At 53.0% G+C, this 70122-nt stretch overlaps 2 protein-coding genes, 1 long non-coding RNA gene and 1 other non-coding gene across 6 annotated transcripts; 2 read left to right on the top strand and 2 right to left on the bottom strand.

Moving 5' to 3' along the window:
- Positions 1-16017: 16017 nt before the first annotated feature.
- On the bottom strand, positions 16018-16091 carry TRNAR-UCU (transfer RNA arginine (anticodon UCU)). Its single transcript has one exon. It is a non-coding gene; the product is annotated as a tRNA-Arg (tRNA).
- A 1063-nt stretch (positions 16092-17154) lies between these two features.
- On the top strand, positions 17155-22986 carry LOC144614831 (uncharacterized). Its single transcript, XR_013553057.2, has 3 exons — positions 17155-17598; positions 19538-19898; positions 20480-22986. It is a non-coding gene; the product is annotated as an uncharacterized LOC144614831 (long non-coding RNA).
- Positions 22987-39130: 16144 nt separating this feature from the next.
- CADM3 (cell adhesion molecule 3) lies at positions 39131-69469 on the top strand. Of its 2 annotated transcripts, XM_078441109.2 has the most exons (10): positions 39131-39388; positions 56974-57075; positions 59129-59269; positions 59757-59909; positions 60569-60706; positions 61016-61186; positions 63322-63412; positions 63809-63978; positions 66410-66535; positions 68333-69469. In XM_078441109.2, the coding sequence occupies exons 1-10, from the start codon at positions 39307-39309 to the stop codon at positions 68449-68451; spliced, it is 1293 nt and encodes a 430-aa protein (XP_078297235.1). In that variant the 5' UTR covers positions 39131-39306; the 3' UTR covers positions 68452-69469. The 2 variants fall into 2 exon arrangements, with proteins under 2 accessions (XP_078297235.1, XP_078297237.1); XM_078441111.2 differs by lacking the exon at positions 56974-57075 and having other exon boundaries at positions 39135-39388.
- On the bottom strand, positions 40750-56952 carry LOC144614905 (uncharacterized). 2 transcript variants are annotated; one of them, XM_078441112.2, is made up of 3 exons: positions 55446-56952; positions 46340-46395; positions 40750-45929 (listed from the first exon to the last, which is right to left on the bottom strand). In XM_078441112.2, the coding sequence occupies exon 1, from the start codon at positions 56433-56435 to the stop codon at positions 55506-55508; it is 930 nt and encodes a 309-aa protein (XP_078297238.2). In that variant the 5' UTR covers positions 56436-56952; the 3' UTR covers positions 40750-45929; positions 46340-46395; positions 55446-55505. The 2 variants fall into 2 exon arrangements, with proteins under 2 accessions (XP_078297238.2, XP_078297239.2); XM_078441113.2 differs by lacking the exon at positions 46340-46395.
- Positions 69470-70122: the final 653 nt, after the last annotated feature.

Genomic DNA, 70122 nt, shown 5'->3' with positions numbered 1-70122 from the left:
AGAAACCAGAACGGCTGGGTCTGCAGCCCTGTGTCTTCCCTGTAAACCCACCCGTTGAGCCTGTCTTTCTCCAAACCTCCCCAAATCAGTGCACGGCCATCCGATGACTCCAGTCGGACACGTGCCCGGTTCCCATTTTATCACCGTTCACACCCGCACACCGGATCACATCCGCCGGTCTGGTCGATCTGTATCTTTAGAACATCTCCAGCCCACATCCCATTATCCCCAGACAGCAGCGTCCCCCTCCCCGCCATGATGCCTCTGCTCTGGGCCAGCCCGCATCTCTCTCCACAACCTCACTGGCCTCCCCAGCCGTGGTCCTTCATGTGGCCCTTTGACCCCACCCCGTGGCTGGGGGACCCTGGTGCTCCTGCTGGAGAATTCCCAGTCCCCTCCCGCCTCACCAACTGGCAAAGACTTCCTGTTCATCCCAAACAGAGTGGGGACAGCTGTCAGTCTCTTTTTATTCCCTTCATAACACACTAATTACCAAGGCAGCCACCCCATTTCCTGTTTCTGCCGCTTTCCCGTCTGTCCTGTCAGTCTCTGCTACCTGCACACACGCCTCACGAGGGTCAGGACCTCGTGGGTCGTGGGGATCATTATTCTCCCGGTTGCTGGCACCGTGACTGGCATAAAGAGCTGCTAGAGGTGGTGACAAGCGAGAAAGTGACAGACCCGTCATAAGCCACAATAAAATCACTTCAGCCTCAATTAGTCCTTCGCATCTTCTGTGTCAGTCGTTGTGTGGGGGACGGAGAAATAGGGACACACAATACCGCGCGGGGGACGCCATGTCAGGATCGCACAGGATGTGACGGAGGGAGGGCACCGGGTCCCCACGGGCCGGGTGGGGAGGGAAGGCGGGAAAGGCGACACAGAGGAGTCTGGAGTTCGGAGGATGTTTTAAGTCACCAGGTGCAGAAATGGAGGAAGGACATTCCAAGTGCCGAGAAGATAAAGTGTCCCGACATGAGGAGACGTTGCCCCTCATGGCTCTTCTCATGGAACCCCACCCCAGCCGGACCTGTGTGCGCCAAGGACACGGATGCTGCCCTGGGGACGCTCTCCTGTCCTTAAGCCCAAAGCAGACACACGTGCCACATCTCAGCCCTTTGCCACCAGGGGGTCCCGTCTTTATCTCAGACAAACCCAAATGTAAGAAACAGGCCACCCCCTATAAGACACAGGACACCCCCTCCCCTATAAGACACAGGCCACCCCCTCCCCTATAAGACACAGGCCACCCCCTGTAAGACACAGGCCACCCCCTATAAGACACAGGCCACCCCTGTAAGACACAGGCCACCCCTGTAAGACACAGGCCACCCCCTGTAAGACACAGGCCACCCCTGTAAGACACAGCCGCCCCTGTAAGACACAGGCCACCCCTGTAAGACACAGCCGCCCCTGTAAGACACAGGCCACCCACCTATAAGACACAGGCCACCCCCTGTAAGATACAGGTCACCCCCTGTAAGACACAGGCCACCCACCTGTAAGACACAGGCCACCCCCTGTAAGACACAGGTCACCCCTGTAAGACACAGGCCACCCCCTGTAAGACACAGGCCACCCCTGTAAGACACAGGCCACCCCCTGTAAGACACAGGTCACCCCCTGTAAGACACAGGCCACCCCCTGTAAGACACAGGCCCCCCTTGTAAGACACAGGCCACCCCCGTAAGACACAGGCCACTCCCTGTAAGACACAGGCCACCCCTGTAAGACACAGGCCACCCCCTGTAAGACACAGGCCACCCCCATAAGACACAGGTCACCCCCGTAAGACACAGGCCACTCCCTGTAAGACACAGGCCACCCCTGTAAGACACAGGCCACCCCCTGTAAGACACAGGCCACCCCCGTAAGACACAGGCCACCCCCGTAAGACACAGGCCACCCCCGGTAAGACACAGGTCACCCCCGGTAAGACACAGGCCACCCCGGTAAGACACAGGCCACCCCTGTAAGACACAGGCCACCCCCGGTAAGACACAGGCCACCCCCGTAAGACACAGGCCACTCCCTGTAAGACACAGGCCACCCCCGTAAGACACAGGCCACCCCCGTAAGACACAGGCCCCTGTAAGACACAGGTCACCCCCTGTAAGACACAGGCCACCCCTGTAAGACACAGGCCACTCCCTGTAAGACACAGGCCACCCCTGTAAGACACAGGTCACCCCCTGTAAGACACAGGCCACCCCTGTAAGACACAGGCCACCCCTGTAAGACACTGGTCACCCCCTGTAAGACACAGGCCACCCCTGTAAGACACAGGCCACCCCTGTAAGACACTGGTCACCCCCTGTAAGACACAGGCCACCCCTGTAAGACACAGGCCACCCCCGGTAAGACACAGGCCACCCCTGTAAGACACAGGCCACTCCCTGTAAGACACAGGCCACTCCCTGTAAGACACAGGCCACCCCTGTAAGACACAGGTCACCCCCTGTAAGACACAGGCCACCCCTGTAAGACACAGGCCCCCTGTAAGACACAGGTCACCCCCTGTAAGACACAGGCCACCCCCGGTAAGACACAGGCCACCCCCTGTAAGACACAGGCCCCCTGTAAGACACAGGCCACCCCCTGTAAGACACAGGTCACCCCCGGTAAGACACAGGCCACCCCTGTAAGACACAGACCACCCCCTGTAAGACACAGGCCACCCCCTGTAAGACACAGGTCACCCACCTGTGAGACATTTCTGAATTATACCATTTCTGAATTATACTCAGTTAAGATGTTTTCCACACCAAAGGCTTAGAATTCAGCTTTGAAAACAAGCAAAAACAAATTATAATTAGAAGGACCTTTAGAAATATTACTGTTCACCTTTCATTGAGACTCAGACCCATACATTAAGACTAAACACGTAATCAAGACGCTTGTGATGGTTAATTTTATGGGTCAACTTGACCGAGTCGTCGGTGCCCAGATATTTAGTCAAACATTATTCTGCTGTGTCTGGATGAGATTAACGTTTGAAAGGATGAGTTCAGGACAGCGGACCGCCCTCCCCAAGGTGGGCGGGCCTCACCGAATCCATCAAAGACCTAAGCAGGACAAAAGGCAGACTAAGGCAGAATTATTCTTCTCTGCCTGACAGTCTTGGGGTCGGGACATCAGTCCCCTGCCTTTTGAATTTCTACTTGGGCTGGAACTTCCATCACTGACTCTTGATTCTCACACTTTCGGACTCAGACTAGCATCATACTCTTGGCTCTCCTTGGTCTGAACTCGGTCTCTATCACGGTGTGAGTCAATTCCTTCTAGTAAATCTCTTCCCCTCCCCTCCCCCCCCTCTTTCCCTCCCTCTCCCTCTCCCCTCCCTTCTGTCTCTCCCCCCCTTCCCCTCCTGTCCTCTCTCCCTCTCTCCCTCTCTCAGGCACACACACACAACACACACACCCCACTGGTTCTGTCTCCCGTGAGAGCCTACCCTGTTGAACGGCCTCCCCAGGGAACCACCACACCAGCCTCCACAGCCTGCACCATCACCCAGCAGTTCTAGGGCTGGTCGGACAGCACGCCCTTGGCCGCCTTCTCCAGCCCGGCCCTGCCATTGTCCCGTGGGGCTCTGGGTCCACCCGGGAGGCCTGTCCAGACTCCTGCCTTCTCCCTTCTTTGCCTTTGCCATCTCTCTCAACCTTCTCTTTCCTTCGGCTGCAACCAGGGTCTTTCTTCATGTGAAACGACGCAGCCCAATACCGTGCTCGGAGAATAACCGCGTATTATTACAGCTAGTTCTCCGACGTAGCCCAGGGTTTTGTCGACTTCTGACCCAACCGTTCGCCCCTTCTGAGCTCACTTCCATGCACATCTGGCTTCACATCTACGGCCATCTATAGAAAACCACCACTCGCCAATGTCCTAACCCCCCTGAGCCTCTGCCCTTCCTTTGCATTCACGCCCCTCTCCCCAGATTGTAACTCGGTCATGTCAACGGTCAGCGCTCCCCACTCTTGCCCAGGCTGCTGGAGAAGATCACACAGCTATCAGCTAATGACAGCAGACTCGCGCTGCACAAACACGCGTTTCCTCCTCGGCTGACTCCAGATGTCAGTAATAATTACGTCAAGATTTCTCCACTCTCCTCAGATATTTGATCCCTCTACATCTGAGTTCGGTCTCAGAAAATTATTTATATTCCTACTTCACGGAAGATACAGAATCTAATTTTCTAACTGCAGTGGGTCAAATAGTGGCCCCACAGTAGACACCCAGATCTTCAAACCTGGGAACCGTGACTTTTATTTGGAAAAAAAAAAAATCATCTTTGCAGGTGCAATTAAGATAAGGATCTCAAGGTGAGATCGTCCCGGATGTAGGGTGAGCCTTAAACCCAGTGGCGGGTGTCTCTGTAAGAGAAAGGCAGAGAGAGGTCTGGGACCCAGAGAAACCAGCCATGTGGAGACAGAGGCAGGGATTGGGGGTGTGCAGTCCCAAGCCAGGGAACTCCTTCGGGGAAAGTGACACCTTGATGATACGTTATCGACAGACTTCCAGCCTCCAAAACTGTGGGAGAATAAATCTCTGCGGTTCGTAAGCTATCCCATTTGGGGTAATTTGTTACGGCATTTCTAGGAAACTAGCAACACTGACCGACTTAACACCTGCCTCCAGGCCACCCTGTCCTCTCTCTCTTCAGTTACAAGGACAGAGGTGGAAACGTCCTGTTTAAGTCTCCAGCTGGGCTGCGGATCCCACAGCAAGACCTTGGGGTTAATGGCACAAGTCTCAAGACAGATGCCAGGCCCTGACTCCCAGCCCGCCACTTACCGCAGGACCTTGGTTCCTCCCACAGCCCACCCGTGCCTCAGTTTCCTCATCTCAGAAAATGGGACGCTAGCAGCAGTCCCTCTCAGCGAGGCTTTGTAAACGAGACGATGCTCTTAGAATGGTTCCTGCATACAGAAGGGCACAATAGCTTTCCTATTAATTCTGGCCGCCTCCTTAGGGACTCAACCACCTACTGACTACTCCCTCTTGATCCTTCTTTGCGCGAGAACTTCCACGAGCAGCGAAACGTTCTCAACCACCCCCGTTCCAAAACTGACACCTCACTCCCTCATCACACCCGCCCCTTCAGCTCCCACCGCCCACACCCCCAGACTCCAATTCACGAGGGAGAACGTGGCTTTATAAACTCCCTGCGTCCACGTCCTCACCTTTCCCCACTGTGAACTCCCAGAACCCCTCTGCCTCGCCACTGGGACCGCACCCGACGAGGCCGCCTATCACTAAATCCCACAGAAAACACCAGTCCTCTTTTGAGCAACATTTGCACGGTGCCACAGGCACCCTTTCGAGAAGCTTCTCTCAGCCGGCTCCACAGCAGCCCTCCTGGTTTTCTTCCTCTCTGACGGGCCTCATTTGCTGGCTTCTGCCTCCTGTAACGATTCCTTAAGTGTTGGGGTCTTCGGGCCTCCTTCTTGGCCGTTCTTCCTTGTTCACTCTACATTCCGCGAGCCCTTGACCACACCCCGCACATCCATTTACTCTCGACAGGTGGGTGACTCCTAACTTGTGCCTCTGGCCCGATTTCTCTGCAGAGTGCCAGGTCCTCGCTGGCAGACCTGCCCCCCCACGTGACAGGTCTCAAATTCAGCACATCCAAAGGGGGAACACTCGTCCCCCAGGCCCTTCTGAGAATCTGCGTCTTGTCCTGTACTCCCTGTTTCATGAAGTGAAGCGTCCATTCCCTCCTCTGCCCAACACAGAAAGCTGGGTGCCATCCTGGACCGTTCTCCTTCCCATCCCCCTCTCACAACCAATTTCCAGCAAGCTTTCTCCACCCATGCAACCTCTCTCAGATCCGTCAACTTCTCTCGGGCTCCACTGCCCTAATGTAAGCCTGGCCCACATCACACATACTTTCGAACTCATGTCTGATCAGGCCTCCCCTCCACCCTGCTCCAAATGTCAGCTAGAATAACCTTCCCAAAATAGAAATCTGAGTGTGGTCACCATCCCCTTACACATACACACTTAAAATCTTTCATTGGTTGGTATTTGCTCTATTTTTAAAAAATTTTTTTTAACATTTATTTGTTTTTTGAGAGACAGGAGAGACAGAGCATGGGCAGGGGAGGGGCAGAGAGAGAGAGGGAGACACAGAATCCGAAGCAGGCTCCAGGCTCTGAGCGGTCAGCACAGAGCCCGACCCGGAGCTGGAACCTGGGAACCACAAGATTATGATCTGAGCCGAAGTTGGACACCTGACAGAGAGAGCCACCCAGGCACTCCTGGTATTTGCTCTTAATATAAAATCTTGGAATAAAATCCAGAGGTGGGGGCCAGGGCGAGCGAAACGGGTGAAGGCAGTGCTGGGCATGTAATTTACAGCATGGTGAGTATAGTTAATAATTATTATATTGTGTATTTGAAAGTTGCTACGAGAGTAGCTCTTAAAAGTTCTCATCACAAGAAAATAAAAATCCTAAGTATGTGTGGAAATGGAGGTCAACTAGACTCATTGTTAAGGGAAAAAAATCCAAACACTTTAAAAAGGTTTATCAGCCTCTCCACAATCTGACTCTCAGGCTTCTGCCCCATAGCCCACCCGGCATCTCTGTGTTCTCGCCTTCGGTCACGGGTTAATACCTCTTCTTCCAGGAAGCCCTCCATAACTCTCTGGCTTCCAAGTAGTCCGTGACACCGTCTGGACTTCCCCTAGCAGAGAACTCAGCAGAAGTCTCGTCGGGATGATAATCAGTGTTTTCCACACTATACAGCAAGCTCCGTCTGCCAAGACCAGTCATGACCGCCTCGTTGCCCCCGATGGCCCCCACCGGCTTCCAAAACTTCTGTCACAGAGCAGGCACTTAATGGAGACCAGCTGAGCAAATGAACGAACACCGCTTTTCCTGTGAATGAGTCAGTACGTCGCTCTGACTGAATTCCCTATGAGTCATGACTGAATTTGTATATGTAAAATGACCATAATTAAGAGTTATTGACTGAATTAACGGAGAGGAAGCAATTAGAGCGATCTGTCCCAGAATTCTCCCATAGTGTCAGTTAATTTGAAGGAAAGGAATTACGGAATGAAAAGCTAGACACCAGGAGCAGTTTCGTCGTGGGACCTAAGCGCCCTGGAGAAAAAACGTTAACAGACACGGCATTCTGGGCCAGTTAGACTATAAAAAAGATCACTTACAGCCGACTAGAAGGGCCCTGAAGGGCCAGCTTGGACACCATGAAGAAATGCGCATCTAGTTAAGGAAACAAGAGGAGGTTAAGTTGGGCACAGGAAGGGCTGGAGAACTAATCCCAGATCTTAGAAACTCCGAGAAGCACATCTCATAATCTGGACAAAGTTGGCCTCTGTAGCCTAGACTTCCCACACCTCTAACCAACACTCTTTTTCTTCCCCACGCTCTTTCCAGGTAAATCTGACATCTTACTTGTCGTCTTTCAAAGATGGATCACGGATGAGCTTTACAGACGACAAATGCCCTGAAACAGGGGACGTGTGGTCTTTGGCCAAAACCAAGGTAGAAAAGAACGCATTTTGGTGTTCCTGCTTTAACACAAAGGAGGAAGGTAAAGGAGCATCTACGAAACGCCACTCCCGAATCAGAGGGTGCCTGCCCCGGGCGAGAACTGGACTTCCCAGAGAAGGAAGGCTGGAAAAACCCGGCTGGCGACGTTGCGAGCGCTTTCCAGCAGGTGGCACCCTGAAACAACTCATGCAAAACACAGGCGCCCACGCCCGTGAGTCACATCTACATTTGAAGCATTAAAATCACCTCCCTTTTGAGATCTATACATTCTGATCACACGCTCGGGAGATTGTGGAGTCTGTGGCCTCCGTAAAGCACACACACACACACACACACATGCGCGTAGACACATTCCCCCGCCAGGCAATAGAGTGGCAACGATACTATATTATGCAAGCAAACACTAACAAGCCCGACGTACAAATGTGCACATGGAGGTACGCGAACGAAGTCTGCTTCTCCGGGCCAATCCGTCTCCTCCAAATGAGCTCTTAAAACCGTCCAGTAAACACTCCACCTCCCTGCTGCGTTCTCACTCTCTGTTCACAATGACTAACCCGACACCGTTCCACGCTCTCTTCAAACATCCACCGTCCTCCTGGTCCCACCTTCTCTGACAACTCACTTTAAAAGAAGGAGGAGGACTTGGGGGAGGATGGCGTGGACTGGCTCCGCCATCAGGTGAAATCTCTTACCTTCCCGACGTCTGATCTGCACACACGTCCCTTTTCCACCCTCTGTCTGTGCTGGAGCCGTAATAAAGGGGCACCTGCCAGCTTCCCAGAGGGGACCCCTTCCCGCGTGCACGACATCCATTCGCCTCCACCTTCTCACAGACCCTGGCGATCATCCGTGCCTGGCTTCTCTCTCTCTCTCCCGAATATTCAAACTCTCCCTCTCAACAGTTTCCTTCCCTGTGGATTTCAAGGGGCTCAAGTCTCTGCCACAAACTAAACGCGTGGAGGTCCAGATACAGGCTGGCCGTGAGCTGATCGCTGTCGAGATCAGGGACGGCCCCCTGATGCTCCATCCAGTTTATTTATGAAAGCGTCCGTAATCGGACACCTTAAAGTAGGAAAACAAGAAAGGTTTCCTTCTTTGGCTCCCCCCTGCCCTCCAGGTCACCAGCTTCTCGGCCAAACTTCTGAGAGTGGCCTGGACCTTCTGAGCTCGTCCCTGTTGCGGTCGGCTGCGGTCTGGTTTCTTGTCTTGATGTTTCACAGACGCCGAGACGGCTCCCACAACCAACTGCCACGCCACTTGACCCAACGGTGATGTTAGTTATGACCGCTCTGGACACATCAGTAACACGTGGCACTCCCCCAGACGCCTCCGTGGGCGCTGCCTCCCCGGGCTTTGGGAGCCGTGCTGTTCCCGGTTCCTCTCCTCTCCTCTGTTCCTCTTCTCGATGCTGGAGTCGTCTTAGCTCGACCCCGGCCCCTCTCACGCGGCACCTTCCCCAGCTGACCTCACTCGCGCTTTTGGCCCCAAGTCCATCAACATGCCGCTGACTCCCCAAATCAGATCAGCAGGTCAGACCCGACCTCATGCAGACCTGACATCTCTTGGTCATCTCAGAAGCACCTCAAAATGAGAAGCCCAAAACCGAGCTCACCGTTTTCTACCCCAACCTGGCCTTCTTGCCGTGTTTCTTATCCCGGTCGATGGGACGAAAGCCAGAAATCGTAGAGCCTCCCCGGACAAGTCCTTCCTCTTTCTATCATTTCCAATCTGTCACCAAATCCTGCACATTTCAGCTCACACGTACCTCTACAACCCCATCTTCTTGCCTCTCTCTCCACTGTCGTCCCCACCAGAGCTGCCCCAGCACTCGGCACTGCTCCACGGTGCCACCCCGGTGGTGACTCTCATCAGCTCCCCCTCTCTCCTGGCACCTTCCACTCTGTTCTCTGACCTGCAGCCGGAGCCAGCTTCCTAAAATGCAAATCTAATCACGCAGTTCTTTAACTTAAAACTTCCGGTGGTTTCCCCCTGTTTTTCAGAAAAGGACAAAACCCGCTGTAGTTCCTACCGGGTCCTGTGGGATCAGCCCCCTGCCTCTCTCTCCGGCTCTCCGACTCCGCTTCACGTCACCTTCCTTCCACCTGCCCCTCCACGGCGTGACCGCCCTCGCCTCTCTTCATCCTCTCTCCGTCACCGCAAGACCCTGCCACCCCCTGTTCCTCTGCCTGGGAAGCTCCTTCCTGCATTCTCTGCCTCATTGTTTCCTACTGATCTTTGGGACTCAACTCCAGAGTCACTGCCTGGAAGTGTTCCTGGCCTCCGGGAAGAGGTCAGCTCCTCACTGCAGACTTGCTCTGCCCCAGGGATCACCCTTTCACTCACAGCCACAATTTTTAAAAAATATTTTTCATTGTATTTATTTTAGAGAGAGAGAGAGTAGGGGAGAGGGGCAGGGGGAGAGAGAGACAGAGAGAGAGAGAGAGAAGGAATCCCAAGCAAGCTCAGTGCTCAGTGCAGAGCCCAACGTGGGGCTCGATCCCACAACCACGGGATTTTGACCTGAGCCAAAATCAAGACTCGGATGCTCAACTGACTGCGCCACCCAGATGCCCCCGTAGCCTCAACTTCATGTGTGACGATGTGTCTCTTCTGCCCGGCAGAGTATCCCAGCACCTGGCCCAATGCTTGGCACAAAGTAGTTACTAACTACACATTTTTTGAATGAGAAAATGGATTAGTGTTTATTCCCCGTCAGGTTTCCAGCTCCTTAACCTTTCTCTAGATTCTCTTGTCTCTAGATTCTCTTCCCCTTCATCTCTGAGTGGACGCTCAGTTCATAAGCTCATTTTTAATATGAACGTATTTCTTTGCTTTTATAACTCGGGCACGCCAGACATCACTTTTACTGTCAGAGTTAAGACCGGCTAGTTATCTTTCGTTCTTAACAAGTGCAGATCTAAGAAAGTAGAACCCAAAGTTTGCACTAGAACGTAACACAAAGCAGAAGACTTGAAGGAAATGCCAAACTTGGCCAAAGCCACTGTAGGCTCCGCTCCTGACACCTGGGGGTAAGCCACCGCCCTCCTCCGCTGTCAGGAGCACACTTAGGGACAAGTGTTTTGAAAACACTGTTAGAAGTTTGCGCATCAATAGGAAAGAAAAAAAGTCTTGTATCCCTACAAGATACATGTACTTGGTTCCACTCCGTCTGCTATCCTGGACGGTACTATTTCTCTCCTCAAAAGCGGCCAGCAGATGTAGCAAAAGAAAGAAAAGATAACGAGGGGCTGTGAGCGATTCCCAGGTGATGCTCCTCGGAGACCAGAGGTGGGTCTTCCGCAGGGAACGATCCCAGGAAGGGCCCCGGCCAGGACCCCAGTGGCCACGTTCCAGTCTCTTCTCCCCGCACCGCGGGGACGGACACACCTGCCTCATCCCAGGCTTCAAGGCCATGCATCGCTCACAAGAGAGGCTTCACAGGTCTGTTCCCCGTGCCGCACAATGACTGCTACAAGGCAGGGTCCCCACAGTGACCACAGGGGAAGACGTGCTCTTGGAGGGCAACTCTATGCATTTCTCCCCTCCCCCCCACCCAGCGATCCACTATGCCCGGGCATCTCCAAGGGACAGCAACAGGTGGCCCGTGGCCAACTCCCTCACATCCTCACCACGGTCTCCAGGAAACGAGGCTGATGGCTATCCACAAATAAAGGAAGCTGGCATGTGTTTTGGCTCCTACCGTGTGCCTAATTATCCAGACACTTTTACATTTTCCCTCGTTTAATTCTAGGTGTTACTTGGCTGCTCTCCAAATGAGGAAGTCAGGGCTCGAGACGCCTAGTGCACGCCCAGGGTCACACAGACGGTAAGCAGCCAGACGTCAGACAGAGACCCAGGTCCGTCGACCTCAGGCGGTCGCCTCTTCCCCTAAGCTCCTCTTCCAGCGCCTCCTATCGTATCCCCGTCCTCCCTCCGTTCTCTCCAGGGAGCCCTCCTCAGAGCTCTCAGTGGAACAGCATTATCATCACAGAGGCATAGAGATCCACCTGCTAAGGAGGACACTGAGAAGTTGAAAGACATCCTGTTCCATTGTAATTTACAGAAATCGCTAAGGACGTAAACACCGAAATAATGTTTGGGGGAGGAAGTTCCATTTGCTATGCCTTTTAAACACAAACAAAACGAACATTTTTGCTAGTAGGTGACAACCGTTGTAATGGCAATAAATAAAAGTAATTAGTTCTCAGGCAAAATGTAAGTGATCCAGGCCCGCTCGGCTCTCCAAAGCTGATAAATCACTTTTGTAGGTAGATATTGTTCCAAAACCCTCCTCCGCTGGTGCAACGGGCACCAGCACTTGGGAACCACAGCGCCACGCCTCCCCGCTTCCAGAAGGCTTTGCCTCCAGCAGACCTGCAAACACGCCCCTGTCCCCAACCACACTAGTCTCCATCAACAGCCAAAATTAGCCTTGTAACATGGAAACCAGATCCCTGCACTCAACTGCTCAACCCCACTGATGATTCTCATTAACACAAAGGAGAGCCTGACCTACAAGCCTGACGTGTGGAATTGCCCCGAGGAAGTGTCTTGAGAATCTGCTGTAACTTCTGGTAACAACCGGGCACCACAACTAGCTGTAGGGGAAAGGGCCCCTGGGGCCCCGCGTCCTGTGATGGGCAGGTGCACCTCACACAATGGAGATTCGCCTCCTGTGGCGAGGTTCTTCTGGAAGACCTGCTGGAAAGCTGGCTGATGGTATCTGGGCCTAGAATTTCACTTGCTTTTACATACAAATGCAGAGAGCTTTCTGCATGGTTTAAAGCGTCCTCAATTACGCCTGAATGCAAAATGCTGCAATCTTTGCCAGGAGATTGAATTTATCTTGATCACAAATTTATCAGCAGTGCTCACCAGTTTGAAAAGCCACAACACTGCTGGTACGTGACATCCCTTGTGATGCCTAAGTCAGCCACGAGGCGTGCCTGCATTGGTCTGCGAATACGTGATAGCTGTCGTACCACAGGCGATTCTTCGTGTAAGTGTAAGACTGCCAGTGTGCTGTACGTATCACTTATTGTACATTTCTCTCCTTTCATTTTTGTCTTATATTATAAAGACATTAAACTGACTTAATATTGTGCGCAGGAAGGTTACGCTACCTATGAATTTCGTCCCAGGAAAGTAAAGAAGTGAGCAAATACCAGGAGTGCTATGCAAGGCAGAGTTGGGCGTGACAGGGCTGAGAACGTCACCCTCTATGACATGCCCCATAGGCAACCCTGAGCCAACCTCCCCACCTCTCCCTCCGCTCCAGCCACTGACCTCGGTGCTTTCCTCCAAAGCCATCCAGCTGGCGCCCCCCTAAGGGTCTCTGCTGTGGCTCTTTCTCTGTTTGGACCGCCCATTCTCTGGTCTAGTTGATCGCTCTGGTTTCACTCATTCTTCATTCAATGTCACCTCCTGCGAAAGTCTTCCGTGGCCACCACGCCTCACATCACTCTACCTTCTATCATCAGTTAGGTTCTTCCAGCAGGTACATTGACCTACAATTCTATCATAGTAATATTCGCTCACCCAACCCTCATCTCTGCCATGGGAACACGCACTCCATGCGGGAAGCAGGCAGTGCTAATGTGGATCCTGGTGGGTCATGGGAAGTGGCACGACACGGGAGCTTGATGAATATTTGTAAAGTTAATGAATTCATGCATGAAGATACTGCTTGTGCCCCTGATCCCTGAAGCTACATTTCTTTCTCTCCCATCTACATAATTTATAGCCAATCTAAGTCAGCATTAATTCTTTAAATATATCCATCAAATGCCTACCATATTTCAGGCACTGAGAATACAATAATAAATAAGACACATCTTGCCCACATACTCTGTAATTAATGACCACCCCCAGCACCTCTGAAGCATTTGAGTCCTCCAGGAAAGTGACTTTCAAAGAAACCACCGATTTCTACTGTAGAGTCTGAGGCTCTTTACAATACAGCCATTATGATATTCATAAATCAGAAGTCATCCCCCACCTATTCAGAAAAAGCTATTATCACACATAAAGAAACTTCTACCAAAGTGAAAAGTCTTGCCCCCCAGTCCTTATGATACCCTTCTTCAAGTTCCCAGGATACCCCTTCCTCAGAGACTGAGGTAGCTGAAGGCTGGGTGATGCGTGAGTAAGTGGAAGCTTCTAGTTCCCTTGAGCAGTGGAGCTAGCAGGTACCTCTACCTACCCGGCTGAGATGAAGCTCCCAGCTAAGGCACAGAGAGAACGGTTGCTCTCTGAAGGACCCCACCTGCACAAAGGTCCAATCTATCCTCTTTCTTGGGGAGCGCAAGTCAATGTCGGCCCCAGATGTGGCTCACCGCCACCCTGGATGTTCTGGACAGGGGCTGACCATTGAGACCCTGACCTTTCCCTACTCTGAAGCCAGGCACGCTTTCCGCATGCCAAGGGGAGACAGAAAGCAAGCCCAGAAGTGACATAGGCTATATATTTGTGCAGAGTCGTACCGTGGACTTTCTCATTCAGTTTGCCATCTGGAGGACACATAAAGCAACCTTGTCATTATAAATCAGCAGTTCAAGTTCAGAGAGGTGTTCTTCAACCAAGATCTTCTAAATCCAAGGTAGGAAATGGAAATGGCTGGCTAACATCATGTTTGGGGGCTGTCCACGGGCTTCAGTCCTCACTGGTATCGAGCCTCACCTGAGGGGCTGGGGCTACATTGCACCCTGATCAAACATTTGAACAAATCTCAATCCAGTGCCCACTTGGGCACACGTCCCCTCCCCGTTTCCACCCCTAAGCCCTCACCCCCACAATTTCATGAAGCCTTTATTCCTAGCAAACCTCTAGAACGGAGCAAGCCTTGGAACCGGCCATAATGCATGTGCACCGTTGCCCCGACTTTGAACAGTGATAGAGCGACAACCTTCCTACTTCTTATGGTGGACCAGCCACGTTCCAACAGAACGATGAAGGGGACCCCGGGTGACATAATATTCTGGACGTGGGTGAAAAAGGTGACATGGGCCCCTTTGCCAAACTCCCTCCCCACCTCATCCGCCACGCAATAATTTTTCCCCTCAGAGCTTAAAGCAAAAATATCTAGGATGAGCAGGGCTAACAATAAAGAAAGCCTCCAGAAGGGTCTGCCCAGGAATTTCTGGTCCACACTGGTATCCTCCAAAGGGCACATCCGTGGGGCTGTTGGAGGTAGTGAATACCTGAGCTGGTGTTCTTCCAAGAGGACTCAGAAGGGTAAAGCCTTGTGGGCTCTTCCTGCGAGAATTCTAAGTTCCTGTAAAGCACTATCCCACTTCAAATGAAGTTCAGGACTTTCAATTTGCTGCAGACGTGCAGGTGTCCTAAAGGCTCCCGCCAGAGTCCTCCTATCTGCCCTATCAGCTCCCACCTCTTGGCATGGTTTGGCGACACCCTGTGTGGACTGGCCCCCTCACCCCGCGCCAGCTTCCTGGAGCCTGAGTGCAGGGCTGCGTCCGCTGGATGCCCGTGCAGAGCCCCACGTAGGAGAGATACTGACTCCCCACCCCAGCAGAGGGAGGAGAGCTGTGTGGTGTGTCTCAGGTTTCCTGGGTTCAGCTGGGGTGGAGGTCACGTCCAAGCACGGGTGGCTCGCTCTAACTAACAGGCTGGAGCTGCAGTACGCCAGGGGGAGAGAGCCCGCCCAGCCCAGAGTAGAAACCCAAGCTCCCAGCCTTGCTGAATGTGGCCATGAGATGAGGCAGGGCGGGAGAGCAGAAGGGAAAGGAGGACGAGGAGGGCTGAGATGTCCTGATGGCGACGGGGAGTTCCGGAAATAACACCCACACGCCACCCTCAGAGTCTGCCCTGCAGACAGGAAAGGCTACCAACTTTTTCCCCAGGCGCGGGACACCTCGGAGTTTCCCGGACAAGTCCATCTGCCACGGATAATCCGTGTGCTGCTGTGCAGTTTACTCCACGAAGACAGAGCGATGACCACATCTCACCTTGTAGACGAGAAAGTGGGTGAAGAGCTTTAGCACGGAAAGCTCCAGGAATGACAATGATGGTGAATAAATTGTCCTGTGCATGACCCCACCTGCCCCCTGAGCCACCCCGGTCAAGGGGACCCTTACCGTCGAGGACAGCTGGACGCTTCCTCAGGGGCATATGGGTCAGTCTGCCTGTTCGAGTTCTCAGACGAGAAGGAGGGAACTGCAGTGGTCCCCTAACCCGTGCCCTGGCACCCTGGTCCCTGCGTGCCAGCGGATGGTCCTAGGAGGCAAAGGATTCAACGGCTGTGTCAGTCGGGCCGAGCAGAGAGAAGCAGCAGACATCTGAGCCTCCGCTAGACAATGAAAATCCGTAAGGGAGGAACAGAGAAAGCATGAAGAGGGAGGGAAGGGAAAAGGAGAGGAGGTCCACGATTCCCAAGGAAAGAGGTTTCCTTTCTCTTCCCCAGAGCCTCCAGGGAGAGATAAATGTAATTATCAACCTAGCGTGACAGCACGCAAAATAAAAGAGGCACCTGCCAGGTGACCATCTCTGCCGGGACTCGAACCCGGAACCTCTGGATTAGAAGTCCAGCGCGCTCGTCCATTGCGCCACAGAGACCTCACCACACACACAGCATCAGCACCAGAACTGAAAAAGCACATACCTTCTGCATCACCAGCCATCTCGGGCATCCTGCTCTCTCGAGCGGTGGGGGGGCAGGGACAGCTGGAAAATCTGGAGTGGAGATCCACCCGCAGGCTCCGTCAAAGCTTTTCCCAGTACCGTGGGTCCTGGGTCCTCGGAGGACTGGAGGACCGGGGCGGCAGTCGTTTTCAGTCCCAGAAGCTCTGATGGGGCAGGATGGAGCTGGAGCCTGGGCCCCTTCCTCTCCATCCCCAGGGAGGAGGCAGGAAAGGCTCTCTATTCTCATGCTAATTAGGCAAAGCTCACCCAGCCCAGCCAGGGAACCAGGGACCAGGTCTACCGCCACCCCTCTCCCTGGCTGTGGTTTCATCCCACCCGGATGCTCTCAGACAGGGGCTGGGCAGAACTGGGGGATCCAGGGAAGCCCTCCTTTCCCGAGACAAAGGACCTGCTCCCGTAAAGAGACAGCGTGAAGGCGGAGGCAGCACCAGGCGGGGAAGCTGGGCTCCGGGACACGGGTCCAGCTCTCAGCCCTCAGAGCCGCACCCGTCAACCCGTCAAGCCGGGGAAGAGATAGCCAGGGTCTGAGGTGCTATGCCTTCAGCATCTCCCCTGGAATTATGGATGAGGAAGAGACGAAAGTGTGGTGAGTGTGTGTGTGTGTGTGTGTGTGTGTGTGTGTGTGTGTGACAGAGAGAGAGAGGAGGGTGAGAGTGGCAGCTCCCTAATGAAATACAGATGGTCCTCACACAGCCCTCGGCGATCACCTACCTGCTCCCCTCCCCCACCTTCCCTAGCTCCCAGTCTGCCCTCCTCTCTTCCCAGGACCCCCGGATTTAAAGATTGGGGCTTTCTCAGCTGCTGGGCTTGCCAGAGGCATCCGAGGACAATCAAACGGGCCAGCCCTCCGTAACCACACACAAAGACCTCCACACCCAGCCCAGATCCAGGAAAACAGTTCCTAGTTTTAAAAGCCTCCTTGGGAGGCTACAGTTGCTAATCACTATTGGTCACAGTGTCCCCCCAACCCCGGGGCTGGTTCTTCTGAATGTCTAATCCAAGTCGTTCCCACCTCAGCTTCTGCCCTTTTTCTCTCGTTTGACTGCCAGCCACATTCAGGGGACAGTTGCCCTCCGTGCTCCCAATGGCAATGCAATGATTTAAAGACCGACTCGGTGTTCCCCACCCCACTCCCACTTAAAAGGTTACAATACAAGCAGAGAGCTGACTCCCCCACCTTCCCTCTGTGTGTGCATCTATTTCCAGCACTCGACACCATCGACTTGACTCCCATCACAGTCTAAGGCCATTCTTTCTAACCCGCGAGGCCGGCTGATGGTCAAGTGAAGGACGATGTGACAACACAACGCTCTTGGACGGGAAGATCTCGGAGGGCCCTGAGAACTCTAAGACTCACCCTCCCCTGGCCGTTCAGTTCACACAGCCCCAAGGAGGAGATCTGGGCAAGCATGGGACCAAGGTGAGTCAGTCAGGTCAGGGGGCCAGGAGAAGACCAACACCTGGGAAGAGCCAGCCACCCAACCAAGCTTGCCTTCCCCGCCCCCAGGACCTAGAGGCAGAGAGCAGGCCTTTCTTAATACACCTACCCTAGACTACTCCAAGAACATGACACGCAGAACTCAAAGCTGGCCAGCTATCACAATACTTGCGTTGACCAGTGACAAGATGCCAGTCAAAGGGCTAGTCAGGAAGCCTCGGGTGCCTGTAGAGGGAAGCTCAACCTCCCAAGCCAGCCAGGAACCACGCGAATGCAAAACAGGTCCTCAGGACATTTCCCATCAGGCTCCACCAAAGTTCTCTTAGGCACAGACCCACACCCCCCACTCTTCATAAAGATGGCGTCCTATACCCAAATCTGCCCGTCCCGAGCTTTGCCCAAAGGTTCGTTGCCTCTGAAGAGGCCACGTGTTCTCCACACCCTGAATGAACAGTCCCAGCTCCCCAGCACTTTCCAAGGGCCTCATTCATTGCGTGCAATGTTCTTGCTTGGTGCTGGGGATACCACGATGAGGGAAAATAATGGCACGGTCCCGCCCTCAAGGACCCTGTGGGCAAATTGCAGCATAGGAACTATTCTGAAAGATGTACAGGAGAAAAGCCAAAATCCGTCTTATGGCCCACTGAATAAGGTGTCAAGTTTTCCAAGATTCAGCTGCAGTAGCAAACTGCAGCTGACTTGCCCCGAATCCTTGTGGAAATGAACTTCACAGCCTTCCACTTCCCCAGGGTAAGTTGGGGGCAATGATAAGTGCCATGGATAAAGATTAGCGGTGACCTCATAGAGCAAGGTGTCGTCCCCTTCCTGCCTCAGTCCCATGAGTCACAAGTCTTGCCTCTGGTGCCTGAGTTGCCTCCTGCCTCTTGAATAACCTTCCTTTATCTTTCTTTCCCTCGCCCCCACAGCAATCTCCCCATTCTAGCAAAACCTCCTTCCCAGGACCCCTTCTCCTCACAATCTCTATCAACAAAAATCCTCTGGACTGTCCAAGGTTTTTCTCAAATAAGGGACGTCTCTGACTTATCTAGCTTCACTTTATCATCCATAAATCAGATAAAGCTTCTTGATAAGTGTGAATAATGTCTCCAAACTGGATTTTTAATTTAAAAATGAGGAGGGAAACCATCCAAGAAAGCCGTGGTTGTAACGAGGCAGGAAAGGTGAAGTTAAGTCATTCCCAATGATTGAGGACAGTACGTCTTCTTTCAACCTAGGTACACCATTTGTGTTTATGCAGACCCTTGAGAACATGAGTCCATTCCTTTTCCAAAAAATGTTTCGCACTGATTTAATTCTCCAAAGATCCATGACTCAAACATTACTCACGCCTCTAACTGAATACCACTCTTTGACCCCACAGACACACCGGTGATGCTCATACATTATTTCATTCATAAAGTGTTGCTGGGATACAATATGATAAATGCCAAAAGAAAAAAGAAAAAAATCTCCCGTTGGCCCAGGAACAAATAAAATTAAATCCTACACCCTACTGTGGTCTTGCTCACAGCTTCCCTAGGGTGCCTGTACCCATCAGCCTGTGTTTTAAATGCTAAGGGATTCAGATGGAATGAGACAGTGAAATAGACGTTTGGACCATACAGCCCTTACCCATGATAGCCTCATCTTGCTGTGCCTGCTCTGTCCCAAACCTATTCCTTCACATCCACGGCGGGCACATCCTCTAAAAGTGGTATGTCCCTACTTCAGCAACCTCCCTATTTTAGCCCCCTTCACCCCTCTGCTAAGCACCTTCCAGGGAGGCCGCAAAGGAGCTCTGAGAAGTCAGAGCTTCCTCTAAGAGGGAAGAAGTGCAATGATCCAGGTAATTAGTGGGCCTGAGAATCAAGCCAAAAGAGGACAAATAAGGGCAAATTCTACCTGAATCATCACATCCTAGATTCCAAGTCTAGCCCAGCACAATGGGTTATTCTCAAGATTCCCCAGGGGGAGACCTGGACCCAGGCTGTCCGGACAATGGACTGTACCTCCAGGGACGAGTCAAGGTCAGAGGAGTCCACACAGAGGTCCACCCTCAAGGGAGTCTGAGGAATGGTGAAGAATCCGGAGATGGAATCCAGGAAACCGTAGAGAATTCTAGACAGTGTGTTCCAAGGATATAAATTCTCTCTTCGGTCAAGAAGCACGAGGAAGCCAGCAGCATTTAATGAACAGACAGGCAGCGGGCCATCAGTTCCCACCAGCTCTTTCTGGGAATTTGGAGGGAGACGTTCTCTCTGCTTCGCCCCAATTTCCCAAAGGTGAGTTACTTCCCGGGGCTACCTACCCCTCGTTCCTCCTCTGTTCTCTCTACGCCTGCGGTTCTGACCCTAAGCTACGATTCTCATGTGTTCAGTACCAACTCCCCGGTCCTGTCTTCTTACGGTGTCTTCTTGCTGTCGCCTCCATTTCTCGTCTTCTTCAGGGCACATCGCCCTTAGTCACGTCCTGACTTACATGCCCCTCCCACTCTGTCCGTACCTCTGCACACTCCTGTCCATGCCCTTTCTCCCCACTTGCCGTGTGCACTTGGCACTCTCCAATCTTTCCCCCACTGGGTCTACTCTGTGGCGTGCCCCGTTTCTTGGCCACACCCCCACCTGTTCTCATCTGGGGTCCATCTGTTCCAAACACTACTGTCCACACTCCCCACTCCTGGCCTCCAGCACGCTCAGCCCGCTGCTGCTGTCCCTGTCACCGCGCCACCAGCCACGAGGCTGTCTGCTCCCCAGGCCTCCGAGCTCCTCCAACGTCGCACTTGCTCACTGTGCTCTCGTCGCTTGCTCTGAAGTCTTGACATGTTCCCTCCTTCACCATCAGGCCCTCTCTTCCTTTCCTCTAGATTTCGGGCTCCAGGCTTCTTCCCTTTCCCCCACTGCCCAGATCTCTGCCGCTTCCTAAATCTTCGGTCTACGGTACCTGTTCTTCTGAGTCTCCTTACAGCCCATCCATACGGTGCCAGATTCCTGTCCAGAATGACCTGCTGGTCCTTCTCTCCAACATGACCACCTCCAGAAGTCCAAGGAGCTCCATGCCGTCCCACACACCTGTGTCTGCTTTACCTGCCTGGGACTCCGTGCTCCATGCGCTACTGGCTTTAAAACTGGGGGCCCCGATTGGGCCTGTTGATCACCCGGCACTGAGTGGCCACGGGGACGGGCTGGCAACCAGGTTCCTTAATCTTCAGTTACCACAGTGACGTGGTCCCTAAGAGGGCAGATATTCTAGGCCAGAGGCCAAAGAGTCGGAAGATGGCCCCTTAAAGCATCAATGACTCTGGTCACAGGTCCAGGGGCGGGAGAACATCAGTTATGCCCACTGTTAGGAGTAAAGGGGCTTTCTTGGTCTCTGGCCTCTACCACAGCTCCTCTCCCCGTCCAGCCAGGAAGCAGCCTTGAGGGGAACATCAAGTTCACCTTGTAGAGTAGAGCAACTCCACAGCAGCAAGAGAAGAAAGGTGTTCTGCTACCACACATCAGTTTATACCAAACGTGTGACCGTGAGCGTTTCAATCCCAGGGACCAAACCCGCCCTCGCACAGGGGCCTCTGAGAAATCAGGAGGGTCTGCAGCTCGTCCTTACCCAGCAGCCAGTCACTGCCCACCTGCCGCGCAGGACTGGCCCTTCTCAGAGCTGTCCCCACACCGAAGACGGGGTTCAGGGGAAGCATTTTGACTTTGAGTAACCCAGTCGGTTGCCCTCAGGCTCCTCCCAAAGGAAATAGTTGGATTCTCACGGTCCTCCCTCCTGCTGTCTGTCAAGAGTATAAGAAACAGTATTAGCAAGAGGCATAATGATGATAAAAGAATTTTTTTTAATTATTTATCTCATTTTATCATCAGCACTCTCCTACATTGTGGAAAGAGTGACGACCGTGATCTTCCTTTTACAAAAGAAAAACCTTGATCAAGGACAGGCCGTGGCTGGCCCAAAGTCATCAGCCGGGAAGTAGCGGGGGCTGGGCTCTGCCACAGGCAGGCAGGTGTCCCCGGATGGTACCTGCTGAGAGACAGGGCACCCACGACACCGGTCCCGGACCTTCCCCGCAAGTCTCTTCCCTACCCTTACGATGGAGGGGAGGTGCCCCAGGGACAGGACAACAAGGAGGATGGGTGGGGGAAGGGCAGCACCCTAGATGGAGGGCAGCACCTAGTGAGGGTGAGCGAGCCCCCCAGCCCGTGGTCTCCCCCCAGTGGCTCATTCTCTCTTGAGTCACCAAAGGTCAAAGCGGAGGAAACCAACGTCTAGATAAATGAGATGCTTTCCCCAAGGACAGCCAGCTGGTCTTCCACAGCGCTGCACCCAGCCCCAGGCTTGCTGACCTCTACTTCAAGGCTCTCCTTTTGCTACCATGGGGTCACCCCAACGGGGGTTTCTATACAGAGTGTGGGGAAGGGGACGGTATGTTTAGCCTTCAGTCGTCCCCGGAAACGGGACAACCAAAAGGATCAAGGAGCCTCGTCCTGGAATCACTGAGTGCTAAAAATGGAAAAAGACTTTTAAATAATTAAGTTTCATTTTTGACCTTATGCCTTAGCTGAATTTTTACCACGCGATCTTATTACTTTTATAAATTAAAAAAAAAAAAACTGGTTTGGAGATTAAATTGATAATGCTAAGTGGGTGAATGTTTGCTCTTTATTTTGTGTATTTCTGTAGTCTATAATTTTTGTCAACCCTCTCCATCTGTAATTACATAGATTAGTAAACTCGTGCCCATAGAAATTAAATTACTTATCCAATATTACAAAAATAGACTAACTGCTGTGGTCCACTTGGAAAAACACAGACTTCAAAGGCAGGATTGAGCAAGGTTTGAGTCCCAGTGCGTCAGCTTACTGCGTGGTGAGGAGCACCTAAATGAACCTCTCTGAGACTCGGATTGCCTGTTTATTTCAAAATGTGCACAAGTAATGCCTGCCTTCGGAGGCCACTGCAAGGAATAGATGAGGGGAGGTGGCGAGAACCCCAGGGAGCCTCACGCCTGCAGTCTCCATTTTCACAGAGACCGGGCCGTAGGCTCAAGGTCTCCCTTCCTCGGCGACTTCAGCCTCGCTTGTGCCGAAATGTTCTTGCTCAGGTCCCTAACCGCTTCCTGGTCATCAGGTTCAAGAGTGTCGCTTCACCTTTCTGCAGCATTTCGGGCCACACCCATCTGTGTTCTCGAGAATATTCACTTCCCTGCTTCCCAAGGGCTCTCCTCCTCTACCTTGGCTCCTCCTTCTCTGTCCCCTCACCGGGCCCTCCCCCTCCTTCTTAAATACCCGTGGCCCTAAGAGCAGAGGTTATCAGACCGCTGGCCCGACTGTCAGCAGCATTTTTATATTATTAAGTAGAAAAGAAGAGAAATGGCAGGACAGGATAGGGCAGAACAGAACAAGAAAGAGAACAGCAGAACGCATCAGCCTCTAAGAAGAGCGTGCGTCATTTCCGGAATGTTCGTTCCAGTTACTCCTACAGGTGTTTGTGTAGACTCTTGTGTTCTAAGTCACAAGAAAATAAGTGAATTGATTTCTTCTGTGGGTTGTGGTTGAAGGCACTGCCCTAAAGTATGCGTGGCCTCTCTTCTCTTCTCCTTTCTCCCCGAATGATCTGAAACAGCACTGGCTGTGATGAGCCGAACATGCCCATTTCCACACCTGCGGCCAGACTGGAATATTCTGCTGCCTAGACATAACACTCCTTACATGACTCACGGGCATTTCGACGGTAAAATGTACAAATCTGAACTTACATTTCCTCGTAAATCCTCTGCTCTTTATGACCTCCTAATTTACTTCATGGTAGCACCATCCACCTACTCGCTTATTAATTAATTTATTCTGCAAATCCACGAATGTGTGCTATAGGCCACGACACGTGCTAGGCACTGGGAACACAAAGACGCGGAAGACGTCACATCTGTCCTCAATAAGGGCACGGTCAGAGACAGAAAACAAACAGAATCCCAAAACAAAGCTGCCCAACTGTGGAGACACGTCCAGCACGCTACGATACTGGACAACGTGGGCCCGAAGGTCTGAGGAGGTTTGCCCGAGCCACGGACGTAAGCTGCACAAAGTCAGAACAGTTGTTCACCGGAGCCAGAGGAGAGGCGGGGCCAGGGCGTGTGTTGGGGACCCCGAGGAAGAAAGGCGCACCAAGAAGAGAGGACAGCGTGATAAAGCTACACCTCACCCCTCGTTCCTGTGTGAGAAACTACAAGAAATGCGGAGTCACTGAAGCCCGGAGTCCCAGGCAGGGGGTGACAGCCCGTGGCCGGAAGACCAGATCGGAGAGACCTTCGTACGTCATGTTAAAGGACTTCAATTATAATCCCGCAGAAGCCAGAGGCCGTGAAGGGTTTTAAGGAAGCGAGAACTGTGTTTTGGTGTGCATTTCACATAGATCACTCTGGATGCATGGGGTAGGTAATTTCGAGAGGGCCCAGCCAGGAGGCTTCAAGGTAAGTTATCACAGAGGTCTGCACCCCAGCAAGAGAACTGGCTACACACAGTGAACTGAAGGGAGAAGACGAATTTGAGAGGAAACTATGAGGGAGACAGGCTGGTCATCCAGGGCGGGGTCCGCCATGACGCCTTCGCACAAGTGCACGCTCAGGATTTCAGCAGCGGCTGTGATCAGCCTGTTCCCTCTCTGCAGCCCTGAGATGCACACACCCCCACCCCCACACCCCCACTCCCACCCGCACCCCCGTCTCCATTGCTGCTTCTGGCCCACTGCAGAGAGCGCATCCTTCGAAGGCAGGGCTATTCGAGTATTTGATTTTTTTTTTATTTCTTTAACATTTATTTAAAGACAGAGAGAGAGACAGAGTGCAAGTAGGGTAGGGGGAGAGAGGGGGACACACAGAATCCGAAGCAGGCTCCAGGCTCCGAGCTGTCAGCACAGATTCCAACGCAGGGCTCGAACTCATGGACTTTGAGATCAAAGAAGCTGGATGCTTAACTGACTGGGCTGCCCAGGCATCCCTGATTTTTAGTTTAATGTTTATTTATTTTTGAGAGAAAGAGACAGAGACAGAGCATGAGCAGGGGAGGGGCAGAGAGAGAGGGAGACACAGAATCCGAAGCAGGCTCCGGGCTCTAAGCTGTCAGCACAGAGCCCGACGCGGGGCTTGAACTCACGGACCGTGAGATCATGACCTGAGCCAAAGTTGGAAGCTCAACCGACTGAGCCACCCAGGCACCCTAATGTTTTATTTATTTTTGAGAGAGAGAGGGAGACACAGAACCCGAAGCAGGCTCCAGGCTCCGAGCTGTCAGCACAGAGCCCGACTCGGGGCTCGAACCCACGAACTGCGAGATCATGACCTGAGCCAAAGTCAGTTGCTTAACCCACGGAGCCCCCCAGGCGCCCCTATGTGAGTATGTTAATAACCCCTCAGTTTTCTCTCTGCAAGTGGCCCCTTTCCCTTCCACCCATCTGACGCATGGCCGACAGAGCAATGGTGATCTTTCTGGAAGGCAAAACCCCTTGATGATCCTCTGGAGCCCCGAGAAGACCCTGACGGCCATCTACAAGTCTGATTCCTGCCCCTCTTTCCAACCTCATTTATTACCATTCCCCACCCACCTCCAGCCTCATGTTGCACAATGCCAAAATACTTACAGTTCCGTAAAATTAAAAACACAAAAACCCCCAAACTGTTCTGGTTCCACACTGATAAGCCCAGGGATGTGCTGTTTCCTCTTTCTGGAATGCCCTTCCCTTCTCCCCACTCTCGCATCTGCCTGGGGAGCCGCCCCTCCTCCTTGAAGAACCAGCCCAGTCACTTCCCTTTCTGTCTTCCCCATCTTCCCCGAGGTCCACCACTGCCCTAGCAGACTGGAGTGCACCCATCATCGCACCGTTCCCGCCCTTGCACACGGGGCTCTTTTTTTTTAAATTTTTTTTTTCAACGTTTTTTTATTTATTTTTGGGACAGAGAGAGACAGAGCATGAACGGGGGAGGGGCAGAGAGAGAGGGAGACACAGAATCAGAAACAGGCTCCAGGCTCCGAGCCGTCAGCACAGAGCCTGACGCGGGGCTCGAACTCACGGACCGCGAGATCGTGACCTGGCTGAAGTCGGACGCTTAACCGACTGCGCCACCCAGGCGCCCCTGCACACGGGGCTCTTAAAGCACGGAGCGCGAGGGGCTGGTCCTGCCGGGGCAGGCGGGGTGGGGGGCAGGGGGCGGTGAGGAACTCCAGCCCCTTCTATCTTGTCAGTCTGAGCAGCATCTATCTGGCAGGTCCTAGCAGCTCAATATACGTTTGCTGGGGGAAAATAAACAATTGCTAGAACAGGTCTCTGTCCTCCTGGCCCGGAGACTGTTCCAGAATACCACACTTCTTTCTCTTTATAGTGGAAGAATTAGAAGGGAAGTCTTAGAAGGGGACCTGAGGACTTGAGGCTTTTTCTGCTGCTCTGCCTCCGGGTGGTGTTGAAACAGTCCACCTTCTCCAGGGCTCCAGTCTCTACACGCAGGGTCCTGAATATTCCCCACGAGATGGGTCCCAGAAGCTTAACCTCAACACGGCTTCGGCAAAACTAATCTTTCTCCGTCCCCAAACACTGCACCCCATGAAGACTGTCCTTACTCCGCAACTGCTTTCCGCGGTTCAGCCTTTTCCAGGTCAGTCACTCACACCCCCAGACTGAGAGCAGGCCTTGCCCTTTCCCTCTCTCGTTCCCCACAACCAACACCAACCGCGGCACCTCCTTTCTGTCCCAGTGCCGCCAACCCAGCGCAGAGCTGCTGGATTTCTTTCCTGGATTTCTATTGACATCGTTCCACAGATTTCCTTAGAAGAAGCTTCCCAAATAAATTTTTTACAGTGCTGTTTACTTTCGTCATCTTTGCATCCTGCGTGGGGCTCGAACTCGCGACCCTGGGGTCAAGAGTTGCACACTCTTCTGAGTGAGCCAGCCGGGTGAGCCCCTAAAATCTGCTCACCACAGAAGCACACCCTCACTCTTAAAAAGTGAACTACATCACATAAATAATCATAGCCCCCCTCCCGTATGCCTTAAACCTCACGCCCACTGCCGAAATCATAGTTTTCCAAGCTGCATATGTATCTGAATAATAAAATCACTCATCAGATAGCTACCATGTGCCAGGCTCTAGACGAAGCACTTCAAATAGATTCATTTATTTAAGCCTCACATTACACAACCCTAAGGGAAATGTACTATTTTAATCTGCTCTACTCGCCACACACAGAAAATAAAGTACTGAGAGGTTAAGCACCTTGTCCAAAGTCACACAGCCAGTAGGTAGCAATTCATATCCTTAAACACACATTCACGCGTAGATGAAATGGACCAGAGGCACGTAGGTTGCTGTAGGCTTCTTTCCCATTACACAAAAGGGGTAACAGCACGCGTATTTTCTTGGTATTTTCACCTAACAATACATCTTGGTTATCTTTCCATGTTGGTATGTATAAATTTACCTCATTCTTTTTAACTGTTATGTGTTATTACAGAGTACGGGCACAGTATAATTTATTTAACCAATTCACTATTGATGGGTACTTAGGATGTTTGCCATTTTTCACTACTGGAAACGATGGCATGATTCACATCCAGGCACATAAATTACGGCGCTCGTGTGTGACTAGACGTACAGCACAGATTTGTGGAAACGACACCGCCAGTATTTTAATTTTTAATTTTGATACATTCTGCCAAAACATCTCCAAGACAACTGTACCAATTTACATTTTCACTGACAATAAATGAATTTGCCTATTTCCCCAAACACTTGCCAACACTGGATATGATCCATCATTTTAATTTTTAACAATCTGACGGGCCTTTGATACTTTTTTAACAATCTCAGATCTCTTTGTTACTTTAACTTGTATTTCTCCAAATCCAAATGCAGCTGACCATTGTTCAGATGTTTACTGGATGACTGTATTTCTTCGGAAAATTCCTACTCATATCCTTTGCTAATTTTCTATTGGATTGTTTGCTTTTTTATGTGTATTTATTAGATACTTTGCATGTTACCACATAATACTTTGCTGTATATATTGTAAATGAAATGTTTCCAATCTGTCATTTACTTTTAAATTTTGTTCATGGTATCTACAATTAATCTTTTTTTTTTTTAAGAAAAACTAAGCAGTAAAACTTGTCAGTCCTTTCTTTTATGGAGTCTGGGTTCTTCGTCTGGCTTGGGCATGTCTTTGCCACTCCGAGAGTAAACATATTTTTCTTGTGTTTAGCAATGTCCTTCGGTTTGGTTTGTTTATAAAATTCAGTACTTCCATCCAGCTGAAATTTATTTTTGTATACGGTGTGAGGGAGGGCTCGACCTACCCCATCCCAACTTGCAAACAGATAACTGATTATTCTAATACCACTCATTAAAACAGCCCAACCCTCAGTCATTGATTAGAAGCATAGTATATGATGTACTGTATGATTCTTCATACACTAAATTCCCACATTAGTTTGTGACCATGCTCCCTCTCCTATTCCATCAGACTATTTGTACATTCCTGGGAAATACTTCAATGTTTTCATTGCTGTAATTTTAAAGTCACTTAGCATAGCTGGAAAACCCTCTCCCCAACCCCCCCAACCTCCCCAACCTCCCAAACCCTATGTGTTTAAAAAAAAAAATTGTGGTTATTCTTGATTTTTCTTTTCTAAAGGAATGTTAGGATCGATGGGGCAAGTCCCATAAAAATAAAATACTGGGACTTAGCATGGGACTGCGCTGAATTTACAGATGACGAGGGAGAAAAAAATCAACACCTTTGTTGTTTTGAATCTGAGGACTAATCTTTAAATACCGACTCAATCACATAACATCCTGCCACAAAATTTTTCTCACTGAAATTGGGAGAAAGATAAGACTCTTCGGTATCTGGTATGCAAGTCCTACCCTCTCAAATCTAGTTTAGAGCCAGCTCACCAAATGCATTTCTCCCTTTGGTCTCACCCACAAAGTTTTTCAAACAGAACAGCGCACTTACGGTATCCTGGACCCTCCGTCCCTCTCGCCAGACAAGCTACGCGATTCGAAGGCGGTAGCCCACAGACCCTTTGTTTTCTTGTCTTCACGCCATAGTCCTGGCGCTCTGGGTCTATCCAAGGTCCCCCATTACCCTGGGCAACGCAAGAGTAGTTGTATTTTCCCTCACTGACTTAAAGAGATCCGAATTTAAGGGCAAAAAAGAGGGGAGATCTATGGTTAAACCCCCTCCGGCAACATACTGCTCTCTCAGCACCCGTGGGTCAGAGAACCTGCCGTCGTGCACGGTGACGAGGCCTTGCTGGCACACAAGCCCTCACCGCGGCCCCCCCAGAGCCTCTTACAGATGGGCCGCGTACTCGAAGGGATGTGGAAAGAACCGAGATAACATCACCCGACCACAGAGGGCTGAGATTAGCCTCGGATGTGCTTGATGCGTGTGTCTGAAACACGGAGGGCAGAGGAGCCACTTGGGGCCCAGACGCCGGGAAGAGGCTGCATTACGGCAAAGCGACCACACCGAGGGAGCAGAGGATCGGGAATGGCCGGGGGTCAGGGTGGCCACACGAGGGCAGCAGAGAGCTGGCGAGACAGCCGCGCGGGGCAAGCGCCATCAAGGAATCCGAAAGGGAAAATCCCGCTCCAGGTAGCACTTTGACTGAATCAGTGGGCACCGACCAAGAATGTACGGTCCAGCCAGGCAGGTGGACAAAGCTCCTCACACGTCTGCTCCGGGGTGAAGGGGGCACAGGGAAAGGTAACTTACGTGTACTGAGTTCTTAGGAGCTTCACACGAATGTCCTCCCCCTTCGCCACAAGCCGGCAGGACAGTCCACGGTAGGTCTAACGCTTAGCAAATGAAAACCCTGGTCTCAGAGAAAGGAGGTGCCCGGCTGGTCCACCCTCAAGCACAGGCGAGCCCGGCTTCCAAACCCGTGCTTCTGCCCTTCCTGCACGGTCTCTTCAATGAGCCAGGGACGGCTCCTAGCACTTGCTTAACTCTCCTAAAGCAGGACACGCAGTCACTCCTGGCCCATCGTAGTCTGTCCCAACACTAGCCGGGGCTCCCAGGAACGGAGTGAGAATATACCCTAAGTGCATCTGCCCCCGTTTCTGGCTCAGCCACAGGAGCAGCAGCAGCAGCAGCCGTGGTCAGCCTGACGCATGTCCATACGTGCACCAGGGGACAGCCGCCCACAGGGCATCTGGGGGCAAATCTGGTGTCGCCTGGGGAGGCAACACTGCTCTAACCATAGCAAGCTCTGGATTTCGAGGGCTGACCAAGATATTAGGACCAAAAATGGACCACACGTGACCAGGAATGAGCCAAAGAGACAGTCTGAAACCAAGAACAGCAGAAAAAGCTACAAAACAGCTAGGAATAGCCTCTCGTGTTGAAATCGCAGCCATCAGGCATGGCCTCATTCACCTACGGGGACCTGTTCGGAACCCAAGTATCTAAGGAAAAAGGATCAGAGAAGAGGTTCCAATGAAAAAAGAACTGGCAGGAGGTGAGGAGTGAGGCCACGTTCATAGCTGACACCCAGGAGGTTGAGGGGCGGTTGACGGACGGTCTCCGGGCCTCCAGAGGCTGGTGAAGAGGGAGAGATACCTTTTTCTGCGAACCAGAAGGAAACACTTTAAGTGGCAGAGGGAGATCTCTGGGCCGAAGGAAAAAGTTCTTGATTGCAAAACTCAGAGCGTAAAACCAAAGACTCTCAGCGTGATGAGTGAGACCGTTCTCTTCCATGAGTTTAGTCAAGCGTTTCTTAAGCACCTATTATGTGCCAGACATCGTCAAGTGCGATATCCTTTGGCCGCTGGCAACACAACTTTGCTCCAAACTGACAGAGCCTCCTCCCTGCTTGGAGATTCTGTCCACAGAAGAAGCGGCACGGGGGACAGAGACAAACCAAAGATGCATTATTAAGATGGAAACCGAACACAATAGGTGGTCACGAGGCAGCGGGAAGGCCCCTCTGGGGAGGTAACACGGAGGCTAATGTGTGCAAGCAGGAGCAGTTTCGCACAGCACAGAGAGGCAAGGCTCCAGCTCGGGAGGGGGCGGCCAGCGCAGAGGTCGGGGGGTGTTAGAGATAGATACTCCGGCCGGGGGGAACCGGTGCGGCCAGGAGCCTACAGGGGGTCAGAAAGACAGGACAGGGCCAGGACAGGGGCTTTGTAAACACGGTTAGCAATCACTGCAGAGGAAGAGTCAAGAAGACCACTTATTGAAAAACCCAGGTATTTTCTGCTTTTTACACACCTGCATTCTAACGAGCCACTGACACGTAGGGTTCGCTCACGAGTCAGCGAGGAGACACGGGCTGTGGCGTGTGGTTTCTCGGGGCCGTCGGGGTCTAGGCACCATCTGGGGACACTCGTTAATAGCAAGGCGGGCAATCTTCGTTGTGAAGTTGCAGACCCAGAATCTCCCGGGCCCCTGCGGTATTTTTCACAGGCGGCTATACGGGCTTGCTGGAATGAGCGGGCACTTGGGAGCCACACCTGCATGAAGATCTCAGCTCTACCTGTTAATGTGTGGCTCAAAGGAGGTTACCACATTCCCCGAGCCTCCTCGTTCTCATCTGTAAACTGGGAATCATAACGACCGACAAGTCGTGCGTGCGAACGAAATGATCTAGCACATGCCAAGTGTTGGACACGTAGGAAGCACTCCGTGAACGTCGAGTGAACAACTGTGTGCATGAATATATGAACTCCATGCATGAATTAAAAGCTAAATATACATGTTCGCTCTTTGCAACGCTTGCTCTTTTGAGCCTGCAATGTTCTGTACCACCAGCAGAGAGCCCAGGATCTCAGGGAGCGGAGGTGGGGTCCTGGGCAGATACCGGCCTCCACACTCTGCCTCCTACTTAGCCTTTCTTCTCTCTTCTCTGTTCCACTGGCCTAGCTATTCTGAACCACCACTACCCCCGACTCCTTCCCCCCCTCCCCTCCCCTAAAATATAAAATAACTCACTCGGCTTTTTCTTCCCCTCCAGTCGGCCCTGAAGATGACCCCCCCCCCCCAAGCTGGTTGCTAGGGAGACGGTCCGAGTAACAGGTGCCACTGAGGTTGGTCTGTTGACCAGCCCTTCTCAGTTGGTCCAGGACTTTCCCATCTTGACACTGCAAGTTCCGGAAGGCGCCTCAGTCCCTGGCAGGCCAGGCCAGCTGGTCACCGTACTTACCCCTCCCTCTACACAACCGCAAGCTGCTGTGCTTCAGGGCACTGTCCACACAGCGTACGGACGGCTGGGTCCTACAGTAGTGTCCTGGGTGTTATCTCCAGCCTGCCCACAGCATCAGACAAGCCCACACTCAGCGGGTCCTACTCAATGTCACGGTGCTGTATCTGTGGTGCCCACAAGGGTCAGGCTTCTGAGCCCAACGATGTGCACCCTCCAGTCCATCCATCCACTACTGCCAGAGTTATCGCTCTAAAATGCAAATCCGGCGCTGACATTTCCCCGCTGAAAACCCTCTGATGGCTCCTCGTCTGCAGAATTAGGAACACTCTCTGGCATAAATTCCTTGAACGATCTAGCGACAGAGGGCCGTGCTGCTTCTGGCTTTCCTGCTTTCGCATCCACCGCCCCCTCTTTTGCTAATGCCTCCGTCCTTTTTATACCTGGTCAACTCCTCGCCCTTCCTTAAGGTTTCCCACAGATGTACTCTCTGCCTCTCCTGGGGTTCTGCTGGGCCACATATGGAACGGCACCATAGTATTCATCCCAGGGTGTAGCAAGTATGTGTTTACACGCCGATCTTCCCTACTGGACTCTGAGTTCCTTAAAGGTTAGCTTCATACTTGCTCATCTCAAGAGCCCAGCACCGAACACTGACATTTTGTTATAGCATTTTTTAACATTCACTCCTATCTTATGATTCTAAAAAGCAAACCATTACTGTCAGACTGGTCTTAATTATCGAGTATTTTGCATCCCTGGATACGCTCCTTTCCCTGACTTTTGCATTTTTCCCCACCGTAAAATGAGGCTCAAAAATTGGGTGGAAATTGGACATGGGGTGAGAACATCTACTGATCATTCTATTTGGTGATTGAGAAACGTAAAACCTGGGGGTTTACAGATCTTTTTTTTTTATAGACTGCAGCAAAACAGCTGGGTCAAAACACCCGATTTCAACTAGCATTGCGCGTTGGACGTAAAAAACCCAAGAAACTACAAATGAATGAAGCAAGGAAGGATCAGGGAGTTCTCTCCTTGGACATATGGTTTTTTGTGTTCTTATATCCAAGCACCGCTGTCCACCAGGGGTGAGCAGAAATTGACAACACTCTTGTTTCATTTTGTTTGTATTAACAGATAGACCAGAGAGCCACTACTCAGAAATTTTCTAGAACTCCTCTTTGAGGAAGCAACATATTAGTCAACCTGGAAGTCATTTACTCTGACTTCCCAGCCAAGTCCTGTTTTCGTATTACCCGATGTGAACCTCCACTTATCCATAAGACTTGGATCCTAAGACATTCGGCTATTTTCAAAATTAAAAGCTATCCTCCAAGGATGAAAATTTTCCACAACTGAATATACCCAAAAGGATGAGGCAAGCTCTCAAGTCAATTCCAAGAATTACAAAAATGTATCTTGAAGAAGTGGATGGAAATATGTTGCATGCCTATTAGAATCCTTCACCTTCTTTTGGACACATTGTGTCTTCGTGAACACATACAGAACTGCAGGGGATGTGCCGGCGAAATGTGGTTATATACATGTATACACGCCTGGAGAAAAGATGGTTTATCAAGCCTACGTGTTTATCAATACATCACTTCAGCTAAATTCAGTAGAATCAACAGAGGTTCTACTCTTTTCCTGTTTCTACACTAAGCACTGAGAATAACAAGATTCATGAACTATCATCCCTGCCCTCAAAGAGCTCCCAGTTGGCGAAGGAAAACATACTGACAAACCATGGCAACCCACAACGTAACAGTGGGGGTTGGGACGGGACGGGAGGGGGGTGGCTTATATCGCACATACTGATAGCACCTAGCAAGGAGTGATTATCTCTGGCTAGAAAACTTCACAGAGGTGGTGGCACCTAATCAAAGTTTGGATAGATAAACACCAGCACTTAATGAGATGGGCAATCCAGGTATAGGAAATAGTATGTGCAAAGGCACCGAGGCCTGAAACAGCATAGCGTGTTTGGGAAATTACAAGCCATTTAATATTGCGGGGGCACAGAAAAAAAGGACAAGGAGGCTGAGACATTCGTTGCCGAAGCTGCAGATACCCATGTAACCGAAAATATGTATTTTTGTTCGCAGATGATTCTGTGTGTCTACTGTGTCTCTGAAATACATCAATCAGCCCGTCGCTGAAGCAATAGTGGCACACACATTTACGGCGTGATTTTATTTTGGCCTGAATTTATCACAGAAACCGTCCCCGGTTTCGGCTCCTACTTGCCCAGCCCGATTATGCATACCTTGCACTCATCCCCCTCTGTGTGCCAGTTGTCCTGCCCTGTCTCCCCTTGCACTGCCTCCTCCCAGATCCATCCGAGTCCTCCTACTGTCTCTCGGGTCAGCCTCGTCTCTAATACCAAGCAATGCCTCCTCCTTCCTGCAGGGAGGGAGCTCGCATGACCTCTTCTGAAACAAGCCTCCGGGCTAAGTCCAGGAGCTAAGCACAGAGGCTCTGGAGTAAGACAAATCAGGTTCCGAAACCCGGGTCTCTCAGCCAAGTCTCTGTGCTCTTGGGCCAGTCACTTGGCTTCTCCAGGCTTTATCTCCACCTGAGGCTCAGACACGACTGCACTTGTGCGTTCAGGGTAACGCACGCTGCCCAGAACGTTCGGGAACACCAAAAGGAATACTAAATAGAAAGAAGTTCGTGTAGCACCTGGAGCATGGTTGCCCTTTTAACAGTCGCTGTTAATCATAAATTCAAATTGTCTAGTGATTCTCATGCCTAAGTCATATGCATACACAGGGCGATTTCATGGGTAGGTATTGACCTTGACTTTGTCTGTTCTTCTGATATGCTGTGGGAGGCGGGGCTGCTGGACAAATTCAATGCCAACAATGTCCCCGCCGCCTGAGGTTGGGGGGTGGGGTGGAATTCAGCAAGTCTGGGAAGGAAAAGGAGGCTTTTCTTTTCAGTGTGTTTCTTTCTATAGTTTGATTATTTTAACTTTATAAATACACTAATGTTTTAAGTGTTGGTGGGGTTTCTGGGCAGGGAGATTTGGACTTTTTGTTGCTTTATTTGGTTTCCATTTTGTATCACTAAATACAAAAAAACAAAACAAAACAAAACAAAACAAAAAAAAACAACCACCTCAACTAATAATCCAAGAAACGCAGTATTTTAGAAGTCATTTGAGAGGTGCCCAGGTGGCTCAGTCAGTTAAGTGTCCGACTTCGGCTCAGGTCGTGATCTCACAGTTCGTGGGTTTGAGCCCCGCACGGGGCTCTGTGCTGACAGCTCGGAGCCTGGAGCCTGCTTCGGATTCCGTGTCCCCCTCTCTCTGCCCCTCCCCCACTGGCACTCCGTCTCTCTCAAAGATAAACATTTTAAAAAAGTCTTAAAAAGGAAGTGATTCGAGTCTGATTGTTTAGTCGGGATTTTAGGAAAGGGATGATCAGAACGTATTCGTTGGCAGAAAGGGGAATGAGCACAGGTTTTAAGGGCAAGAGGACCTTAAACAGTGGATTTGGACCCATTGTTAACAAATGACATAATCTCGTTACACCTTTGTTTCCTCATGTGTGTGAGGCAGCTAACAATTCCAACCACACGAGGGTATTTCCAGAACCTCGATCAGCTACTGGGCGTGTAAAGGACCCAGTGCAAACTGTGGCAAACGACGGGTTCTCGAACGGTCCCTGTGATCATTATTATTATGTGCGTGTTGCTGTCCTCATCGCTGGGCTCTTAACAGGTTAGAATAAAGATGCTGGTTCAAATTGACAATTAACTTGGGGTTGGTATTGGGATTAATAGTTAGAGTCTGTAATAGATTAGGGTTAGGATTGAAATTAGAACTCAATTAAGGTTAGAAAGAAAACGTACACTGAGGTTATTATTGAGGATGGGGTTAATTAAAACTGGATAATGGAAGCAGAAAACAGTATGAGGAGCACTGGTTTAGCTGGGTGGAAAATTAAGAAGAAAAGCAACGCGGAAACCCACGTGGAGTTTACGGAAAAAGGAAAAGTCATAGCGACAAGGATTCGCAGAGCAGAACCGAGCCCGGTCTTCCGAGGGGCTTCCCACAGGTGCGGTCACCCCCTCTTGGTGAGTACCTAGTATTCACCCCACTCGGCTGAGGCCCCCTCCCATCCCATAGCAGGAGCACGAGCAGCGAGCAGCGTGGGGAAAGGAATGTCTGGGGCCCACGCAGCTGCGGCCAGCCCAGCACGGGTCCAGCCTCACATTCCACACCCCCAGCTCCCCAGGCCGTTGCTGAGTGGACGGGGCATCCAGGAGCCAGAACCCGCCTTCGCTCCACCCTCCTTCCCTGCTTCTCCCCCCCCCACCCCCCCCCCCCGGTGTCCGCTGTATCGACCAGCTCTTTAATCCCACAGACAACCCACTCCACACTTTGCGCAAGTCTCTTAGAAGTGCATGTTGTGTGTCACAGCGTCTCCGAGTGGAAAGTCACCTTACAATCACAGTCTAGCATGGATACTTCGACTTTACCTATTTACGTGACGGGGATCGTCCTGGTAGGTCAGTCTTGCTCTGTGAAACTCTGCTCCTAGTGAAGGGGAGCCTGTGAGCTGCGGGGCTGTGCATTGCACAAAGGACATTAAAATGATTGCAGGCAAGGCGTGGTTCCCAACGGAGACATCCACATCTGAGGGAGAAACTACCCTTCCGCTCAGACGCACGGGACTGAACAACTCCTCAATTCGTACATGGCTCGGAAGGACTGACCATGAGTCTCCTCGTTCCTCCGGCCCCCGAGGGCCCTCTCTGTCTCCTCTGTCCAACATGGGTAGCCCCTTTTCTGCACAGCTGTGTGAATGCAGGAAGTCCCTAAACTTCTCCGGGCCTTCCCTTCCTCATCCGTTCACCAAGGGGCATGAAGTAGGTAATCTGGAAGGTCGCTTACAATTCTCACACTCTTTCATTCTACGATTCCAAAAGCCAATGACTGCTTCGTATTCCCAGGGCCTAAAGTGCTGCCACACTGATACCGATGATGCAGAAAAGGGGAAAAGAGCCAGTAGGAAAAGAGGGTTGCATTCTCATTCGCTACCTCTTCATACCGTCTCCAAAACGGCTCTCTTCCTACCCTTGGTCTTTATCCCACGCGGTTACGGTAGAGGGTGGGGCCAGACCAACAGCCGTTAGAGAATTAAGTGAGGACAGGCAGACAGGGATCGCGGTGGAGAACCAGATGGAAAAGACGATTAGTTGGAGGCGCTTGGGAACTAATCCCCTATCCTGCCGTCCCCATCCCGCACCCCTGTCACTCCTGCGACACTAACCTGTCCTCTCTTAAGCCCAGCCAGATGATCTCTAAGGCTTCTCCTAGCCACAAAGATAATACTCTTTAGCCATCAAGACCCTTTAACCAGGAAAGCCTGATCCTTCCCTCTGAAGCCCCATTCTCTCTGAAAACACAGCCACTCTTTCTTTCTCTCTACGACTCAACTCATGCCAACCTGGTCCCACCACCATCTGAAAGGCCAGGCTCCCTTTCTGGCCTCTCCTCCTCTTGCATTCTGGTCTGCACAGGCTTCAACCACACTACTCTCTCCGTCGTCATCTCACAGAGACTTTTAAGATGTCAGGGAGTCACTGAAATAGGAAAGCAAGCAAGTCAGACAGCCCGTGATAGCCCCAAACTTCTGCAAGTAAGTCTAACTAACTCAGGAAACACGCAAGAGGCAGGCACAGCTCTTCCCCCAGATCACAGAGAGATTCTAGAAACAGAAAAACAGTGGGGCAGCGTTCTGACCACCTTGAAGGATCTTCCCAGAGAATATGCACTGGCCTCTCTATTATCGGCTAACATTTATATGGAGCTTTACCAATTACAAAGCACTTCCCACATCCTTGTCCTTGAATTACTAGGTGACAGACATCTAAGTCCATCACAGAGGGCTGGGAATGCCCATCTGAGAGGAGGAAAGATTACCCAAACATTAAGGATTAGCATGGTGAGGCACAGTGACCAGTGCAGAAAAGGGACTGACATCGGAGTTAGAAGACACGTACTCATGGTCTCACGGGACCAGAAGACGCTTCAGAGATCCTATCGCCCCTTAACCTAACCACCACTGTGTTTTCTACTGATGACTGGCAGTATAGCCTTGGGAGGGTAGTTAATCCACCTTGGACCTCAGCTGCACCTGTACAAGAAGGGGTTGGACCAAATATTTTTACAGAACCCTAATATATCTAAAACTCTTTGATTCGGAGAGTCTAAAATTTAGGAATATCCCCAACGCTAAGGCTGAGCAACGCTGACTTCGAGGGGCCTCTCTCTGAGATGCACCAAGACCCTTCCAGAGACACTCAGGTCACAAAGAATACGGCCAACCCCAGAGACGTGGGACTCTCTTCACCAAGCATGAACCAAGCCTCTCCCAAGCATGAACCAAGCATGAACCAAGCCTCTCCCACCCATTCTATATATTGGCCTCAGGGACAAGAGCCACACTAGCCACTGAGGCATTGCTCCTGAAGGGGGCATCTTCCTGAGGGTCTGCAGATCAGACCATTCACCCAGGAACCTGACTGACTAAAACTTGAGAAGGAAGGGCACGGTCCTCTGAAAGATTAAGAAAAAAGAACAAATATTGGGAGGAAGGGGAGGACAGAGAGGATGAAGCGGGGCGGGGAGGGGGGACCCTCCGGAGTTGCTTTGTAGATGGCTTGGTTGGGCAAGAGTCTGAAGTGAAATCAGGTGTCAGAGGGGGAGTCACTTCCTGGACAGGGGATTGAGGGACTGCTGATCCCCGTGGCCTGGAGGTTTGCAGGAAGAAGCCTTTCAAGGGAAATTGCCCGGGGCCGCACACTGTTGCTGGACAGAGGACTAGGGGCTCTCGGGTCGGAGGAAGTAGGGACGTGTGTGTGTTTGGGAGAACGGTCAGGGTAACTGGCCACCCAAAGGGAGATGTCGCTGGGCACGCTGTTGATAAGGGATCCCCGGGTCGCCAAAAGAGGGAGGGCGGGGCGGGAGGATCTCGGGCCGGTGGGCACGCCCTTGCCCTGGCCTGCAGTGGCCGCTCTCGCCAGCTGGCCCAAGGCCCTGCCCGGCTCCCCTCCCTCCGCCCCAAGCCTAAGAGGGGCGCGCGCAGGGTCCCACTGCTGAGCCAGCTCCCTCCCCGGGCTCCCCACCCGCGCCGGGCTGGCGGAGCTCCCGGGGGAGAAGGTGGAAGGCACCACGAGGGCGCGGAGGGGGTGCGGGAGGCGGGGGGAGTGGGGAATGCGGCAGCTTGGCCCCCCCGCGACCGGCCCAGCCCCCCGCCGCCCCCCCTCCACCTCCAACCGAATGGTTCGCTCCGAGCGCCCTATTTAATCCCCGCGACTGCAGCAGCGCCCGGCTCCCTCCCGGTCCCCGCCTCGGCCCCGGGCTCCGAAGCGGCTCGGGGGCGCCCGGTCGGCCAGCGTCGTCGCCCACCGCCTGCCCAGCCCCCCGCCCCCGGGGACCCAGGCTCGCCAGCGCGCGCAGCGGGGAGCCGGCCGGGACGCGCCATGGGGGGCCCCTCCGCCCTGCCCCTGCTACTGCTCCTCGCCAGCTGCGGGGCGCCCGGCGGGGCCAACCTCTCCCAGGACGGTGAGTTGGGGGTGGGGGCGCCGGGGCGGGGGCTCCGATCGCGGCGGGGCGGGGGCGGGGGCCGCCTGTGGGCTTTGTCTGGAAGCGGGGGTTCGGGTCGCCGCCGCCGCCGCCGCCGTTGTAGCCGGGCGGGTCCGTCCGGGCATCCGTGCCGCTGTGCACCTGCCGTCCGCCTCGCGTGTGCGTGTGCACCGGGCCCGGGCGGCTCGCGCCCGCCCCGGGTCTGGCCGTGCGGCTGTCCGTGTGCGTGTGTCTGGGTGTGCGCGTCTGTGTTGGTGTCTGCCTGTGCGTTTGTGTGTCAGTATCTGTGTGTATGTCTGTGTCAGTGTGTGTTGGGGGCGGAGTGAGATCTGTCGCCGTTTAGGTCCGGGCGTGTGTCGGGGTTTGTGTATGTCTGGAGGGGCTGGGGAGCCGGTGCAGCCCCCCCCCCCCAACTGCTGTATGCAAACATCGCTGCCCCCCCCCCGCCCGCCCCCACCCAAGGCGCAGCTCCGAGTGGGCAGGGAAGGGTCCTGGGTGAGGCTGCCGAGGGGGGCGTGGGCAAGGAAGGGGGGGGGGCTTCTCCTTGGAGCAAAACAACAACACAGGGCGGGGGGGTGGGGGGGGGGGGTGCCAGGATGGCAGTGTCCCTAGCGGTGGCAGCAGCTGGGAAAAGAAGCCCAGACAGGAGCGGAGGAGGTGGGGGAAGGTTGGGCAAAAGGAAGCATCAAGATATTTGGGAAGGAGGATGCCCAGAAAACCCAAGGCTGTCCTGGGCTAAGCATGGATTTTCCCAGATTTGGGGTGGGGTAGCTCGCCCAGCCCACTTTGCCCCAGGTGGGAACTCCAGCCTGCTCGGGTTTGTAAGGGTAAGAGACAAGGGAGAGAGTGGGGGGGAGCAGGGAGGCGGGGCCAGGGTGAGGGGACTTGGGGAAGAGCCCCTCCCGCCCAGGACCCGGCTATGTAGGTCAGCGCTGTGGGGGCCCCCTCAGCTTTCTTAAAGGCTGCTGACGGCTCATGGGGTGGCAGGGGACAGTTTGTGGGGAGCCCAGGAAGGGAGCCACGGCTCACAGCCTCAGGTCCCCGGAGGTGGGAGGGCAGGCAGTGGAGGGACTAACGGAATGCATCCTCAGACCAGTCAGAGGAGGGCTGGGCTGCGGTAGGGGGGAGAGGGGACGGGACCTCTGCGGAGCACAGGGATGTGGGGAGAGTGAGGGGGAGGGTGGTGGCTATGCCCGGCCAGATGCCAACGAAAAACAGAAAGAACCGCAGGGGAGGAGAAAGGGGAGGCGGCTCCTGGGCTGTGGACCCAGTGGCCAGCAGGGATGGGCACAGGGCCAGGGCGGGGCGGGGGTGGAGAGGGGAGGGGTTGAAGCTGGGGAGGATGATGTAAAGAATTTCATCTGAAGAAAACAGGCGAGCAGCCTGGGTGCTGGAGGAATCACTCAGTCTCCCCTGACCTCCGCTCTCAGGCCTGTCTGGGTCATGATAAAGGAGCTTCGGCGGCGTGAGCACCCTGGGGGTCCATTCCCTAGGGCTGGCTGACTCCTTCCACCAGGTACCCATCAACAGCCTGAAGGGAGTCACCACTGAGACAGCAGCCCCTCCTCTGGGCAGAATCCCCCTTCCCCAGAGGACCACACTGAGGACCCTACTGGCTGAGGAGGTGAGGGGGGTGGTCCCAAGGGCCAGCCGGGTGCACGGCAAGGACAGGCTTCCGGGTGTATGTGCCCCAAGAAGGATCCTCTTCTAGGCCTTGACTTCCAGCTGCAGCCCCCGCCTTTTCATCTGCTAGCTGCGTTCACCATAGACAGTGTGACCCAAACTGCAACTGCTGGGCAGTGGGGACTGACAGCCCCAGGCTGGGACCTAAACAGAAAGGAGTCACCCCAGAAAGCTGGGAGCACTCCAGCTCTGGATGTAAACACTGGAGAACAGAGTAAATCTATATCCTAGCCAAGTCTTTCTTCACCAACCACACGATTTCGTCTTGGCCCTCAATTTGGGGGCCCAGCCCTCACCCAGATGTAAGGTTGAGAGGAAGAGAAATCCTCTGTCCTCGTATTTATAAACACTTCCTAGCAGTGCTTGAGGGGGAAGAGGGGAAGGCACTAACTTTAGAATGGAGAATTTCCAGAGGAGAGGTTGGGAAGTCAGGGATGGGTGGGGAGGGAGGTCTGTTCCCGAGGCACAGTCAAATCGAGCCTCATTTTCCTCGTAGAGCATTATCTGTCTCGATAATGGACATCTGTTTGATGTGCAATGTCTCAGGACTTACTGATGTGGAAGACACACAGCCACACACGATCTTTATCTAAATGAATTCCACCTCTTAGTTTCCAGACCTAAGAAGGGCCTAAGAAGCTCTGATGTGGGAGGTGGGAGTACAGATTTGATGCCCATGGATGGTGGTCTGGATGGCCATTCTGACCAGGGTCACGCCAAAGATGTGCCCAGTGCCCCTGATGTGGCCTGGGTCCCCTGGCAGGGAGCCAGGCAGTACATAGCTTCCCGGATAATGTTTGCCCCAAACAAGGAGATGCGGTGTGAAAGTTTAAGGACAAGATACCCTAATACACTAATGTCTGAGTAGTCAAGGGTGTGTGTGGAGTGGCTCTTTCTATGCAGAAAGAAAACAGACCTCATGTGCGGCTGGGGTATATAGCTCCCTAGGGTACAGCATCAGGTTTTTAGGGTTCCTAAAGCTGAACAGGGACTGAGAGGCTACAGAAGGGCAGCAGACGATCTCTGAACCTGACCGTGCATGCTGTGGCTAGAGGCCCAGGGCCACTTTGGACATTCGGTTTCCCACCTGCTCCTTCCTTCTCACATTCCTCCACTAGCACTGGTAGAGGCTGGCAATTCCAGGTTTGCTGGATACGACACCTGTGAACTTCATGTGTCCTGTGCTGAGCTCTGGTAAGCTCAACATTCAACACTGTGCACAGCCTTCCTTGGGTTCTTCCTTGTCAACTTATTTCCAGCACCCTGTGGGTTGACCTAGCACAGAGTCGATGGGTGGACAGCCTGCTTTGCTTCAGCTCATAGCAATTCAACCTTGTCCCGCACTGCCCCATACATGAATATCTTTCCCTTTCCAATGACCTTCCGTCCACTGCCATCCATTCTTCGGCCCCCTGGCCAGGTGCCCAGCGGAGAGCTCATGCCCAATGTGCCAAGAAGTCCAGCAGGCGTTCACTCTAGAGCTGCCCACGGGTCTGCCTGGCAGGCCTGTACCATCCTGCTTCTTCCTTCTTGCAGCTGTAACCGTTCTGTCCCCATGCTCTTCCTGGTTGCAACTCTAGCCCTCGGGAAGGACAGATGTGCTCTTCCCGGCACAGAGAAGTTGAGGCCTTCAGAGAGACCCCGGTACAGCAGAACTTAGCTAACTCCACGCAGAACCAGTCTGTCTGACCAGGGCCCCAAGCTGTGGCTCACTCACTGGCTACCCAGAGCCACACCCAGAACTCTGCCCTGAGCCTGAGCTCTCTCTGGGGCCAAGCAGCACTACTGTTTTACGGGGTTCCTTCCAGGACAGTGGTTTTCTCACTTTTATTTTTAAAGATGTGAAATTCCTTCATCACACAAGTAAAACAGACCAAAGGAGAATTACTCTTGCTGAAAGACAGAAGACAAACCTGTAGCCCTTTCACCCTTCTCCCTGCACCCGCCCCCCCCCACGAACACTGCCTAAAATCCCTATGCCCTGGGGCTCTGCCACACCCAGCCTGGGGTCCTCCGCTCTAACCTGACAGCAAGGGAGCCAGCTCGCTGGCCTCAGGCTCTCTCTCTCCCTCCCTCTCTCTCTCTCTCTCCTTCCTCTCCCAACTGAGGAAGACTGGAGACCCAAGTCTAATTTCAAGAGTGCCTTGTTGGAGATATTCCCTGCTCAGCTGGAGAGTGACTCACAGTTCTGCAGCCATAAAATTCCACAGATGGCATCTTTTTGGTGTTCTGGTCACTTTGAAACAGCAGACTGGGTAGCTGTGTGATTGCTCTGTAAACCCCTAGATTTGATTTGGGGACTCCTTGCTCATACACCTTGCTTGGAGTCCACATGATATGCAGAACGGGACCAAAGGCTGCCTGTCCTTCCTTAAGTCATATGCTAGGAATAATATCTTCATAGTCATCACCAGAGAGCCCTGGGGGGCTGTGAGTAGTCACATTCTTTGTTGTTTCCTGCTCCGGTAGACTGCACCCTGGCTCTACAATCTCTGTTTTGTCATCTGCTTCTGAGTAACAGAATATCACCCAAGGACAGTAACCTGGGTTCCAGATTCTCCAGGAAAGCAACTGGTGGCCTGGATTACCTCCTTACTGACTACTGAGTGAAAAATCCCCAGGGCATTAGAAAGTTTGGGTAATTGTATCTTCGCCTTCCATCCCTCATGTTAAAATTTAGCATTTCCTGATTCACCATTGGCTATAGGCCCATATACTGGAACATTTTGTTTCCTGGATGAAGTCATGTCCTAAAGGTCTATCCATAAACTCTGACAATAGCAATCCCCATGGGAATGCTTATGAGCGATCAAGAGAAACAGACCATCAGAAAAAGAGCCTGGAGAGGCAAGCCATCAGAGAAAGATTCGGGTCTCTAAAAACTCCATCAAATTAACAATAAACACTCCATATGTAACTGTAAAGCAAAAAAAAGAATAAGTCTCAGAGCCAAAGGCCAGCCCCCTCCTCTAGGATCAGCAGTAGTGATGAGTCTTTACAAAGTCAGAACCAGCTGATGTTCAGGGTTCCTATAACCCGAGAAAAACCCAACCCAATCCTGTTATAACTAGCCCTGAGAAACCAAGATTTCCAGAGTCTTGAACACATGAAACCGTTGAGATTTTTGCAAAATAGAGGCTTAGTAAAGCTACATATTCTTCATTGAAGGAACAAGTACTGAAGAGAGAACCATTTGCCCCTTTACCAAAATTCCTCTAAGTGTGAAGAGACTGACCAAATGTCCCAACTAATGTCCCAAAGACAAATGCCTTCTTAAGAGGACTGATCCACCCCTCTTTTCCATGCACGATGAAGACTGGACTATTCACAGCAATTGTGGGTGCTTCAAGGCACACTGACTTTGATACACCTCATACCCCATCTGGTGATAAGCACACTTTGATTTTCTCATGCCCTAGTGTCTCTGAGGAGACACAGATTTTGTGGCACTATTTCCCTAATTAGAAGAGATACTGGTTAAGGCAAATGAAAACCCCCTCCACCACCACTAATACCTACGTAATTGTCGTAATTACTAAGGTACATGTTGACAAACTCAGTCTCGTGGCAGTCTTCACTGTTTATATAATTTTGGGTGTATATGTGACAGGTTCAAACAAAGCACTTAAGGAGGCCTTTTAGAGCAAGTGATGGGTATAGCATGATCCTAACAGTAGTCCTGATGTCTGTTCTTTCAGTTTGACTCCTGGAGAGCTAGTGCCTTAACCCATGATCCCTGTTCCCTGCTCTTTGCAGAACAAACTGGAGCTTTGAGCTCTCCATGGTGCTAACCCCCCACAAGCCACCCCAGGCCCTTCTTGCTGCTCTCCGTGGTCCTGCTCTCCCTCCACCCATCATGATCTCCACTCTCTAAGGTGCAGCTCCTTCCCTCCCCCACCAGGAGCACACACGTGAACCTGGCTATGATCCCTGACCTGCTCGACTAGAAAGAGGGGAACAAGCCTTGAGATATAGATATGAAAGGTCCTCACAACCATTTATACAGTTGTAGGAAGGGGACAGAACGAGCAAGTAATACTGAGGTTGAGAAGATGTGCTGTTTGAAATGCTCAGGAGACCAGGGCCTACAGTGACCTCAGATGGCCTCCGAAGAACTGGATGTTCCACCATAAATGGAGTCACAAATTAAAAACAGAACTACACATAGTTATGTTTGAGATTGACATGGTATTGCTCATAATCTGGTGTACCACATATACCCTATAAATGTGGAATGCAAAATGAGCCCTACTCAATTTGTTAAGTACGCCCTTCTTAGCCTGATGACCAACACAAACTGTCCTTTCATGGTGCTAATTTTCTCTTTTCCTTCAACCTTAGCAGTAAATATAAAGATAATACACACTCATGGGTTATCTGAGTAGATAACAGAGAACTTTAATATATGAGACACATCGGAAACAAATATCAAAACCCTGACTCACGCCCCCCATCTTTACAACCATCTTGTACAGAACTAAATGGCTTTAAATACAACCATCCTACCCTAGAGTCCAAGTCCTTGGCCGAATCTCAGGAAGCGCATCTTTAAACTGGACTCTGCTACTCTTTTGGGGTATCTGCCAATAAGCTGATGACGTCAAATGCGGCAAGGAGCCGAGAATGCTCAGCCCCTGCCAGTCTGAGACTAGATAGCCTGTTCCTCCAATAACATCAGAACTACACACGCTGATCTTCCCCTAAATGTTGATTTCCCCGTATCAATTTCTTAGTCATAGTTCGTATAAGAGTTAACACTTGTGAATGACCTCCAGCAGAATCCAGTTGGGGGGCAGGCTTCCAAGATGAATCTCCAGGGCCCTTCTTCCATTTCCTCCTGTGAAACAAGGAGAAACTTCATTCCTCAAGGACAGGTAATGGAAGTGATTTATCTCCATGAGCGAGCCTTCAGGAAGACAGACTTTGGGTTACAGTAACAGCTGGAGTATCTCCTATCTACTCTTCTCCCTGAGCCCCCTGTTCTCATGAACAGCAGACATGTTTCAGAAAGGATTCTAACGCAGGTCTTACAACATTTTGTTTCAAAATGCGTATCATTCTTCTACGTGAGCTCTTACCTCTGGGATTCCTTAACCCTCTCATCTCTCTGTCTCCTGGAGATCTCCAGGAGAATGATAAGAAGCTAAATAATACAAGGAACTAAAACGTAGTCTTCTCTAAGGGTTTATTTTCCCTTACCCCAGCTAGACCTGCACTAATTGTGTATTGATTGCTAATTATAAGCACCTTTGGCTCATCTACTTCCAGTTCAGGGTCAGAAGGGTCAGAAGCATCACCTTGCCCTAGGGAAAAAAAGAAAAAGAAATGAAGGCTGCTATCTCAGCCATTCATCTCCAAGCTAACCACTACCTAGCTCTGTACTTCCTTCATGTAATCCCGGATATTAGCAAGGCAGGCTGGAGAACGAGTACTTCCAATGCCAGATTTCCTTGTGAATATGCAGATCCTAGCTTCCTACATTTATCTGTCTTCTTCTGTTGCCCAGATTCTTTGCTTCCAATCCTGACTCTAGAATTCCAGCCAAACCCTCAGACAGGGTACAAAAGCTCCAGAGGGTGAACAGGTTTCTTGAGTCTCTGACTTAAATACCTGAGACTTCTTAGAAACCCAGCAAGACTCTAATAAATACATCGGTGACAAGTAACCTGAGACTTAGCATGGCCTAGATCAACCTCTGAAGAGCCCAGGGCCAAGTTCTCCTGTTATTATGAAACGATGGGCCAGTTTGGCCATCTGCTCCTAATCATTTGTCCTTCGGCAAATGCAAAAATGACAGGACAATTGTACTCATTCTTACTCTTACTCTAATTCCTCAAGATGATGAAATCTTTCCAAAGATGTATTATATGTTTTCTCCTCTCATCCCTATCCTATCATCTCAAACAAATATAAAAACCACCACCACTAAGCCCCTGGGCCTCACATATTCTCATTTATCCTCCACGGCTGCTTCATGCCAACTCTCTTCTGGTTTCCAAGCCCTGGAGTCCAGTGTCAGTGACAGATGGCCTGAGCCTCAGCCCTGGGGAGAAAAGGATTCTGTCCCTCTCCTGGGGAGTCTGAGCAGAAGAGGGAGCTTGAATTCTGCTTTGGGGAGAATCTCTGAGTTTAAGCCATATGGTTTTCTGGAAGTCAGGGGTTCTGACTAATAATGGGCTTGTGAAAAGGGCTCTGTATCTGGGTCATAAGAAAGGCTGTGTATTTGTGTCAGAAAAAAAAAATAAAAACAGATATGAATAGTGAAAGCTGTAGCCTGTCATGTGTGTTGAGGGGCACAGGCTGAATGAGAAAGAGGGTAACTAGGTTGGGATGTATACACATCTTGGAGAACAAAGTTGAGTACATACCCTCGTCAGAGAGAAGATACTCAGTGAAGGCTTAAGAAAAGAACAGGAGATCAGTGGGTCCCCATTCTGGGGACTGTGAGGTCTGCAGACTCAGAAGAAAGTGTCTGTTTCACAGAAGTGTTAGAATCCCCCAGGAAGGCACAAAGTAAGGCTAATCGGACAATGTGCCACCCTCTGGAAAATACATTTTTTAGGTGAGAAACGGGAAAGGGAAGAGACTAAATCTGTTAGGATGAGGGAGGGGGCTGGAGCGGTGTAGGCGTGTGGTGCAGAGCACGGTTTTCTTTATGTCACGCTCCTCACCGCTGCCCTGAACCTGCCATCCACACCTCGACTCTGATCACCCAGTGAAGGGAAACGGTAAAAACAAGTCCGTAAAACCAGATCCAGCAGAGATGAATCCTTTCTTGCCTGACTTCTAACAAATTAAACTTTTTCACAGCATTGTTTCCCCCCACACACACCAAGCCATCAGCCTGAAATATCTAAAGTAGGACATAACGAGCAAAGCAGATAAGTTGAGCCTGTTGAGAAAGGGGGTCCATCCACGCCCTTGAGCAGGCACGGAGGGTCTGCGGCCGGGACTGCGGTCTCTCCTCCCCAGGGCGCCCACTCTGTTTCTCCCCCATGCCCCTGCCCTACTTTGCCCCTTCCCAGTTTACGGGAAAGCCCCTTACCTTCCCGTAAACATATTTTCCCATGAGCTAGACAGAATTCTGCCTTCACTTACCCCACACTGCCTCTGTTACATTTCCTTTCCCAAGCATTTTCTAAGATGGGAGAATGTTTCCCAGTTCTACGCCAGCAAGGTAAATTTAGGGAAGGAGCGTGAAGTGTCTGCGCTTGGTTCAGGGGGACGTGTAAGAGTTCAGACCAAGTCCGGCTTCCTGACTGCTGCATTAGCATGCAGACCCCGGGTCGCACCTGTCCTGATGTCTGTGTGTGTGAGCGGGAATGAGGAGGTGGGGTCAAAGGGCGCTCCGAAAACGGCTCCGAGCTACCATCCACGGGAATGATGTCATGCCCCGCCTTCCGAGCTGCACAGACCCCGGCCCCCTGCACAGACCCCGGCCACTCTCCCCCAAGCTCTTCCTGAGACATCCTCTTTGCTCTGCCCCATCCCCTCCCAGCCTCTTAGTGCAGAACACTAGACGCTTGTCCAGAGAACACAGCCTAGTCCCGGAAGGACAAGAGCTAAGGCTGGGAAGGGGCTCTTTGGGGATCAGATCCCCTTCCTCTCTGTCTCCCAACTGCAGTTCTTGCTACAACACAGTATTGGCTACAGAGGGGCTTGTTTTGGTTGGGGGCCAGCCCAGGGCTCCCTCCCAGTGCTAATGCACCGAGAACACTGACTCAATAGCAAATCAAAGCAACAGCTGTCCCCACCTCCTTCTCTGCCACCCACTTCTCAGTCTCCGCTCCTCGGAATCTTAACTAAGCCTCTGAGGGGCCCCCTCAGCCTACCACAAGCCCACTTCTGCCTCCAGATTATTCTCTCTCCTCAGCTCCAGAATAGGACACGCTCCTCTGCTTTCTCCTCTCTTGGAGCCGGTTCCCTCCGCACGGTCAGCTCAGCATCCCGCAGCCGGCCCCACCAGATGCCAGCACACGCATGCGCACACAGCCTGTCCTCAGTCAGCCTTTTTAACAGCTCCGGGCATGGCAGTGCCTTCTGCCCCTTGCTGTCCTCTTTTGTGAGAGCCGGAAGCGGCCAGTCAGGCCCTGAGTCTGTGAAGACGCCCTTCTTCACAGCTGCAGGAGCCCCCACCCCACCTCACTCCGCCTCTAACCTGCCTGGCACTTAGGAGCATTTCCCTCCCTTGAGGTCTGGGGTCCTGGGGCGCCTCACTGCAATACACAGAGCCCTGGGGAGCGGGGGGTGCGGGGTATATGTCACTGAAAGTAAAATCATACTAGCTGACAACTTAACCTCTGAATTCATTGGCCCACAAGGCTGCTATCAAATGACAGGAACCACGGGAGATGGGCTTCTAACCACGGCTCCCAGACACTGCCTGTGTGACCTTGCACGAGTTCCCTAACCTCTCTGAGCCGTGGTTTTCCTTCTTTATTTCTTTTTAAGTTTATTTATTTATTTTGAGAGAGAGAGGGTGGGGGAAGAGCAGAGAGAGGAGGACAGAGAGAAAGAATCCCAAGCAGGCTCCCCGCTGTCAGGGCAGATTTCAACGTGGGGCTGGGTCTCACATACCGTGAGATCATGACCTGAGCCGAAATCAAGAGTCAGACGCTCAACCCCTTGAAGTGTCCCTGATTTTTCTTCTTTAAAATGAGATTTGCGGGGCACCTGGGTGGCTCAGTCAGTTAAGTATCTGACTTCAGCTCAGATCATGATCTCACAGTTCGTGGGTTCAAGCCCCACATCGGGCTCTCTGCTGTCAGTGTCGAGCTCTCTTGGGATCTTCTGTCTCCTTCTCTTTGCCCCTCCCTTGCTTTCTCTCCCTCTCTCTCTCTCTCTCTCTCTCTCTCTCTCTCTCTGAAAAATAAATAGACATTTAAAAAATGAGATTTGCCCTGGATGCTGCCTCGCATTCTTATCGGCTATAAAAGTCTATGCTTCTAAGAATGATAGAGGGGAAATATTTGGGGGAAAATTAGGCATAACAGAAGGAGGAGAGGAATAACTGAAGTGTGGCAGTAGGGAATCAGAAAGGATATCAGTTCCGTCCTCCGTCTGATGGAATCAAAAAGATCTTAGGATTACCCACCTCTGGCCATTAGGGGTCAGTAGAAAATGACCAGACATGCAAATTGATGGCTGGGTTTTCGGAAATAGACAAAATATATTTATTCATGACATATCGAAGCTCGCTACTTTTTTTCTAACATTCGGATACAGCAAAACGTTTGGAATAACTACATTTGTTTGGGCTGGGGTTTTGTTTGTTTGTTTCTTCTGGGGGGCTTTTTTGGTTTTAGTGAAAAGAGGGTTAACACACAGATAAGCTTTTTGTTTTAACCCCACCCTTACGCCCACCGCAGGCCAGCTAGCCAACTAACCCAAAGATTCCCTCCTCCTCATTCAGCCTGGAAAAGCTTAGCCACACACCATTCCAAGCCCAGGGAACAAAAGCCTCTCATTTTCAACGACCTGGTTAGGAATGAACCAAAAGGCATCTATCTGCCAAATATTCAGCAATAAACCTACTGGAGCCTGGATCAGCCCCTCCCAAGCCCGAATCTCTTGGATTATCCAATAGTGCAGGATTCCTGGTTCTGTATGTCTGAACCTCGTGGCCACGCTTCACCAAGCCACGGGGCAAATCAGCCCGACAGGCCCCACTTCTAGTGAAGGCTCTGTTCCCCACCTCTAGTTACCATCTATTTTCACACAGATCCCGCGTGCCTCCCGGGACAGTAAAGCAAAGCTGAGAGAATAGTGCCTTCCAGGCCCGGGGGGCCGCCAGGAGCCAGAGGGAACGGAGATAAACAAGGCTCCGGGAGGAAAAGCCAGACAGCAACAGAAAGTACGGAGGGAGGCAACAAGGAGAGAGGTCCCAGGGGCCCAGCCAGAGAGAGGGTGGAGGGAAGGCCTAGGTGAGGGAGGCCGCGGGTCGCTGCAGCGGGGCCGAGCTCTGAAGCTCTGAAGCAAGCCTGAGCTCCAGCACATGTGAGCTGAGCTGGGACACCCCTCAGGAGATCCTGCAGCCTGTGAGGGGCCAGAGGCCCCTCCCCCAAGGAGCAACAGAACGAGCAGGAAATACACCTGGAAAGACAGACAGTCCCAATTGACAGAGTAACTCCCACCGCTTGCGGCCCCAGCTTCTGCCCGACTGCGCCGTGGCACGCTCGTGGCACACTCGGGGCACACTCGGGGCAGGACAGTTAGGAAGGGATGGAAGGCAGAAGCGAGAGAGCAGAATCCCCAGCAGCCGCGAGAGCAACTTGCGAGTCGAGTAAAAGTTAAGAACGAAAAGAGTGCCTTGTCTGATCAGGGTATCGTGTTCCAAAGTGACGCTCCCCAGATCTTGGAGTGAGCACCTAAGTCAGGGCTCCGCCGGGATTGGCCCACCGTCCTCCCAGTGCAGAATCAGACGCTCACAGTTAAGGAAAACGTGGCTCTGGGCAAAGAGAAAAGCTCCAGGGGCCGAGTTCCGTGATTTGGCCACGCCCGTTCTCTTCTGCGTGTGAACCAAATGTACACAGGGATTCACCACGTAGCTCAGGTCAGGGACGAATGAGAGCAAGATCACCCGGCCCGGGGGGGAGGAGGGGGCGGTGGGGGGCAGCGAAGGGTGTAGGAAAACGATCCTAAAAGTGGGTCCCCTCAGTATTTTGGGCCACAGCCCCCAGCGTGTTTTTCCCTTGGAGATAACACTCCTCCACCCACCTGTCATGGTAGTCGTGAGGAATAACAAGTAGGCTGGGACGCAGAGTATTTTTAACTCTGGAGTTACAGAAATGCTGAGTCACCATCACCATCATCATCACCATCACCATCATCAACTCCTACTCGGGGAGCTGGCTTTCTCTCATCAGGGAAGTGGAGCTCTGGACCCAGGCACCAGCAAGGCCAGCAGCGGTCACACGAGAGAGCTCCGTCCCTGTCCCAGCACCCCGCACGTGCACCTGTGACCATGTCACAGGCCAAAGGGCAATGCGCCGTAGGTTCCCACAGCAGACGTGCAGGGGAGACATGAACCAAGCTATCAGGGGGTAGCTACGCTGGCACCTTTTCAAAGACTTCCCTCCCAGCATCACTTAGAGTGGAGACACGCTACGTTTTCATTCATTCGTGTCGCTCGTCTATTTATTCAACAAATATTTCTTGAGCACTTACTATATGCGAGGCATGTGCTATGAGCACAACACGAGTCACGGGTGTTTTCAAGGGCATATCAGTAAGTCTCCAACAGCCGCCTCGGCGGCTCTTAATGGGAACAATCAATCAGAAGGACATGGAGGGGGGGATGAAAGGGCTACTTTGTCCTTTAAAATACCACGAGTCCTAAAGATACTGGAACGCTTGGGTAAATAAACCAAGAATTAAGGAACCCCCAAGGCAACTGAGGGCAAACAAGACACTCTTTTTGTCTTCAGCCCAGACATCAGACTGCTAGGAAAACGTGAGGGGATTCCGTTAGCTTTAACTAAACACATCTGCTGCTGGGTTAACTGAGAAGTCCCCCGTTGTAAGGCTCTTAGGGGTGAATGAAGGATCCCCCAGAGGTATAGATGAAGACACATGAAGAAACCCGATTAACAATGACATTCAGTGGGCACAAATCATCCTATCACCACACAAGCGTCCGTGCCCATCTCGCTACACTTATTCTGCTCGATCGCAGGCGAGCAGTGTGAATACTGCTTAGGTGATCCGCCCCTGGCCAGCGATGGCAGAAAGGAACCTTGACCCCATAACTCCTGCACCACCAGGACCACACACGCGAAATGCACGCTTCTGCAGAGGGCGGTGGTGCAGCAAAGCTGTGCAGAGAGTCTGGGCTTTGCAGTCGGAGGGGTCTAAGGTGGACAGCCATCCCATCCCCACGCTCTCCGGCTCCATCATATGGACGAGTTACTGAACTTTTCGAGTCTTAGTCAACTCATCCTTCACATGTGCATAATAACACCTGTTAAAAGGGTTGTTCTGGATAATGAATATAGAGCCCTAACTTGGATCTTGAAACACACAAGGTGATCAGTAAATATCGATTCGCACCAGAGCACAACATTAAAGTTTTCTAGGGCTTCAGCCTCTGGATGATCCACCCTCTTCCTTGTCCTGTTTCTTCCTATCCTGTTTGGTTTTTCTGTTTCCTCTCCACTGGCAGATGCTGAGCCTAGTTCTTACAATAGAAGATGCCAATCACCTCTGATTCATTTAGTAACGATGTATTTATTAAGCACCTTCTATGTGCAGCATGCTGCATTAGGGGCAGTACTGAGCGCAGAGACGAACGGATGTCAACCCTACCTGCAGAATCTTTATCACTTAAGAGGGAAGCCAAACTTGGAGCACAACACAGAGTGATGCATAATTTAAGACGAGTACATAAAGTGTTGTAAGTCAGAGGAACCAGAAAGTGTTTCCATCTGGGACAATCAGGGAAGACTTCTCAAAGGAGATGCCACACAGAGTAGGTTTTAAGCACGGAAAGAGCTTAACGCAAGGAAGGGTGGGGAGCATTATCAGCAGGGCTATGGCAAGAAAGGAATGTAGGCAGGAAAGCCAAGGGTTTCTAGAAAGACCTCAGAATGGCATCATGTCTGGGATACGGGTGGGGTAAAGGAAAGACAAAGCTGAAGGGCATGGTCACATCAGACTGTCCAGGATCTTGAAGGCCAGGCTAACACATCTGGATGTGACCTGCAGACAACGGGAAGGCTTGTAAGCAGGAAAACAATAAGGCACATTTGGCTGGAATTCTCCTCACTGCTTTTCCCTGCGAGGAGCCTGGGCGCCCCTCACTGGTGGCTCTGTGGTCCAGGGTCTGCATTTCCTTCCAATGACCCTGCCTGAGCAGAACGTTCGCAAATTCCACTGCAAAGACCATGCCACCCTTTCAGAGCGCTCCAGAGTTCTGCCTTCCAGTCGGGAGTCCATTGGAGGAATTTATGCTGATGTCATAAATGGCCGGCACAGTCTGAACCCAGAGGCCCAAGACTTGCGCAGCCCAGGTCGTAACTTCTGCTAGTTACCCATGTTTCTGTTAATAGCATTGCAATCGCTCGTCCACCACCGGGAGAGTGGCCATTCAGAATTTATCATTACAGGTGTACAATCTTATAAACCCAGTGAGAAAACTTTCAGGCATACCACCCGATAGGTTTCAAGAGGAGACGTGAGATCATAAGTCCCTTTCAGAATTAGAGGGAGAAATATCATCCCAGCAGGGAAAGAAAAGAAAAAAGAAAAGAAAAGAAAAGAAAAAAAAGAAAAGAAAAAAAAAAAGAAAAGAAAAGAAAAGAAAAAAGACAAGACAAGACAAGACAAAACACCTAAAACAGCTCTCTCTTCATCAAGTTCTTAAAACACGCTACAAACCATACTGGAGTGAATTCCACAGACATCTGGATGATAGATGCCATTTATCGGAGACTATTCCTTTTAGTGATCAGTCCCCTCACCTGAACAATGGAGTCTGCTCTGAATGCCCCACCTGACCACTTCAGGTGTTCATCCTATACAGGGGAGAAGATGCCGGCAAAATGTAGGAGGAGGGGAGAGATGAGAAAAATATATGCAGGGAGAAAAGCAACTGAGGAGAAGGCAGCCAGAGAGTACAGATGAAAGAAGGAATGCGGAGTGGGGACTGAGTCCACACTGTGGGCAGCCCCTCCTCTGCCTGAGGGGGAACAGCGGAGCACAGCCCCAGGAGTGACAGATGAGCCACCAGGCCAGAGCCCATCGAAGGCGCTGAGAGGCCTAAGGTCACTAAGAGCTGAAGACACAAAGGTGAATAAGGTCGGTGGGTCGGTGGGTCGGGCCCCAGCTGTTAACCAGCTGGAAGTTTAGACCAGGTTTAGCCTGATAGGTAAACAAGTGACGGCAACACAATGGGTGGAAATGCCACACGAAGAAAAGAGAGCTGTTGAAAAGGCTTTGAGAGCCCCAAGGGAGGCAGAGCATTCTTGAGGGGTGTGCTGATCCAGTCCCCGGATCCCTCAAGACCTCCTCTCTACGAAGCGATTCTGTCGAGTTGCCTGGGCCTCAGGGTTGTTTTGACATTAAATGAACTCGGGGCTGAAGACCCATCCTGCAGACTGAAGGTCCTGTGCCAAAGTAGGAGATGGCTATGCGCCCCCCCCACCCCCGCCCCTGCCACCGTTCACGTGCGCAGAGGCCTGGCTAGCGCTTCCTTTGTGCCCAGAGAACCGGTCCTGGGGGGCTGAGCACTGAGCCCTCCCCGGCTTCTCCCAATCCACTGCACCATCCCAAGCTTTAGTGCAGCCAGTCTGGCTCTCCACCGTGTGTCCACGCGCCCCCAAACACGCAACCTGGAAAATAAAGAGGCAACACTCACCAGCGTCAGGGTGCCTGCAGCCTCGATGTCCACGCAAGGCGGCGGAGTCGCTGCTGCTTCTCAGGGCCCCTGAGCGGCCAGCTCTCCTTCGGGCACCCTCAGCCTTCTAGCCTCTCTTCGCCAGCACTTCGCGCGCCCCCTTTGCTGCCTGCTTCTCGCTAAGGGTCCCCGGTTTCCTGTCTTCTGTACTCCCCCCTCCCAATCCTGAACGCTTCTCCTGCTGGAGGAGAGTCTTTTCTCAAATCTCCTGGAGGATGTGTGTGGGGTCCAGGGAGGCCGGCGGTGACCCTCTGAAGCTCTCTCTCGGGGTCCTAACCCAGTTTCTCCCCCTAGCCTCCCCTTCCCTCCCCTCCCCTCCCCTCCCCTCCTCCTCCTCCCGCCCCAGTCCCTTCTCCCCTTTCCTTCGGACCTCGCAGTTCCCCACCTCGTCCTGTCCCCTTTCTTCAGGCCTCTTTCTCGGGCTGGGCCCCCACCCCCGCCCCGCATCCCCGGGCTGCGGTGCCCCGTCTGGTGGCCGGGCGCCCGCGCCGCCGGAGAAGTTCCCGCGACTCCCGGCCCGGGACGCGCCGCCGCTCCCGACTCTGCTCGGCAGCCGATGACGTCACCGCGCTTTGCGTCCCTGATTGGCTGCTTGTGGCTTGTGGCGGGAGACTCGGGCCGGTTCGCGTGGCGGGTTCCTTTGTCCCTCCGCCTCTTCAGGCGGCGCCGGGGACGCAGGCCCCGCGGGCTCTGTGCAGCGCTCGTGCGGCGGGTCCAAGGGCCGCCGGCCGGGAAGAGAGGCGGTGACTCGGGCCCTGGGGTTTGTGCCGGGGCGGGCAGGGAGCAGGGTCCGCGAGACCCAGCGGGCAGGGGGCGGGGCAGGAGGAACACCGCGAGGGGCGCCCCTGATACCGCAGGTGGCGGCCTCCAGCCCAGCGCGGCCCCGTCTGCACTGGGAGGGGCCTCAGCTGGAAAGTAACCGAGCTTTGGGCTTGGGATCCGGCATTTCATTTCCAGTCTGCGTCCTTCGGCTCGTGTGACCTTGGGCAAATCACTGCCCTCTGCGTCCGCGCTGCGTTACAGGAATGATAAGACCAGCGGGTGTGTTTCACAGGTTTATTAAAAGGATGAAGGGTGAAAGTATTTCCTGATTATTAAACCTGCTGTTATTTTAGTACATGACATGGTGTAGCAGAAAGAATCCTGGCTAAGGAAGGAACAGACTTTCATTTGCTGGCATGGCCCTCACCGAGTGACTTTTCACCGCTGTAGGCTCCATTGCCCTCACGTGCAGAGTGGGAGAACCGGACCAGAGGATCTTTCAGATCTCCTTGGGCTCTGACATTATATGGCTGACTGGTGACCCTTAGCACCCTCCTTGCAAGTGCCCCGCCTCCCGGAGGAAGACCTCACTGGCTTCCTCAGAAGGGATCCCGGGAGAGCCCGCTTTCCAGAGGGGCCTGTCCTCTCCCCACCCCCAGCAACCAAAGTGTCCCGAGGGCAGCAGCCAGTATGTAGGGCTCATCCTTGATGGAGATTCTCTCCCCAGGCTACTGGCAGGAGCAGGATTTGGAGCTGGGAACTCTGGCTCCACTCGGCGAGGCAATCAGCTCCACAGTCTGGAGCAGCCCTGACCTGCTGGCCAGTCAAGGTGAGAATCCAGGCCCCTCGTGACGATGTCCCTCGGTTCCCCCCACCACATCCTCACATCATCTCCCACTCATGCTGCCTCTGCCCTCTGTCCCCACTCCCCTCATTACCGCACAGCGCCTTCTCCCCTCCATCTGACATTTTAGCTCTAGTTCCACACCACCGACCCCTCTCGCGCCTACGCCTCTTCCCTGACTCCAGTACAGAGACCTCTGCATCTCTACACCTTTTTCCAGAAATAAAATGACGCCAGGAGGCGTGTATTACTCAGGACAAACAGGTTCTGGAAGACACAACTGAGGTAGAATTCTTCAAAGGGACCCAGGGAGAACAGGATTACACGTCAACACTTGGTATATGGCTGGCAGTAAATGAAAGGTCTCCCAGCCCTTTTCGTTCAGATATTTCAGGGATAAATCACGTCCCAGTTTACTCCGCCAGCTCCGTCTCTGGCTCACTAATCTTAAAAATCGTAGTTTTAAGATTCAAGTTAGGTGGTTACCGGAGGAGCATTCCAACGGAAAAGCCACTTGCACTGAGAGAGTCAGACCGAGTTCCAGTCCCACCTGGAATCACTGATTCTAGAACGATCGTAGGCAATCACCCCACCTCCATTGCCTCATTGTCTACATCCGTAAAATGAGGGAATCGGATTCCGTGATCCCGTAAGATCCCCCTCAGTCCCGTTATGATTCCAAACACGAAAACCAGCGGCCAGACTTTGTGCTCCCGTGTGTAGACAGCCCCCCCTGGAGCAGGATTCCTGTTGTCAACCCCAGCACAGGCCACCTGGACTCCTCAGGGGCCCCTTCTCTGCGAGGAGCATTCATTATGCATTTCTTGGAAATGGAGCTCCGGTAGCCAAAAAAGAAAGGAATACCAGACAGGGCAGGGGTAAGGTCAGCGCCGTAGGGAACATGGGGATTGTTTAAAATTATTCAGTCAGGGACTGGAGGAAGTAAGTCTCTTGGCCTCCTAGTCAGAGAAGAATGGTGCTGGTTCACTAGGTGAGTGCCACAGAAGAGATGCTACAGAGGCTTGGGAATCAGAGCTGGAAGGCGTTGTTTATTTTAGTTCTGTGGGGGTCACTGCCATGGGGGGTCACAGAAAGTCCCGGAGACGGAGACGAGGGAATCGACCCTGGGAGCAGAATCCACGCCGAGGGAAATACGGAACCACGGTGGGTGGAGGAGGAAGCGAGTGTCACGCGGGAAGGGGGCCCGGCTAAGCCAACTAGAAGGCACATTTGGGAGTCAAATGGCCCATCCATCCGATACCTTATTCGTCCTTTCTGTTGTTGTTTAATTTGACTAGAGAGGGGTGAGAAAGCGTTGCCATCGCACGGAAGGGAAAATCTTAATCCTTTACTCTTTAAAATAACACGGGGTGGGGGGTGATTCGGGTTTGTGTGTTGAGAGGCGGGTTGTCCTGATCCTGGAAGAAATGTGAGTTACCGATGCAAGGAAGCTACCGTGGGAGGAGTGGCAAAGTCTGTGCCAAAATGTTTCGGTTCTTCTGTTTTGTTGAATCTTTCTTGTTACTTCTTGCACAGTTTTCTCAGCTCCCTCTTATGTCAACGAATGGGGGACCCGAGGCTGGCTTGGCCCCTCCTCACTTTTAGTTTCGGGGTTATTCGTCCCAAGCGCCTCTCCTGTCCTCGCTCTCACCTGCAGCCGGAGGCAGGAAGGGAGAGCCTGGAAGGCAGGTGCGTGTGCGTGCTTTCAAAGTGCCGTCTCTCAGGAAAGAGACGCGCACAGTGCTATGTGTAGATTTGGGCGCCTCTATTCCTCTAAATGCCGTGGCCCTGTCCGTTCACTCAGCAAACATCCGACAGGTGACTGTTTCTCTGTGGATTGCAAGCAAGAGGAAATAAGGTCTGTCTCCCCTTCCCCGCCACCTCTGTTCCTTCCCCCCACCGCCCCACAACGACGCCTTCAGAGAACGCAGACGCCTGGGCCTTGGACGGTCTGGGTTAGAGGAGGTGGTACTTTGGCCCAGAAGTGGGTGGCGGGGCAGGGCTTCCCCACGAGGCTAACCCTCTGGTGCTCCTGCAGATAGCCAGCCCTGGACGTCCGATGAGACAGTGGTGGCTGGTGGCACCGTCGTGCTCAAGTGCCAAGTAAAGGATCATGAGGACTCATCCCTGCAGTGGTCTAACCCGGCCCAGCAGACTCTCTACTTTGGGGAGAAGAGAGGTAGTGTCCCAAGTTTCCTGTCTCCGGGGAAGGCGGGGTGGGGGGGGGGGGAGGGGTACTGTGGGCTGGGGCAGGTGCACCTGCGGTCCGGAGGCTGAGCGCCAGGAAAGCACACTGGGCTCTCCAACTGACTCCAGAGAAATCTCGGCGTCCCAGCTCTGACCTGAGCCGTGCACGGTCCTACAGGGTCCCGGCGTGCCTACACCCCAGAGGAGCCCTAAGATTTAGCCTGTGTCAGTGTTGCCCCCACGGACTTGACGAGGAAGCCCACAAGATCCAACTCTGCTGTTCTGAGCGTCCCTGAGGCCGCTGTCCCCGGCGGCTCAGCAAAGTGGCTGGGACAAAAAGGCGGCTCCGTCTCTGGAGCCGTGTCCCCTGCCCTCGACCACACTAGACCCCTTCTCCCCGAGACGCTAGCCTGGGACTGGGAGGTGAGCATGACAGGTGCCGGTGAAAGCCCCGCCCCCCTTTCTGCCAATTTCCCCAGCCCTTCGTGACAATCGGATCCAGCTGGTCAGATCTACTCCGCACGAGCTCAGCATCAGCATCAGCAACGTGGCGCTGGCGGATGAGGGCGAGTACACCTGCTCCATCTTTACCATGCCCGTGAGGACCGCCAAGTCCCTCGTCACCGTGCTCGGTGAGGCTCCCCACCCCAGGGGCTCCGCAGCACGCTGCCTGGCAAACCCAGCTCCTAGGTGAGCCCCTGAGGCAGCCAGGGGCCAGGCCAGGTCTCCAAGGATCGGGGAGAAGTTCAGTCCGTGCTTCCTTTGCCACAGAAGGAAGTGCAAAGCGCTCTGGGTTCTATCTAACCCTTTTTCCTCTACTTACTGTTTGCTCTGGGGGAAACCCCTTACCCTCTCTGAGCCTGAATCTCCTAACCTACGACAGACAGATGCTAACATCCATTCCACGTGCCTCCCAAGACCGGAGGAGGGAAACAGGGGAAGTGCTTGCTGCGCGTGACTATAATGTCCAAGTAACCGCAGCTGCTTACGTGCTCTTCTCCGGGTCCTATATTTCCATCTCCTTCTCTCCCCCCTGGAGCTTCCCACCAATTCTTTAGCCACCCAGCCGTGCGGTGGAGTGTCAGGTCACGCATCGGACCTTCCCTACTGGTCCTTAGGGAGGAGGTCAAAGACAAAGATGATTTCTCTAGTCTTCTACCCACTCTAAACCAAAGCAGGACCCAGGTATCCTGACCCTCAGAGAGGCCATCTCTGCAGGGAGAGCTGAGGTCACCTGAGGGTGCCTCTCCTTCCTATCTTGGCCATCCCCCCCCCTCCCGCTCCATGGCAGGAATCCCACAGAAGCCCATAATCTCTGGCTATAAGTCATCATTACGGGAAAAAGAAACAACCACCCTAAACTGTCAGTCTTCTGGAAGCAAGCCTGCAGCCCAGCTGACCTGGAGGAAAGGTGACCAAGAGCTCCATGGTAAGAACCCCCTGCTTTGGGGTTCAGGAGGAGGTGGCCGGGTGGGGGAGGAAGAGAGGCGGGCGTGTCTCCGTGTCTGTGTATGTGCACGTCCTCAGAAGGAGAAGGACAGATATTCCGTGCACACTCATGTGTGTGTGTGTGTGTGTTAGGGCTACGTGCTCCCTGTGTGTCCATAACCGTTTCACAACTCTCTAAGTGTGTCTAAGTTGAGACTCACCATCCGTACGTCTGCCGTGGGGCCCACACTGTATCTGTGCGTTAGGGCTCACTCTGCGTGCGCGTGTGCGTGTCTGTTCTGCACTCCAGGGGAACCAACCCGCGTCCAGGAGGATCCCAACGGTAAAACCTTCACCGTGAGCAGCTCAGTGACCTTCCAGGTTTCCCGGGACGATGACGGGGCCGACATCGTATGCTCTGTGAACCATGAATCTCTAAAGGGGGCTGACAGATCCACCTCTCAGCGCATCGAGGTTCTATGTATGTTGTGGGCTTGTGGGTGGAGCGGGGTCAGGTGTGAGCTGGGGGCGGGGAAAGGAAAGTGAGGTGGGCACAGGTAAGTGAGGAGGTGACAGCACGAGGTGACAGCACGAGGCCAAGGGCGGGCAAGCTGTCCCGTAAAGGGCCCAAGAGCAAACATGTTAGGCTCTGGGGGCCGCGCGGTCTTAACTAATTCACTCTGCCGTTGCTGCAGGAAAACAGCCGTAAGTGGTATGTAAACAAATTAGCGTGGGTGTGTTCCAATAAAACTTTATTTACAAAAACACGGAGCTGGCAGGATTTGGCCCAAAGGGCAAGTTTGCCAAGCCCCGATCTAGGCCAGGCGTATGCAGCCAGATTGTAAACTGTGGTGTACGTGTGACGAGTCAGGAGTCAGAAGATGCAGGTTCTAGTCTGCCCTCCCCCACTTACAGGTCATGGGGGTTGAGGAAATAGCCTTACCCCATTGAGCTTGACTCTTTATTTGTAACATGAGAAAATGAACATGGCGGTCACTGAGGCCCCTTCTGAGACCAACATACTGTGATTTCCCAGATTTTCCTGGCGGTCCTTCCCGTCTGCCCCAGCTGTGGTGTTCTTGGGATTCACAGTCACTACCCTGAGCCTTTCCAAGGGTCCCCGTCTCTCTGTGGAATCTGCCTTGAGTACGGACGGGGCACATCCACCCTCACCTCAGGAGATTTGGAACTTTTCCGAGTGGGAGGAACTAAGATGAAAGAAAGTACAAAAGCAGAAGATAGTTACTCTTGTCCTAGGCATTTCTTGTCCTAACTTATCTAGAGGCGGGCCATTTTCCTAAAATAATCCCAGTGCTTCATCTTTTTTATGGAAGATCCAGGACCGACATCGGTGCTCTTCAAACTAATTGCTAGACCCATTGCTGAAGCCCATTGCTGAACGTGAGGCAGGTTTGGGGTGACGTCACTTCCGCTGGGCAGACTCGCAAGCTGGAGGCAGCTGGCCCGGATCCCAGCTGTGGTGCCACCAGTGACTAGCTGTGTGTCTTTCACCAAAGCTCGCCACCTCTCAGTGGCTTTTCCCCTTACTTCACGGAATTAACGTGAGGATCGAGGGGAAAATATATGAAAGAACTTTGTGAACTTCTATATCGCTGTGAAGTGCCTCTCTGCTCATTAGTTATGAGCGTGGGGACCCCTGGCCTTGGGGTCGTTTCCCCCAGGCCCTGGTCTCTGTCCAGGGCTCCGAGGGCCCTCCCCTGTCTGAACCCCAAAGACTTCTCTATTAGGTAGCAGACCATCTGGCCTCTAGGCCCAACTGCGATCAGCAGTCAGTCAACAAATACTATACCCCAGGCACTGTGCTAGACTTTTCTGTGGTTGTGGGACCCTGGAACCCCCATTCTCTCATCTGGCCTGATTCTTTTTGTCCTGTTTGATCTGATGGAAACACGTCCATTAACTGGGTGTTAAGATTGGCTCTGTCCTCAGGGGAAGCTTGGCCTCTTTATCTGTTGTTCTAAACCAGCATCTGGTTGCATTGTTCTGTGCGGCCATCTGGACCTAGCATGCTAGCAGCCCGATGGTGCCAGTGGCAGATGCCATTATTCCGTCACAGAGCCCATCTATATCGTGTCAGTGCCTTTTTGCAGCCAAAATATGACCCCTGTCTCTTGTTGTTGCAAAGCTCTTCCTTCACTTTTGGGCTGACCACTAAAAATGATGCTCTGTGTGCAAGTGTCACTCCCGGCTTAAACTCCCGTGCAGAGCAGAGAGGATTGAGCGATTGTGAGCTCAATAAATGATCAAGTTCAAGTTCACTGGTTCTGTCAGAAATGTGGATTACGTCCCATTTATGTGCTGGGCACAGGTGCACCCGTGAACCCTCCTCAGCTCCCTGTTAGGATGCCCCTTCGGGTCCCACCAAGCACAGACCTTCAGAAATCCTACCTCTACGAGTTTGCAGTGCGAATCTCACACACGTTCAGTAGCGACAGTGGACTTGGCTTGCAAGAGGCAAAGGGCGGAGGCCCCATCCCTGGTCCCGTAGGCGCCTGAGGGGTAAAGCCTGTAATACACGGCTTGGTGACGGTGACATGGCGGCCCTCTCCTGGACGCTGGGACAGTTTTGCCCTGACATCACTTCCTTCTCCACAGACACACCAACGGCGAAGATTAGGCCAGACCCTCCGCATCCCCGCGAGGGCCAGAAGCTGTTGCTTCACTGTGAGGGTCGCGGAAATCCCGTGTAAGAAGATCCACTTTCTTCCTGCCCCTGCCACCCCTCTGTACCTCAGACTGTGATCTGCCCTTAGAGTGTCCCCGTCTCCCTCCTACCGTTGCTCCCCTGTCCAGCACCATCCATCCTCTGACTGTTTCTCTTACAAAGCAGCAGAAAAGGTCACCCCCTGGCTGTCCCCGAGGTCCCCAGGGGCACCAAGCCACAGTCAGACACAAGTTAGAAAATCTCCTTCATCCTCAAATCGAACCCTCCCTCCGAGCAGCTCGTGTCTGTGGCTCCTGTAACTCCTTGAGCCTTCGTCAAACTGTCCTTGACTTCCTTTGCCCAGTTATTGTTTTTGTTCCCCTTCTGTCCCCCCGGCCTGCTCTCCCCCTAACACGTGTGATTTCTCTGCCTCCACAGCCCCCAGCAGTACCTGTGGGAGAAGGAAGGCAGTGTGCCCCCGCTAAAGATGACCCAGGAGAGTGCCCTGATCTTCCCCTTCCTCAACAAGAGCGACAGCGGGACCTACGGCTGCACGGCCACCAGCAACATGGGCAGCTACAAGGCCTACTACACGCTCAACGTGAACGGTGAGCCCCCCTCCGTCCACCCTGCACTCTGCCTCTCCATCTCCTGAGAGCGCCCCTCGCCATGCACGGGGCCAAGTGAGTGGACAGGAGCCCGCCATGGGAGGGCCTGGGCCTCGGCCTCTGGGTCCACTCTGGAATGTGTAATACGGGACGATCAACACAATAGTGGGCTCTGGTCTGCCTCTGGTTAGCACTGGCGGCCCACATGATGCCGTCATTGCACCCCTGCACTCCCCCTCCCCGCACCCCTACACCCACTCTGGCAGAGGCCCCAGAGTCTCTCCGGGGCAGCTGTGGGGGTTTCCCTGTCCAGTGGGCTGCCTCTCCCGTGACCAGGATGGGAGGCGTGCCGCTGCACTCCTTCCTGCCTTCCTTGGCCACAGCAGAGTGGGTCGAGGCAGAACACAGAGATCTGCTTGTACTCGGCTGAGGCACAGGGCATTTCCTCTGACGCCCTGTCTTCCCGAGACGCTAGTGACGCTTCTTCTCTGAAGTTCTCCCCGAAGGTGTGACCACAAAACCCAGCTTCAGGAGGAGTGACAGGCTAGCATGGAGGTCCCTTTACTGGAGAGTTGGCAGAAGTCTGGAAGAACCCGATGGCAGTGGGGTCCCGCCAGAAAACCTCACAAGCCTTTCCTGAGAATAGGGGAGATCCGCTGTCGGGGGAACAGCAGGGACTCCCTTATTGGAAATGCCCGTTAAATCAGCGAGGTGATGGCAGTTGAGGCTCCCATAGATAAGAGACCTGAGACCTTGGGACGAGGATGTTTGTGTAGATGGGGTGATTCTGGCTCCACGGGCAGACCTCAGCATGTGGGAGCTGCCTCCGCACGACAGAGCTCTTGTAGGATGCCAGCAGCAAGGCTGAGGTCCAGTGTTGGCCCCCAGAGCTCCCGCAGCCAACTCTGATGGCACTGGCAGTGAGAGAAAGTTCTGGCGCCCCTGTGGTTGGTCTCCTGCCGGTCCCACCCCCACCAGCGGTCGGTCTGACATGACTGCTTCGGTGCTGACACCTGGTGGTAGGAGGGGGTCCTGCATTTTCCTCCAGGAGGATCCTAAGCAGTCCTGACGCCACCAGCCTGGAAGGAAGAAATGGAGTTCTACCTAGAGACAGGGATCCGTAACTGATGGCCGTGGGAAGCTGTGTTTTTCTAAGAGATTTCCACTTCCATAGCCCCTGGAACAATGATCCAGGATTATTTTTTTTTTAATGTGGACTGTATCACCTACTGCTTGGGAGAAAGACGGGGGTAACCTCCCTCCTTTTCTTCCACTTTAACACCCTCACACCCACCCCATCATGTCATGAATTCCCAAGGCCCATCCTCTCCCTCCCTCCCAAGCAGAGCAGAAAAAAAACACCAAAAAACCAGAGCGTAAATGTGTTCTTTTCAAATTAGGCATAGACAGGCAAGGAACCAAAAAGCTGCCCAGTCAAGCCTGAGGAGACATGGTAGGAAAGACAAAATATATAAGGAGTCAATGAGGCCTCAAGACTCCAGCAGAGTCTGTGGGAAAACAGTGGCTCTCCCATGGGTGGAGGAGTTCTATCTACGGCTAATGCAATTTTGGACACATCCAGCCTATGCCCTGGGCCTGGGCGCCGTCTCCTCAGATATTTGGGACTTGGACTAAGCTGGTGCTGTCCTTGGCATGCCTGTGGCCCAGGCTGTGCTCTGAGGATCTGTCCCCTGTAAATGCTGCAGTGGAGGGCGGTTTCTCTAATCTGATGGCGGAGACATGGGCCACCGTGGGAGGAAAGCACCGGGGCCATCCATGAAGGAAGTCTCTTTGCCTTTCCCATAAGCCTCTGGATGCTGGGATGTCCCAGATCTCCCAGATGAGACACGCTGCAGGACTGGGATGTAGCTGGAACCCTGAACTTCTCCCTCTGCAAAGAGGGAGCACTGGTTATTACACAGCATCGCCTTCTGTAAGGTGCTGCCAGAGTTCCCAATTCTTGGCTTTGTCCACCAGACAGACCTCCTCGATCTGGTCTCAGGGCAATAGGTGAACAGACTGGGAAGCCCCCCGACAGAAGCCAGGTCTGGACATCAAGCAGGCAGGAGGGGAAGAGGGCATGATGACAGGGAAGGAATATTCTGATACCCGCTGAAAGTCGAAGCAAGAGAGAGAACAAGAAATGATGGAAATCTTAAAGCTACTTGGACCAAAGCTTCGGTGCCACTGACACAATTTAAAGGGTTGAGTGTGAGCAGATTTATCAGCTTATTCGTGAAGACATAATTTGTTTTATAATTACTGCGTTCCAGACAAGGGTACAAAATAAGGCTTATCCCCTCTGCCGTGTGACGCGCTCCATTCTCCTGATGTCGGCCCGCGTCCTGTGCTGTGTACGATACCCATGGCCGGAGATGCTCTAAGACAAGGGCTCTTCCCAGGTCTGACTGTGTGCGTCCCCTCCCTGCAGACCCCAGCCCAGTGCCCTCGTCGTCCAGCACCTACCACGCCATCATTGGTGGGATCGTGGCTTTCATCGTCTTCCTGCTTCTCATCCTGCTTATCTTCCTGGGCCACTACTTGATCCGGCACAAAGGTCAGAGGCAGCAGGGGGCTGGGGGGCAGGTGGGGAGGCAGCCGGGGGCTGGGGGCAGGCCTTTGGAGACTCAGTGGCCCCTTGGAGTGTGAGAGGAAGAAAGGAGGCAGCCAGCCCTGCGATGACTGAGCGCCACGAACCCCGCAGTAGAGCCCGATCCCTCGGTGATCTTCCCACTCAGCCAGCTGCTGCTCCCACGCCGCTCTGCCTCCAGGGTCTCCTGCTTGAAGGCAGAGACCAGCCCGAACTGCCTCTCTGTCCCATCCTGTCCTGCACTTTCTTGCCTTCTCATCTACCTGTCCTCTGATTCCCTGGCCCCTTGTCCCCACACCATCTCTTCCCGCCTCCCCTTATCCGTGCCCGCAGACCCTCCTCTCAGGCGCTCCCCTCTGCAACTGCTTTAGCCAGCAGCCCAGTGCTTGGGCGGACCCGGATCTCGGCTGCCTGCTGAGGGGTTGAGCTGCAGTTTCCCTGTCCCCATCTAGGGTGTGTGTGTGCACACGCGTGTCCTCACAGGTACACACATACACATGCACATATACACATACAGGTACACATTCCACATGCAGGTGCACACACACGTATACACACAGGTACACACATACACATGCACACAGGATGTGCACACATACATGCTTATGCACGCATGTGCGCGCGCACACATGCGCACACACACACATGCGCACATACACATACAGGTACACGTTCCACATGAAGGTGCACACACACATATACACAGGTACACACACATGCACACAGGATGTGCACACATACATGATTGTGCACACATGCAGACACACACATACAGGTACATGTTCCACATGCAGATGCACACACACACATACACACAGGTACACACACACATGCACACAGGATGTGCACATATACATGATTATGCACACATGTGCAGACACACGCACACATACACATACAGGTACGCATTCCACATGCAGGTACACACACGCATATACACACAGGTACACACATACACATGCACACAGGATGTGCACACATACATGATTGTGCACACATGCAGACACACACATACAGGTACACGTTCCACATGCTGGTGCACACACACACATATACACACAGGTACACACACATGCACACAGGATGTGCACACATACATGATTATGCACACATGCAGACACACACATACAGGTACACGTTCCACATGCAGGTGCACACACACATGCACACAGGATGTGCACACATACATGCTTATGCACACATGTGCATACACACACATGCACACATACATATACAGGTACATATTCCACACGCAGGTGCACACACATGCACACATACACACAGGTACACAATACACATGCGGGTGCACACACACACATGTACACATACACATACACAGGCACGCACGTGTACATACATGCATACTCATATACACAGGTGCATGCACGCTTGAGCACACATGTGCAGACAGGCATGCACATGCATACACGCATACACACGTGCACACATATACTCGCGTGCACACGCATGCATGCAGGCACACATACACACGCACCTATACACACACGTACTCACATGCGCACACACGCATGTGTACATACGTACACGTACATGCACTAACACGCACGCTTTTTTGCCTGTATTATAAATGAGATTCTAATTAAGGTTAGCATTCATTAATTCGTGGGGGCGTGGTCAGGTGATGGATGTTGACAGCAAGATGCAAACTGGGTCGGGCGGGGAAGAAGGCTCTAGGAGCAGGTGCGGTGGGTGGGCGAGGCCGGGGCAGGGGGCTTCAGAGGTGTGGAAACTGCCTCTCTCCAGGAACCTACCTGACACACGAGGCCAAAGGCTCGGATGACGCCCCAGATGCAGACACAGCCATCATCAATGCAGAAGGCGGGCAGTCGGGCGGGGATGACAAGAAGGAGTATTTCATCTAGAGGCGCCCAGCCACCTCCTACGCCCCCAGGGGCCCCGCGGGGACTGCCGGGGCCACCGCCAACCTGGACTTGTACAGAGCGACCCCAGGGCCGCCCCTCCCGCTTGCTCCCCGGCCCCCCCACCCCCCTGTACAGAATGTCTGCTTTGGGTGCGGTTTTGTACTCGGTTTGGAATGGGGAGGGAGGAGGGCGGGGGGGAGGGAGGGTTGCCCTCAGCCCTTTCCGTGGCTTCTCTGCGTTTGGGTTATTATTATTTTTATAACAATCCCAAATCAAATCCGTCTCCAGGCTGGAGGGGCAGGGGCCCCGGGGTGAGGAAAGCTAAAGCCCCTGGAGTGTTAGGAGGAGGGCGAAGGCGCAGGGGTCAGGACAGGGCTCTGAGCCAGGCTGGTGGGGGGGCGGGTGCCCTCTCCAGCCCCGCGTCCTCCACCTGGCTTTCTCCGGGGAGGGGATGGGGAGGTGGTGGGCGGAAGCCGCAGGGGCCCTCCCTCTGCTGGCCGGCCGCACACCTCCAGCTGGGGACAGGGAACCAGGCGCCGCCCCGTCGTCACCCCCCTCCCCCACCACCGCGGGAGAGGGGCGAGCGGGGGGGTCCCGAGGAGGCGTGACCTGCAGGTGGCAGGCAGCCAGGCAGGGACCCCGGGGCCTCGACACGGGGAGGATGCAGGCCCCCGCGAGGAGGCGTGGGTCCTGGCAGAGGACCTCGCAGAGGCAGAGGAAGGATCGCAGAGATGGCGGTGGACCCCTGGGCCCCCTCCACGGCCAGGGAAGCCGGGCCCCTCGGGGGCGGCGCAGAGGAAGGCTGTCCCCTCCTGGCTCCGGCAGCTGTGGGAGCGGCGCCGCTCCGGGCCCCTCGCTCTGACCCGAGCCCCGAGCCCCGACTGTCGCTCGGCAACCACTCCTCCATGGCATCGCTCGGCAACCACTCCTCCCCGTCTTGTGCCGCCTGCACCCCTTCCCGTTCCCTCAGCAGCCAGGCAGACATAACAACAAAAATACTAAAAGGAGCTTCACTGCACTGAGCTGTTTCCTGCCCAGACGAGGGGAGTAATGTGAACTCTGCGGGTGTGTGGTTGTCGTGTCTGTGCTTGTGTCTGTGTGTGCACGTGTGTGTGTGTGTGTGTGTGTGTGCGCGCGCGCGCGCGCGCATGTGAAAGAAAGAGAGAGGGCCCCGGGGCAGGTGGGCAGGTGGGAGGCGGCAGGACGCGCGAAGGAAGGGCTTCGGGGGCAGGGGAGCCCTGGTCGGGCTGTGTCCCTCGCCTGGGCTGCCGCTGCACCCCCGCACGTCCCAGGCCACCCTCGGTGCCCGCCCGTCGCGGAGAGAACAGTCCCAGAATGTGTTTTGCTCAGCTGTCCGTCTCGTCTCTCCCTCAGACACAGAGCATCCAAACCCTGCCTCGATTTCCCTTCTCAGAGCCATGGAGTCAGTGCCACAGCCTCTGCTATGCAGCCCGCAGGCCTGTCCCCGGCACTGACCCTGGAATGACCACGGTCACTTCTCTCCCCGCCCCGTGCGTAGTCGCTACCCTGCTCAGCGGGCGCTGGGGCTGAAGCCCGTCTCCTTCCCATCTCCACCCCTGCCTTCGATTTTCTGTCTTCCTCTGTTGCCGTGGAGATGAGGTTGCTCGCCCTCCCTGTCCTGCTGGGGGCGCCCTGCCTCAGAGCCAGAGC

The sequence above is a fragment of the Panthera onca genome, chromosome F1, assembly GCF_046562875.1.
Source record: "Panthera onca isolate mPanOnc1 chromosome F1, mPanOnc1 haplotype 2, whole genome shotgun sequence".
NCBI classification, from domain to species: domain Eukaryota; kingdom Metazoa; phylum Chordata; class Mammalia; order Carnivora; family Felidae; genus Panthera; species Panthera onca.
Note: the sequence above shows the minus strand (reverse complement) of the source record. Positions and strands in the feature narration are given on the sequence as shown.

What these genes read in the sequence shown, in the direction of transcription:
- CADM3 (XM_078441109.2), top strand. Translation starts at nt 39,307, where the DNA reads ATGGGGGGCCCCTCCGCCCTGCCCCTGCTACTGCTCCTCGCCAGCTGC. An exon ending in GGCCAACCTCTCCCAGGACG is followed by an intron (nt 39,389 to 56,973) that starts GTGAGTTGGGGG and finishes TTCTCTCCCCAG; the next exon opens with GCTACTGGCAGGAGCAGGAT. An exon ending in CTACTTTGGGGAGAAGAGAG is followed by an intron (nt 59,270 to 59,756) that starts GTAGTGTCCCAA and finishes CAATTTCCCCAG; the next exon opens with CCCTTCGTGACAATCGGATC.
- LOC144614905 (XM_078441112.2), bottom strand. Translation starts at nt 56,435, where the DNA reads ATGAAATGCCGGATCCCAAGCCCAAAGCTCGGTTACTTTCCAGCTGAG.